Source organism: Mya arenaria, chromosome 2 (genome assembly GCF_026914265.1).
Source record: "Mya arenaria isolate MELC-2E11 chromosome 2, ASM2691426v1".
Lineage (NCBI taxonomy): Eukaryota > Metazoa > Mollusca > Bivalvia > Myida > Myidae > Mya > Mya arenaria.
The window spans coordinates 60911278-60970857 of NC_069123.1; the positions used below are offsets into that span (position 1 = coordinate 60911278).

Below are 59580 nucleotides of genomic sequence, written 5' to 3' on the forward strand. Positions count from 1 at the left end.
TCCAGACAAGAAAAAGTAACAAAGGGCAGTAACTCTGTAACTGGCTGAAATAGAGTTATGGTTCTTGTGCACTGCACTTCCTCTCATTGTGCTTTACCATTGTATTAAGTTTAAATAAATTCCACCAAGAAGTTTGCAAGTTAATGTCTGGAAAAATAATTGAAAGCAAAAAACAAATAAAGGGCAATAACTCAGAAATTAGCTAAAGTAGAGTTATGGTTCTTGAATACTACACTTCCTCTCATTGTGCTTTACCATTGTATGAAGTTCCAATGAATTCCATCCAGTACTTTTCAAGTTATACTCCGGACAAACAAAAGTAACCAAGGGCAATAACTCAGTAATAAGCAAAAATAGAGTTATGGTTATTGAACACTGCACTTTCTCTCATTATGCTCTATCATTGTGTGAAGTTTAATCCAATTCCATCCAGTAGTTTTTAAGTCATGCTCCGGACAAGGTAAATTGCAACGGACCGACCGACTGACTGACCGACCACAGGGTGACTCCAATATACCCCGTTCAAACTTCGTTTGTCGGGGGTATAAATATAATGACCTCCAAATATGACCTTGACACGACAGTGACATTCGGATATCAGGCGAATTTTTACAGCATCGGATAATTCATGAATGAGAACATTCATGTTTAAAGCAGATTGGGGACTAAAAGTATGACATACCCTCATTTGTGTTAAAGTGGCCACAGCTGCAGCTCTACTTCACCAAGGTTATTCTTCAAATAGTGATTTTGTGTTGACCCACAGTTTGTAATCTTGAACGATATGGTGGCAGCATTCTGAAAAGAGTCATTAGCAATTTTATTTTCAAAATTAGTAAAACTGATACTCAAACAAATTAAAACTGTTAAAAAAAATGAAATTGCTATTAATGTCTTGATATTGTAAACACATACCAGTACTAGAAATCAAGGCTTCTAAAAACCGACCAATTTTAACCACACTGAACCAATTTCACAAACAGAAAATGATTAAGCAAGAGCTGTCACAGTGTGTGAAGAATGCTTCCGATGTGACATTGACCTTTGAACACCGTCAGTATATACAAACGGAAGAAAAAAGCAATGGACTATTCACATTTCTCACACTAAATTATATATATATATATATATATACATACATATATATATGCAATGATTATAATAAAATCACGTAGTTCAAACTCTAATTTTCGGGCTTTAGCATCCACTATACACACTATGGATTTTAAAGCTTTGACTTCTACTTTCAAGGTAAACCGGGCCGCTATCTTTTCACATATTTTTTCAAAACATATGCGGGCGTTGGATTTCACAAACGCTTGCAAAATGTGTTCTGTACTAGCCCTGTAAGCTAGATTTCATGTCAATAGCACAACGGGGAACCTTTTTTAAGCAATAAAGCCTGATAAAAGTGTTTGGTTCAATAAATTTACATTCTACTAAATATTAATGAAATTTCTTGATTGTTCTATGGTAAACGTAAATTAAACTTTTTGAGCTGTTCAATGTGTTTGATTAGTTAACGTGATCAGTTTTTATTGCATTTTTCGAATATTAAAATTTTGTGATTTTTAAAAACTGTACAAGGCACAGCCTACAAGCAAACATGAAGCTACGCCCCTGCACACAAATATGGGTAGGATGGGCTGTTAGGTAGCCGGAAGGGAGGGCTGTCATTGTGGTCAAGTAATCCAAATAATTATACAATTTGACTGAGAGTGTAAGATAGGTTCATTCCGACCCGAGCGTAGGGCGTTTTGCGGAAACGAGGTTTACCGAGTTTCCGCAAAACACCATGCGCGAGGGTCAAGATGAACCTATCTTACACGAGCGGCTATGGTAGATGCTTTTTCTCCCAGCTCAGTTAAACCAAATTTAGTTAAAATGTATTTTTTTGCTGGAACTCTTTTGTGCTTAGTGAAAATAATTGCGAACGGATATGCGATAATTCGTGGTTGTCATAGATATTTGCGCAGTGATTCAGAGTGTGTTAATGGTCTGATCGGTCTTTAAATAGTTCTAAGAAGAGTGATGCATAATTTCTTGAAAGGTGCGTGAAAACTGTTTTCTGGTGACATTTGAAGCGAGAAATAATAAACTAGCGTTCTAAATATTGCCACAAGACAAGGTTTCCATGATGCGCTACAGACGACAGTCTTCAACAAGGGGGGTAATTACAATGTGGTGACCACTAAAAGAAGTTCCATATGGGCATTTTATCTTCGCCCGTGGGCAAGATAAGAATTTCTAGCATGGTTAAATTAATGGATTTACTTATCTGAGGTGGGAGAAAATGTTATTCTGTTCCGTACACAATAAATATCCAACAAATTATTATGAGTTTGATGGGTTTTTTTCATTTTCTACCGTCAAAACATAATGATATAAACATGAAGGGTACCTGCAAGACTTGGGGTTCAAAGGTTTACAACAATCGACTAACCTCGGTGATTGTTACCATCGTAATTACAAGGTCTATCTCGAAGCTCTCCGGAGATGGCTGAGTTGTTACGGTTTGCGTAATTGTTGTCTGTGTCAGTATAGTTTCGTTTTATTGGAATGGTAAATCCTGTGTTTTAATGCATTTAATGCTTGTTTTGAGCAAAATATATTTGCACTTACATTGTAAAATATGAATATAAACCTTTGAAATGGTCCGCTGTAGGCGGATGTGGGTTCATAGTATAACATTCCGTTATACAGGGAGGTACGTTAATAGTATGTATGTTTACTATATACTTACTATACTTTAATATGGTTGTTAATATGCAAATTAGCAAGGCCCAGGCTCTGTGTGGATGAGAATTAACTGTATATAAAGACCAGCGGTCCCCTTCAAGGTAGAGCTTGCTTTTCTCTGAAGGGATCTGTTGGCCTTGTTTGATGTCGCATGTTACACCTATATTATCTATTTCAAACATAAAATACTTCTCTTAATACAACTTCATTTTTTATTCAAAACCCCTGTTTTTGCACAAACTCGTTTAGATGCTAGGGATTAGTCTAAGAATCCAGTATAACACGTCTATTATTTTAGACTAGAGGACTTTTAGGCACGATGATTAATTCGTGATTTTTGATAAAATTGCATTGATGCATGTCAGAATCAATTAGAAGACCCTGGTTGTTGTTTTTTTCTGTTTTTTATTGTTGTTTTTTTTACCAGAGGCTCCACACCTGGCGCTTTCCCTGAGGTTGGAGGACAGGGGGACTGGGCAGACTGTCTGACACAGAATCATGTCTTGCAATAGTTATTCCAACCATCCATCTTATACCCCATAGAGCCAAAGGGCAATGCATGCCCAAGGGCTCCTTTGCCTGTCCCCTTGTGACCACGCCCAAGGGGCTGCTCCAAGTTCACAATTAAAATCTTTGATTATCAAGATAACTTTCAAAGTTGAAAGAAAGATTGGAAATATATGCATAATCTTATATGAAACAAGTTGCCAGAAATATTTGGACAATTGAATGAAATATGCATGGACTGAAATGACAGCTGATTTGTCATTGGATGCATATGAGGCAGGTCATCTACTGGTCATACCTAATCTTCATGTCAAGTTTGATGACCATAGGTCCGGGAATTGTTGAGTTATCACTCGGACAAGCTTTGGTCTTCCAACAGACCGACCGACATGTGCAAAGCAATTATATAACCCCTCTGCTTCGAAGGGGGGCATAATTAAACTAGATGTTCACTGAAAACTGATACTTCAACTCATGCATTTAGTGACATATAAATTTCTACTGTCTACTATATAAGAAAATAAAATATGGACAATCAGAAAACCTTTTTTCAGCTTACAGTCACACTGACCTTGACCTTTGACCCACTGACCTCAAAATCAATAGGGTTCATCTGCTGGTCATGACCAATAAGCCTACCTAGTATGAGGTCCCTGGGTCAAAGCGTTCTCAAGTTATTGATCGGAAACCGTTTTTCATGTTAAGGTCACACTGACCTTGACCTTTGACCCACTGACCTCAAAATCAATAGGGTTCATCTGCTGGTCATGACCAATACACCTACCAAGTATGAGGTTCCTGGGTCAAAGCGTTCTCAAGTTATTGATCGGAAACCGTTTTTCATGTAAAGGTCACACTGACCTTGACCTTTGACCCACTGACCTCAAAATCAATAGGGTTCATCTGCTGGTGATGACCAATACACATACCAAGTATGAGGTTCCTGGGTCAAAGCGTTCTCAAGTTATTGATCGGAAACCGTTTTTCATGTAAAGGTCACACTGACCTTGACCTTTGACCCACTGACCTCAAAATCAATAGGGTTCATCTGCTGGTGATGACCAATACACATACCAAGTATGAGGTCCCTCGGTCAAAGCGTTCTCAAGTTATTGATCGGAAACCATTTGGTATTCCGACCGACCGACAGACAGACCGACCGACCGACCGACCGACCGACATGTGCAAAACAATATACCCCACTTTTTTCAAAAGGGGGCATAATGAAAGTGTAACATATTCTATGTTCAAACAGATTTAATTGTAAGCCAGTTACTCAATATCTTTTAATAACTAATCATGTTTTGAAAATTAATTATAACAAGAACATCAAAAAGATAATGGTTCATGTTTCATAGAACTTAGGTGATAACATGACTGTAAAAATAAATAAAGATGATAAGGCATCAACAGATTTTAAGAATGCAAGCTCCCACACAATGGCAGAAATTGGGCTCATTTTTGGTGTTTTCTCTAGGCCAATTTGTGACCAATTTTGCATTTGCTATTCCAGCCCTAAAGGTCCTTTTTCATGCTTTTGTCTACTGATATTTGAAGCGGAAGTATCAGCCTAATCTCGGGCAGAAATTACTCCACTTGCATGCCGGCAGACTTTTCGGGCTCCTTTTGAAGATTCTGAGTACCCATATTTCTGGGAATCAGTAAAACTGTAGTTTACACCATTAAGAGGCATCCATCTGGCAACTTTTTCAGGCTTTTTGCCTACCGATTGAAGCGGAAGTATCAGCCTAATCTCGGGCAGAAATCACTCCACTTGCTTAACGACAGACTCCTGATCTTCTTTTAGCACATCTTTGACACTGTATTTCCTGCCTTTTGTTTACACAAGTACTGTATATTGCATTCCATGTTTAGATCTTCGTAATGTTTCCACCTTGTATCAGTGAAGGCATAAGTTCATTGTTCATTACACATTTCAAGTTATGCTTAAACATTTCAAGCTATTCAACAGAATAATTGATGTTTATAAAATATATCTCATGTGAAATCATCATCATGTAAAGTCTAAAAACTTGAGTAACCAGCTATGAGTTAATACATTGCTGAATATATTAAGATACATGTCAGATATATATCAATAATTAACAAATCACTGGTTGACATTTATCCATTAAATTAAGGGATTTATTTCATCAAAAATTTAATTTTATAAACCTATGGATAACTATGAAAACTTCAAGACAGGTAACCTGGTGTTCAATTAAGCTCATAATCATAACATTTTACTTACATATTTATAACAGAAGGTGTAAGTTTGGGTCAGAGTAATCCCTATAATCGTCCCCATAGGACTCCACGGCACACACATCCCATTCCACATTCGGTACAAAATACTTCTGCATAACAAACTATATCAGATTATTTTCCAAAACTGTACCATATAATGCCAAATACCCAATACCACCCAATGGAGTATGTTACACATCAGAAAATGTGTCTCTAAATGGTAGATCTATAGACAAACCCTTTTTCAATGTGACATAAATCTTATTTCCCATATTAGATCAATGTCTGACTAAATCATGCTTCACTCATTTTGTTTAACTGCACAGCAAAGATGTTAAATATTTGAGATTATGGAGGTAAAAGACCTGCCAATATGCAGCAACATTAAGAAACTATGGAATTACTTAGATCGAGACATTAACTGTCCAGCCAAACAGTACCATAAGAAATGTACATACTGCAGCATTGGGAACTTAAGGTCAACAAATATCATTTGAGTCGCTAAAAGAGGGTATCTGCACACAGCCCGAGTTTTAACATTTTGACCCAAGTCCAGAGGTAACACTTTCTGTAGATGCTCAATCATAAGGAATTGTGGCAGTCTGGATGTAACATCAACAGCCTATGGCCAATGAACCTACAGCTTTTACAGAAACACAACAGAATTCTGCTCGAATAAAAAAGGAGCACTGGCCATTTCTTATGGCTCTGTAATTCTGTCAGTATGTCTTTTGCCGACACATAAATGTCATGAAAGAGTGGCCATTACAAACTGAAATACCAAACAGGCTGTGGTGGAGATTCTATTGGGATCTTTCCCTTAAAAGGAAATCTGTGACTAGCTCTCAAACCTTTCCTCAGTCTTATGGAGAAGTAGTCTTTGTGTAAGTAATTTACATGCAGTAAATAATCTTAAATGTTGTTACTGCTGGCAGTGTTAATGGGTATAATATTCCCAGCCTGCCTTATTTAAAGTTTAGTACAAAATATATATAATATAATCTTCCTAAATAGAAGAAATAGAAAAATAGATGTATAAAGAAAGACAACTCCAAAATACTTGTACTGTGACCTTTACAATGAGTGATCTCCCTTTAATCTGTTGCAGTTGTGAACAGTAGTAAAATTGATATTGAAGTATACTTGTATTATATATTTCTTATAGAATATTAGTCATGTACTTTAGCACAAATGGATGCTGTATCATAATGCCAGTGGCGGTTGCTGATGGTATGAATGGATTCTTTATCATCATGCCAGTAAGTGAGCCTACACATCTTGAGGTCTGCCCTCAGACCCTCTTGTGCATATGCATCTTAAAGCTTGCCCACACACACCACTAGTATGTATGTAATTATTGAAACCTTGCAGTCGAGGATAACCCGTCAAAGTGCTAATTTCAAACAGGGTCCCTTGTTTTGCTGAAGGGACAGCATGCGGAAAAGACTGTGGTGGGATACATGGAAGTCCAGGTGCTATACCCTAGCTCTGTTTTGAAGAGACCCCTTGGTTCTTTTATGTGCTCTGTGTAAAGCACTGATGTGCGAGGTACAACTTTCCTTAAAAACCAGTAAAGAGTAAACCCATTTTCCAACCACTACCCTTAAAATGCCAAGCGCTAGGCAAGGGAGCTACTTGTACCAACTTTTAACATCTTTCAGTATGATTCGGCCTTGGATCAAACACATGACTTCCAGCTCTGTAGGCAAACGCCTTAACCACTAGGACATGGAGGTGGTATATAGTGTGCATATGCATCCTTAAGCTTGCCCACATACACCCCTAGTAAGTGTTCATATGCATCTAAAAGCCTGACCCCATACACCCCTAGTAAGTATGCCTATTCATTTATAAGTCTGACCACGGACACCCCTAGTAAGTGTTCATATGCATCTAAAAGCCTGACCCCATACACCCCTTGTAAGTGTGCCTATTCATTTATAAGTCTGACCACGGACACCCCTAGTAAGTGTTCATATGCATCTAAAAGCCTGACCCCATACACCCCTAGTAAGTATGCCTATTCATTTATAAGTCTGACCACGGACACCCCTAGTAAGTGTTCATATGCATCTAAAAGCCTGACCCCATACACCCCTTGTAAGTGTGCCTATTCATTTATAAGTCTGACCACGGACACCCCTAGTAAGTGTTCATATGCATCTAAAAGCCTGACCCCATACACCCCTTGTAAGTGTGCCTATTCATTTATAAGTCTGACCACGGACACCCCTTGTAAGTGTGCCTATTCATTTATAAGTCTGACCACGGACACCCCTAGTAAGTGTTCATATGCATCTAAAAGCCTGACCCCATACACCCCTTGTAAGTGTGCCTATTCATTTATAAGTCTGACCACGGACACCCCTAGTAAGTGTTCATATGCATCTAAAAGCCTGACCCCATACACCCCTTGTAAGTGTGCCTATTCATTTATAAGTCTGACCACGGACACCCCTTGTAAGTGTGCCTATTCATTTATAAGTCTGACCACGGACACCCCTAGTAAGTATGCCTATTCATTTATAAGTCTGACCACGGACACCCCTAGTAAGTGTTCATATGCATCTAAAAGCCTGACCCCATACACCCCTTGTAAGTGTGCCTATTCATTTATAAGTCTGACCACGGACACCCCTTGTAAGTGTGCCTATTCATTTATAAGTCTGACCACGGACACCCCTAGTAAGTGTGCCTATACATTTATTAGCCGGACCACAGACACCCCTAGTAAGTGTGCCTATACATTTATAAGCCGGACCACAGACACCCCTAGTAAGTGTGCCTATACATTTATAAGCCTGACCACATACATCCCTAGTAAGTGTGCCTATACATTTATAAGCCTGACCACATACATCCCTAGTAAGTGTGCCTATACATTTATACGCCTGACCACATACATCCCTAGTAAGTGTGCCTATACATTTATACGCCTGACCACATACATCCCTAGTAAGTGTGCGTATACACTTATAAGCCTGACCAAGGACACCCCTAGTAAGTGTGTGTACACAGAGACACCCCTAGTAGTGTGTGTACACATTTATAAGCCTGACCACCGACACCCCTAGTAAGTGTGCATACACATTTCAAAGCATGACCACAGACACACCTAGTAGTGTGCGTACACATTAAAAATCCTGATCGAGGACACCCCGAGTAAGTGTGCGTTCACATTTAAGTCGGACCACAGACACCCCTAGTAAGTGTGCGTACAGTTTTAAGGTCCAAGCTACACATTGAGGGTGCAAGCAGTTGGCACCCCTTTATTCTCCCCTTCAAACATAATCTTGTTTAATACAAATAAACTTTGCTGCTCAAAGACAATATCATTCATATAATTCTTTATTATCCAGTATATCGGTAGAAGAAGTATTTGGACATCATAAATGGTCCTAAAGATTAATTACATACAAATAAGGTTCAACACACGAGTCTTAAGTGTGTTTACTAAATGCTTCCATCTGACTGTTTGCCTCTATACATCTGCCCATCTTTTGGTCTGGATATCAATCCATCTGCCTAACTGTATGTCTGTAATCATGTTTGTCCATCTACCTAGCCGTCGGTTCAATGGTCACATGTCACTGTCTGCCAATCTAACTAGCTGTTTAAGCCTGTGTGTCGATCTGTCTAGCTGTCAGTCTGACTTTCACATGTAACTGCCTACCTAGCTGTCAATTTGTAAGTATGTGTGTCAATCTATCTGGCTGTCTATCCAACAGTCCATGAAATTGTCAGCTAAGCTGTCGGTCTGTTTAGTTGTAATTCATACTATCACATTAAACTGTCTGCCTAGCTGTCGGTCTGTTGAGTTGCAATTCATACTATCACATTAAACTGTCTGCGTAGCTGTCGGTCTGTTTAGTTGTAATTCATACTATCACATTAAACTGTCTGCGTAGCTGTCGGTCTGTTTAGTTGTAATTCATACTATCACATTAAACTGTTTGCCTAGCTGTCGGTCTGTTTAGTTGTAATTCATACTATTACATTAAACTGTCTGCCTAGCTGTTGGTCTGTTTAGTTGTGTGTCCAACTTTCCATGTAACCAAGCCAAGCTTCATGTTTGTTATCGGAACAGAAAATTGTCTGTCATGCATCTCGGTTTCTCTGCGTCAATGTCCATCTGTTTGCTAATATAAGCCTATTGCCATTCGTCTGTATGTCTGCTTGTCTATCAGCATCATTATAAGCTGATTGCGGACTGTTACAGTTGATATAAAATTCATTTACATTGTTTGACTTTTTAAACACTTTATCATATGCTTCTTTCTCATAGTAATTTTTTTTTGTTATTGAATATTTAAACAAGAGCACCGCGAAACGGAGCATTATACGCCCGAAGAAGATTCGGCTTGAGGTCTTTAATAAACATTTAGGTTATGCTAGTATACTGCTTACTAGGTGTGAAGTGTTTACAACAAAGGCTTAAACTTCCAATATTGAAACGGAATTGCTAACGCCCCCCAGTGAAATTAGCCTTTGAGGTACGGACCTGGAAAGCATGTTTGACAAATCCTTTTAATGTAGAGATGATTTGTATAAAGTTATTTGAAAATTGCTTTAGTAGTAACCCAGTTATGGCCTGGACATGGAATTGCTAACGTCCCCCCCCCCCATGGTGATTCTAGTGTTTGAGGTATGGACCTGGAAATTGCGCGCGACACATCCTTTTAATGTAGTGATGCTTTGTATAAAGTTATTTGAAAATGACTTTATTAGTGACCAAGTTGTGGCCCGGACACGGATTTGCTAACGCACCCCCATGGGGATTCTAGTCTTTGAGGTATGGACCTGAAAATTGCGCGCGACACATCCTTTTAATGTAGTGATGATTTGTATAAAGTTATTTAAAAATCGCTTTATTAGTTACCAAGTTATGGCCCGGACACGTAATTGCTAACGCCCCCCAGTGAAATTAGCCTTTGAGGTACGGACCTGGAAAGCATGCTTCACAAATCCTTTTAATGTAGAGATGATTTGTATAAAGTTATTTGAAAATTGCTTTAATAGTAACCCAGTTATGGCCTGGACATGGAATTGCTAACGTCCCCCCATTGGTGATTCTAGTGTTTGAGGTATGGACCTGGAAATTGCGCGCGACACATCCTTTTAATGTAATGATGCTTTGTATAAAGTTATTTGAAAATGACTTTATTAGTGACCAAGTTGTGGCCCGGACACGGATTTGCTAACGCACCCCCATGGTGATTCTAGTCTTTGAGGTATGGACCTGGAAATTGCGCGCGACAAATCCTTTTAATGTAGTGATGATTTGTATAAAGTTATTTGAAAATCGCTTTATTAGTTCCCAAGTTATGGCCCGGACACGGAATTACTAACGCCCCCCAGTGAAATTAGCCTTTGAGGTACGGACCTGGAAAGCATGCTTCACAAATCCTTTTAATGTAGAGATGATTTGTATAAAGTTATTTGAAAATTGCTTTAGTAGTAACCCAGTTATGGCCTGGACATGGAATTGCTAACGTCCCCCCCTATGGTGATTCTAGTGTTTGAGGTATGGACCTGGAAATTGCGCGCAACACATCCTTTTAATGTAATGATGCTTTGTATAAAGTTATTTGAAAATGACTTTATTAGTGACCAAGTTGTGGCCCGGACACGGATTTGCTAACGCACCCCCATGGTGATTCTAGTCTTTGAGGTATGGACCTGAAAATTGCGCGCGACACATCCTTTTAATGTAGTGATGATTTGTATAAAGTTATTTGAAAATCGCTTTATTAGTTACCAAGTTATGGCCCGGACATGGAATTGCTAACGGACGGACAGACAGACGGACAGACGATGGAGGCCATAACATAATACGACCCTTCGGGCGTATAAAAAGACCCAGAAGACTCAGAATGTGATTAAATTTATGTAAACAGTTTTATTATTCTATGACATAACTATAATATTATAAAGGAATACTTGAATATCATCTTAAAACAGATACAGTAATGCCTCATTTTGTAAATTGTCAAATGAATAAGACACATTAACTTTGCAATACTCTTTGCCAAATACCCCATCTTCAAATCAAAGTGTGAAGGGAGGACTCCTGCGTTAAAAGCTTTTCTTCCATGCCGCTCAAATGATGACAAGTATATACCAAGTAGTATGCATATATAATTTACCAGTAGGGAAGATGGATACAAGCACCTAGCAGCGCTAAGATCGTTAATACTGCCTTGAACGATTTAAATGAAATAATTTGTACAAAGCAAATTCTACAGTAAAAACAACATTGCTATATATAAAACTACACTTTCTTACATATTACATCAACATTATACTATCTTGAAAACTACTTCTATCAACCAACATATAACACCAACATTATGCTATCTTGAAAACTACTTCTATCAACCAACATATAACACCAACATTATGCTATCTTGAAAACTACTTCTATCAACCAACATATAACACCAACATTATGCTATTTTGAAAACAACTTCTATCAACCAACATATAACACCAACATTATGCTATCTTGAAAACTACTTCTATCAACCAACATATAACACCAACATTATGCTATCTTGAAAACTACTTCTATCAACCAACATATAACACCAACATTATGCTATCTTGAAAACTACTTCTATCAACCAACATATAACACCAACATTATACTATCTTGAAAACTATTTCTATCAACCAACATATAACACCAACATTATGCTATCTTGAAAACTACTTCTATCCCACAATGTATAATATCAACATTGCTCAAGTTTAACACGTTTAATTCAAAGAGGTTTCCAGTAATCAACCACTTTGTTTTAATTAGACAAGTTTATAATTTTCATGTAAAAGAGGAACAAGTAATATAAGATCCATATTAAGATCAGAGGAATTCAAACTATTTAAGTACTTTTTTCCAATGTGTAAACAAATCTATGTGTATATCTGCAAGCATCTGACAGAAGGGGTAATGTTTCGGGCTGGCCCTTAGTTTGGAAGATGGGGACTGGTGGAATGGGTTGATTTGGAAGGGAAAGGATGGGGGGGCTGAGGGGGGGGGGGGTATTTTGTGGTTTGGGTGAAGTTTGGGATGCCCTGGCAGGGTTTGGTGTGGGGGGGGGGTGTAGGTCATGGAGGGAGAACAGGGGCCCCTGTTTTTTTTAAGGACAAGAAGGGACTAGGGTAAGGGATAGTGTGGTCAGGCAGGGCAGGGAAGCTGGCAGACACACCGATGTACACATAATTTGAATAAAGTAAACATCCTTAATTTGTGCATCAAACTTCCAACCTGAATATTTTTACTACTTCAAAACTGACTTAGTAGTTATTGCATTTATGCTAAATAGAAACTTTTTCTAGAATTTTTAACTCCATATTAAATCAAAGTTAGTTCCCTTGACTACAATCTTCATGCTTTTTGCAAGCAGACAACATTTCCTTAAAACCATATAATGGACGACTATTTTAAGTTGAAGTATAAGTAGCTATATAAGTACCATAATCATTGAAGTAGCTGCGTAAATTTCCCTCAACCTACTCTTCCTCACATCACTAACCTGGCTAATATCATGCTATTACTAAGCGTTCAAAACAGACTGGCATGAAATAAATATCAACTTATTATACTTAATCTAATAGATTTCATACCATTTTGTAAGCAACATTCTATTAGGTGACTTTTCCTTTGTTATTGTATCATGTATGACATCATTATTATATACAATCTCAAATTGCTACATGTTATATTTTATACTTTAAATCCATGTATATGTTTCTCCTCTCTGTTAAGCATTGCTCTCAGAAATTGTATAACCTTTTGAAAATAACCTTCAAATCTTCAAATAATTCAAATTATTTTTAGAATGTTGTATTAATTGCTTATCAGCCATACCAAGGAAAGACTAGTTAAACTATATATCAACTATAAATTATTCTTTTAAACCTGGTTAAGAAAGAAAGCCTTTTCCAGTAACAAGATATCATCATATATATACAACATTATACATGTATATATACAATACTGTTAAACAATACTGTCCATATATTCATTCTAAATTTATTCTTCACACAGACAGGGCATCATTGTGTTGTTCTGTAACATGGACTGCTTGAGGCTTGAACTATCAAGGACATTGAGGAGGTGCAATCGTGGAGGCGCAATTGAGGAGGTACAATCGAGGCACTTACGAGGGGTGGTTTCTTGCAGGGAGGTTGCATGGTTGGTATGGTTGGAAGGTTTGGAGGCTGGATTGGTGGTATGAGTTGTGGATGGTTTGGCTGGGTTGCGAGAGGTGATGGATGGGTTGATGAGCTGCATTGCTGGATGGCTGACGGGCGGAGGGGGATGGTCTTGCAGTGTTTGAAGAAGCATTGGTGGGGCATTATGGGGCAGGGACTCTCTTTCAGGTCGTGCGCCGCTTCTTTGGCTGCAAATAAAAGAAAACAAAATTATATTTGATGCATTCTTAAATATAACATTGACAAAGCATCAACTTCACAAATAGTCTAAGTCATTATGTAATCAAACATTCAAAGGATAAGTTATAAAATGATGTTTTGCATTGACCACTTGCTGATACTCTTTGACCAGAATCCTGACTCAGGACAACATTCAAAATGTCACTAAGTTCAATACAACTGATACTTACTTGTCCCTGTCCCACACTGCAGGCTACGGCACTATCCTCCTCGTCCACGTCACACCATCGCCGCTTGCCTGAAGTTAAATTCTCAAGTTAATAAAGCAAAAACAAAAGAATGGTTAAATAAGTACAATTCAAATTATGAGTGACTCACTAGATCTAAATAAAACATAAAGGAAGTCATATAGAAGCGTAAGTGCTTCTTTTCAAAGCAAAGCAATTTCAGTTCTTGGCCAGGTGCATGCAAGTTTGCTTTTTGTCAACAAGCATGAAAAATGAGTTTGCCTCAAGATTTGGGTTTCCAAGAACATAAGATTTCAGCTTCTAAATAACATAATTATTATGATGTTGCAATAACTCATCAAGTTGCTTTATACACAACAAACGGCTAAGAACAAAATTTAAGGCTTATAACAGTTAGAACCAAACTTTTATGTAAAATGTTTTACCGATAGTGCCGCGCCTGCCCTCTTCCCCACCGGTGCTCCCCTCCGCCATGCTCATCCTCCTTCTAGAAGCCTGGAGATCCTGCAATTATTAGACAATGCAATGAGTCTTACAATTATTCAAGTATTGATTCAAGCAGACGGTGAGTTTAACTTTCATTCTCATTGAATGTACATATCACTTAAAACTTCCTGGTTAAGATGTTATTCTTGACCATGTTTGACACCATTCTATTCTTTATTCCATTTATATATAAAACGACTTCATTCATACTCATGCTTTTGATGATTGTTTTTTACCAATGAGGTTTTACTAGAAATTGATTTTAAAGTTAACACAATAACTTACCAAACACGCTGAACAGGCTGATGGAACGTCTCCAGACGGCTGCCGCTCCCCAGGCCCAACCCCAGCTGAGCCTGTCTCGCGTTGGTGCTCAACGGGCAGAACCACGGAGGGACTCTGGACTCCTCCAGAAAGGTCAAGGGCCGTAGCCCAAGCCTCCCCAGAGGGCCCTCCGAGATATGCCCGAGAGCATCAAAGTAGACAGACTCGGCCTCCTCAGGAGAGCCAACAGAATCGCTCAGAAGCGACGAGCGATCCATGCTGGCCTCCTGAGTGGGTCCCACGGGAACATTCATGAGAACCTCCCAGGGGAGATTCACCTGAATGCCCACTGGGATGCCATGGGGTCGTTCCTGGAAAGCATCCAGATGCACCTGCAGATGCCCCATCAGTCTGTCCCCCGTTCTTAGCCGGTCCTGGAGCTCCCCTGTCAGGTCCCGCAGACGCACATCCTCCCTCTCTGCTAAAGAAAGGCTCTCCTCCAGCTGCCGAATCTAAAAATATTAATTATAATTTTTATTCTCTGATTTGAACAATTGAATGACAATTATGAACTGCTTAATCTAACATAAAATACAGATCAAAGCATTCACTTTACCAAAATAAGAATATTTGAATTAAATTAAGTAATAAGCTACAGTACTTTAAAAGTAACTGAAACACACTAATAAAACACTAGGTTAGGCAGGTTTAAATGACAGATGCAAATAAAATGCATTTTATTACATGATATCATTATTTACTGCTACAGTTTATCAGTTTGAATAAACCCTAGTAGCTGATGGTGGTGTTAGTAGTTTATACTCAGGGTCATAGTGTGAGCACTTTGAAGGGTCCCAGAGTAACAACTGCACACATAATTCCTGGGCAGACTGGGCAGTTAACCAGTACTAGGTGCCTTCACCTCTGCAAGGAACTGACAACTTCTGTGGTTGTAGAAAGGATTCCATAACCAATCACAACAGAAGTGATGTGGTCCGCCCAGGAATCAAACCAGGTTGTGTGATCCACAATCCATAGCTCTACCGATTGAGCTTACCCGGCGGACCTTAGAAGTTTATGTTTTACCTTAGCAACTTAAATAAGGTACAGTTTACTACACAACTGACAGCTTCTTTCTTGTACTCCATCATAAAGACATCAGTACCATTATATTGACTAACCAGTCTGTTTATTATTAAACACACGCCAAGAGATCATGCATACTTGAAAACAGTTTTGTCTCCTGAGAATGAATCATATTTCATTCAATTGAGCTTAACAGTTTATAACACATGTAATGTACAAACCCTCCTCTCCTTCTCCAGGCACTTCGCCGCCAACCCGTGCTCCCGTCTCTCGTCTGCCCTCTCCTTCATCTGAAGAACAAATGCCACAATGGCTTTAACATCCACGAATCATTAACACTACTAGAAATTTAGTGGAACTCAAAAAGGGCCCTCAAGGTAAGTTGTTTTACTTCTTCTCATACAACGCCCAGTTTTTAACTGATACTGAATCTTGATTACCACATGAAATGAAACTTCCTTTTTAATAATGTTGAGTTACCTTTAAGTTCTGAAATGTTCCATTAAGTTGTTCCTATTTTCACCACATCATTTACTAAACATTACTGCAAGAAGTCAACATCTGTTCTTTTTCTATGTGCAGTTATTGTATTATTGCTCTAGGTGATGGTATCTTAAAAAGCAAAATTAGTACCTTCGCAACCTCCCTCGATTTTTTTAGTGACGCCGGGAAAAACGGAACCACGAATATGTCCTCCCGGCGCCACGTTAACCATGAAGTGATTCACGGTTTTCAACCTCTTCAGGACCAAGCTTCGTCTAAAAATATAAATGACAATGTAAAGTTAACCAAAGTTTACTTAATATACAATTAGCAATTGCAATTGTATGAGTGTATACCACTGGCTGAAGATTTTTTTGCCAAAGTTAAATGTTAACTGATCAGTCAATAAATTGGTCCAGTAGTCTTTATTTTATTGAAAAAACATTACTAATAAATCAAACTATTTCAACTAGTGCAAACAAATTACAAGATTACCCCATTTTTTACACTAGACTGCTGATATGAAATTGCTATACTAAGCTTAATCATTGGAATAAGATACTTATTGTCTCTAGGCCATCAGTTATGAAGATACAGTAGGCAATCTGACATCATTTTAGTATGAAAAATGAAAACCAATATCATATAGATGAAATTGGTACATAAATCTTGCGCATTCTTAATATACATCAAACAATTTTAAGGTTCAAATCCTGTTTTCACCCTGCAACAATATTTTTAGTGGTATTCACTTACTCCTCCTCTCCTCTTTTGACCTTGAGAATATGATCGTACACAACATCAGAAACAGCACGAAATCCCTGGGGCACCATGGGAAATCTCTTATGAAGCCTGAAAATAAAGTAATGATACAAATTATTTCTAATTAAATTCTATACAGGATCATTCTAAAATATGTTGATTGCTGTCACTTTTATATTTCTTACTCAGGGGCGTAACTGAGTCATTTTGAAGTGTACTCCCATAATAGGGGGGTCCGGCATGCCCCCCCGCAATTTTTTTTGGAGAAGGAAGCGATTTACTGGCATTTCGTGACTATCCAGGGGCTATATTAACGACATATTAGGGTAGAAAAAATCAAAACAGATTGATTAAATGTTAATATACTGTTTCTCTGATACGCAGTACACATTATTAAACATAATTGATCTCATAAAATTTCCCTATTGTGTCTTTCTCAAGCGACATTAAGATTTAAACCTTGAACACAAAGGCAAGGCGTCTGTTTTGCTGGTTAGCAAACTTGTCGACAACGAGTTCGGCACTGATTTCTCTGTCTCTGTATACATTCATGAGACCAAGACCTGACAGGCGCTCAGTACCCATTGTTCTTCTTAGGTATGTCTTGACCCTTCTCATTACCGAAAACGACCGTTCGGCTGTTGCCGTAGACACCGGCATGACCATTAAAAGGGTGAGACAGTGTTGTATGCTTGGGTAAAGGGCTTTGCTTGCAAGCGTAATTGATTCCGCTAGAGACGCCAGGGCAGCTGGACGGTTAACCGCCAACGTCGCGTCTGTCCACCACATACGCCACCGCTCACACTCGCGGACAAAAATGGTTTCATCCACATCTAGGCATGCTTGGAAGGCTTGGTACACGTCATTGATACTGACTCCCGGGGAAGACCGTCATTCTGAATCTACAAAAGAACGCAAATGTTGCGACATAGGTTTTTTATTCATTAAATAAATCAGTTTACAATAAATCATATACCTGATTTAGCAAACAAATCCACGGATGTATATGTATGTTAAAAGATACCTTCAATGGAAGAAGCTTTTGGGCACAGAACCGACCATGGCCCTGCATCAAGCGTGTTTCTAATTCAACCATTAAGTGGTCGACGAAAGGCAAATACATGTTTCTCTTCCAAAATTCGGACGTATTGCCTGGGGTGTTCGGTCGATTTTGTTTGATTTTGGAGCGGCGGGTATGACTTCAACGTCACCAGCAATGTCCACCGCTTTCTGAAACAGGCTGTTCCAGACTTCATCGTCATTTCTCTCCGCCTGAAAGAATTAGGAGTAGTAAGGCGCTGCGGATATTATAACGAATTATTATGTACATGCTTACACGTGTGTGCTGAATATTTAACATTTATCATTTAAAATGGAAAATAAAATTTACCTGAAGAAGAACCATAACGACCCGTGTGTCGTTAGCTGCATGAAGCAAGTCACAGTCCTTCGCCTGTAGCATGTTAGACAGTGGAACTAGGGCTGACAAAAGATGTTCAATCGCCACCAGGGTCACAATAAATTCGAAATTCGTAACTGACAATTTATGTACCGCAGCCTTCTTATCCCCTTCATCGGCAAGTCGGTCGAGTGTGACGTTACCACGGTCCTACAGGATACAAAAAAGTACATTGTATGTCCATGCCAGTATGGTGTTTGGATAACAATAAAACAATATTTACGCAATTATTTCATTTTCGACTGTATAATCAAGATTGTTTTATACCTGTATGATACAAGGAATGTGTGCAAAGCGTCCGCACGTGCTGACAAGCGAGTCTCACAAAGTGATCGGAGTCGCGTTCGCTCCGCCATGCCTTCCCTGCTGACATCATCTCCTGCAAGCGTTTCTTGGAATTGAAGTAAGCGTTTTGCGGAAAAATTAAAGGCGAATGCCACCTGTTGCACCGTACTCATAAGGTTTCTGGCATAAACCTCTTTGGATGCATGTATGATGGCGAGGTTCAAACAATGCGCTTTGCAATGGGAGTATATCGCCTCTGCTATGAGGGATCGGATCCTCGCCTGCACTCCACGATGTATGCCCGACATATTGCTGGCACCGTCGTACCCCTGGCCACGCATTTGATCCGTTTTGACAACTTAAAACGAGTTATGATAAGCATTGTAGAACGTTTTTTAAACAGAAGGTAAGTTTTATTCGTTTTTCTGCTATTTTAATCTTTTAGCAAAGACCCTAACACGACATTACATAAGACAAAAAGTGTACGACACATGAAAATTGCATACAACACAAAAAGGAAAAGGTTTTCTAAAGGGTGTATTTTTATTCTGTAGGGAATTTTCACTTGTATAATTAATCTAAATCCGACGATTATCTAAAGATCGTTTATGCCACTACATAATTTATGTGTTACAGAACCATGAAATACTTTCAATAGTTTTGCATACCTAATTTGGTGAGGTTTTCAATGAATGCATTAGCTAATGCCTCTCCAGTGGTAGACTCGCATTGGGAGAACCCGAGGAACTCCTCGTGTATCTCGTCACTCTCTGAATCTACAAAGCGCACACATACATGTAGGGCCATCTGCTCCATAGTGGCAGCGTCCGTTGCCTCATCCGCCATGAAACCAAATACGCCAGCGTCGTTACACCTCGAAACGATATCGCCACTTATAAGTTGGCCACAAATACCTATCAGATCATTCTGAATCTTGGGCGATGTATACCGGGTTCTAGGGTCACCATTTACCAAATGATCATTGAGAAGCTTATTATGTTTTGCCTGGAAATGCAACAGCGCTTGGAAATTGCTTGATGACTCATCATGACCCCTTAGCGCAATGTTTTGCTGACCACAAAGAATAATTGTTTCAACAATAGACACTAAAATCTGACGATTCTTTTCAACCATGACGTTAAATTGAGATGATATTGTGCACTCAATGTCTTTTTTCTGCCCTTTCAACACGGCCAAGTAGTTCTCCGCAGCAATTAATTGGTCAATATGACATTGGGATTTGCTATGTCTTTCTACAATCTTTGAAAAATTACACCAGTCTGTAAAAGGTTCCCTAGTCAAAGCTTTACTACTGGCCACCTGGTCACCGAAAAGGAAGCACGGCGCGCAATAAACGCCATCTTTGCTGATAGAATTTCCCAGCCATGAATGGGTCCTGAACCAGACACCTTGGGCCTTCCGAAGTTTTCCTCCGCTGAATCTGTAAATAAGATAAAATTATAATGTATTTGCACTTACATTACATGAATGGAAAATTAAACAATGCCCACAATTTTACATTGTTAGAGTGTTAATTAATTTATCCAAAATATGAATAAATTTAGTTTTTTGGAGACAATTATTAGCACATTTTTTTTATTTTAACAGTTTGAAGGAGCTTTTTACCCCGTCTTCAGTGTGCAGTCAGGGCATTGGAAAGGTTCATCTTCGGCAACAGAATCGGCAATACAGTCAGAGTGCAACCAACCATCACAAATGTCGCACTGTATCCATATACTTTCTCTATCTATCTCCAACTCCTCTTGCCATGTCATTAAACAACCTTTGCAAAATTCTAAGTCCTTAGCTATGCCTCGTTTGTCGTTTGTACATGTTTCACTTTTCTTTCCCTCATGTTGGCAGTTACTTTAACTTTTGATTGTTTTGTTTTCATTTTCTTATAATAACATGATTTTGATTTTTTCTCTCTCTCTGCAAATGTTTTTATCTTTTCCAACTCTCTCAGAGACATTTTCCTTATTGTGTCTTCTGATGTGAGAAAAAATTCTCAGTAAAAAAGTGTTCCTGAATAAGAGTCAATGTGAAAAGATATCATGTACCCGTATATTTATATTAGTGAAAATAAAATGCTTGTGTTTTTGTAATATGTGGTTTTTTTTGCAAGAAAAAACTCCCAAGATACCAGATATAGCTAGAACCCCTTGATATTTTCTCAAATTTTGTCTTTGAATACCATGATTTTCATCAGCATTAACAATGCTTGTTATAAGCATTAAAGGGACTGTCTCACAGATGATAAAATATTAAACTTGGCATCAATGTGTACAATGCATAGAAACTTACTATTTGAAGTACCACATAGTTTACAATTTATTTAAGTTTAGCAGTCATTTCGTATTTTCCATTAAAAAGGATTATTGGGTATGTCTACCAGGTAGAATTCATTCATTATGCATGATTGGCTAGTCGGTGTTATCACGTGATATAACTGAGGTAGGTAATAGCTTAATTATGTCACCCATCTAGTGTAAGTCCTTGTTAGCTCAGTAAGGAAGGCACTGGAATTCATTTTTGGCGATGTGGGTTCGAACCCCGTCTCCGACATAAATCGGTTTTTTTTATTTTGGTACTTTGTTACAATTATGACATTAAAGCGTAACACATTCTATTAGATAAATGTCCTGAGATTCGTTACAGAAAAAACTTTTTTTGGTGCAAATCTGTGACACAGTCCCTTTAACAATGCTAATGGTCACCTAGTTATTGCCTTGTTGTTCCCTTATTGGTTAATTGGAATTATTATGTGATGTTATTAATATATTGACTAAATGTCCAAATATCAATCACTTTTGTATTTTTTTCTTGACTTTCAACCTGCGTGTGGGTTTTCAAAAGAAAAGACTTTTTATGCTTTTGTGATATAGAGAAATAATTAAAAAATAAGTGGTCTGAGATGCATTACCAGGAAAATAAATATTTTGTTCCATTGTACAAAAACTTAATCTGCTTCAGAATAATGTTAGTGTATAGAATAATAATGCCATTATTTACTATTTTAAATATCTAGTTTATTTAGGCAATAGGTGTTATCCGGAATTCAGTGAGAAAGGTTTTTCCGCTAATTTTCATGTAGCTACAAACACATTAAGCCCAGATTGGTGTGGTAATCTATTAAAATTCAGCTAATCCATATGTCCTTTATCCATATTAAATAAATTCAATTTATGCGTGTTTTCGTATTTTTCCATTAAAAAGACTGGGTATGTCTACCTAGTAGAATTCATACCTTATGCATGATTGGCTAGTCGATGTTATCACGTGATATTACCGAGTTAGCTGTATAGCTTAATTATTTCACATATTTATATCGAAGTTGAAAGATCCACTTCAGTCCATCATGCTCAAATGCGTAACAATTGCAGCAACTTAAATTCCGATTTTAACAAAAATCATATCGCAATTTCTCCTAACTGTGTTTGTGGTACTGAAATCGAGGATGCTGAACACTTTCTTTTCAAATGTAGTCGTTTTACTACACAAAGATGTCAGTTAATCCTTCAGACTAGGCAATATCACCCACTGAATGCCTATAAATTACTACACGGCTACAGTAATCTGAGTGACAAACAGAATACATTTATTTTTCAAAGAGTGCATACATATATTGTTGCATCTAAAAGATTTAAGACAACTGAAGTCCAATAGAATGTCTGTCTACCATAACACTTTTCAATTCTAACGATAGTCTGACACATTTCGGGGAGGACTATTTTCTAATGTTGTCATAACTTGTGGCCCAACCCAATTGTACAATAATAGTGTTTGATGAAAATATGTAAATCACATGTGTTTATTATTTACAATAAAAAAACAATTAAATTAAGCTTAATTTTCAAAATCTGTCTATTGTGTCCATATTTGGGCTCTGTGACCTAGTTTTTGACCCCAAACTCATATTTCAGCTAGAAATCAATGAAACAACCTTTCTGATAAATTTCCAGAATATTTGGGCTGAAAATGTCACCTCTAGGGTGTTAACAAGGTTTTTCCATATTTGGGCTGTGACCTAGGCTTTTCCATATTTGGGCTCTGTGACCAATATTTGAACTTGAGCTATAAATCATCGAAACAAACTTATCTTTCTTACAAATATCCAGAATATTTGGGCTGAAAATGTTACTTCTAAAAAGTTAAAAAGGTTTTTTCCATATTTGGGCTCAGTGAGCTAGGTTTTGACCCCAGATGACCCATATTCAAACTTGACTTGAAAACTTATCAAAGCAATCTTACTGACAAATTTCCAGGATATTTGGGCTGAAAATGTTACCTCTAGAGTATTAACAAGGTTTTTTCATATTTGGGCTCTGTGATTTAGGTTTTTTCCATATTTTGGCTCTGTGACCTTGTTTTTAATCCCAGATGACTGATATTCCAATATGAGCTAGAAATCAAGGAAAACCCCTTTCTGACAAATTTCCAGGATATTCGGGCCGACGATGTTACCTCTAGAGTGTAAACGAGGGTTTTCCATGTTTGGGCTCTGTGTCCTAGTTTTTACCCCAGATGACCCATATTCAAACTTAAACAAAAAATCAACAAAACAACCCTTCTGACAAATTTCCAGGATATTTGTGCTGAAAATGTTACCTGTTGTGTTAACAAGGTTATTCCATATTTGGGCTCAGTGACCTAGTTTTTGACTCCAGATGACCCATATTTGGACTTGGGCTAGAAATCAATGAAACAACATTTCTGACAAATTGGCAGGATATTTGAGCTGAATATGTTAGAGCGTAAACAAGGTTTTTCCATATTTGGGCTCTGTGAGCTAGTTTTGGGCCCCCAGATGACCCATATGCGAACTTGAGCTAGAAATAATTAAAACAACCCTTCTGACAAATTTCAGGATATTTGGGCTGAAAATGTAACCTCTAGAGTGTTAACAAGGATTTCCATATTTTGCTCAGTGACCTAGTTTTTGACCCAAGATTACCCAAAATCAAACTTGACCTAGAAATCAATGAAACAACCTTTCTGACAAATTTGCAGGATATTTGGACTGAAAAAGTAGCCTCTAGAGTGTTCTATTTTTGGGTCATTAGAGCTAGTTTTTTTATCCAAGATGACCCATATTCGAACTCGTCCGAGTAATTTCTGGGACAAACATCCTGACCAAGTTTCGTGACAATTGAGCCAAAAATGTGACCTCTAGAATGTTAACAAACTATGTGTGTGAGTGGACGACAGAAAACGGACATTCATCATCCTACGGCTAGGGTGAGCTAAAAAACTGTAAAAACAGCTACATTTTTAACGCCTCCCGAAGCAACAGTAAGATGCGATCTCAGTTTGTTTTACTGCAGTTTTAAAAGTGAATGTAATTAAATTAATCCAAGGATCATGATTTCTATAATGTTTGGGCGAGTTCATGAGGAAATGTCACTCATACAATTGCTCTTTGTAACAACTGTCAGAGATTTAACAGACAATGACAATGATTGTAACGCTTATAGGGGCTAGACACCTGCAGACGCTCTTAAAATGATGTATAAAGTATTTTCTTAAACAAAACCTTAAGGCTTAAGACTTGTCAATGCTACATGTAGCTAGAAAAAGGCTGATAATACATCACTAGCAGTTTAATTAAATAATGAATGCAAAAATTAAGTTGCTGTCTCATCTGTGTTTTCCTGTTTAAAATAGCACAATGGTTTTCCAATTTTAAGTGCATCTCTTTATGAGTAAATATGAATATACTGACACTAATTTTAAACCTTCTGGGAGTTTTGTGGTAGACAAAAACTATGAAAGAAGCATGTGTTGTAAGTGATGTGATTAATCAGTAAGTAAGGTTCAATGCCTTGTACACAACCATGTCAAATTTATGTATTTTTTTGACATTTTTTTTTCTTTCTTGCAATTGTATCATTTGGTGTCTTGCTCCTTTAAGCATCTTTTTGGTGACATTAGTTGTGCCATATGATACCAAAAAAAAACAACAGTGTGACTCAACATTGATATCTATATTAAAACAGTCTATGGCCAAAAGACAATGAATACAATATTGAAAACAGTTGGGAAGCTTCTGCCTGGCCAAAGTCATGAGGGTCTGCATGCATATATATTTTGCCATATTATTCAGGGGCCTGATCCAGAATCTGAGTTTAATTTAGGGCACAACTTAGGGGGTGAAACCTTTTTAACCTACACCCCTTTCTTAGAACCAAAATTCATTTGGTTGAATGTGTAAGGGGAAGATTTGGCGGAACTTTCCAAGGAAAACTGACAATTCCTAGTCCGAAATGGAGCATTTTAGGCACAAGTTATTTCTTTTTTCTCCTTTAATGAAATCAAAGTTAGTTTGGAACATACTTTTTTTTTTTTGGGGGGGGGGGGAGATCTTGACGGGAGCATACACCATGGAAACCCTACTAAATTGTTATATGTCTACACTTAAAAAAGACTCGAGCTTGCCCCTGCCTGTCCAGAATTACAGGCCATCATTCTATTCAGAATTAAACGTAAAAAATATTCTTCATTTCCACTTACCAGACCAGACCAATCCTATTTTTCTGCCCGACACGACATTTTGTGCTGGATTGATTGATATGTGTGGTTTTAATTGTAATTTCTAAAATTAATTCATTTGAGTCAGCAAGTTTAAATTTGATCATTTATATCAGTTAAAACCTTCTACAATATTGATATACCGGTACTATGATATCCGTCGGTTTGGTACAAAATCCTGGTTCTCCAAAAAAGAGTTATGCCTACCTCATTTTCCTTTGCAGATGTAATTGAAAACAAAGTTATTAGTGGAAACCAAGATAATCTCAATCTTATGCATCAAACCTGCTAAAGCAAACAAGTACGCGTATATCCATATACAGAGGTGTAGCCGGGCTTTACCGAATGTTACGCACGAAAGGGAGAGGGTGTGGGATGGGGAATATCCCTGTAGCCGGTTTGGGGTGTTGGAGGTCTACCCAGGGGATAAAAATGGAAAATGGAACTAACATGTTGAGCTCTGAGGCGTATTTGGAAGGATTTATAGGTTCGAGGCCGCCGACTTTGTAATTACCAAGTGATTGATTTTGGCTCAGAAATCTTACTAGCACAGAGAAGCAACGTTTACTTTGGCTGATCTTGCTTTTATTCTGATATCTATTTTTACCTCAGCCCTCGACCTTGATACCATTTTGGGCCAGATTTATTTTTTTCATTTTTGAAATGATGTTACGCACATCTGTAAGTGCGTAACGCTGGCTACGCCCCTGATATATAATACTCATCCTCTGGTTCTAATCTGCCCATGTAGATAAACCGTGAATCACGAGGGTTCAAACACATGGTACTATGCACGTGCTAAGGCCCGGAGTGAGTAAGGGGTCAATGCACATCTCTGCGAAAACTTAATTCAACTACTGCATTGTCCATATTAAATTAAACAAACTTTCAAGTCCATACTTTATACGATATCTATGCTTGATGAAGATTTTAGTCCAGTAAAAAGTTTACTGTTCTAATGACGTCACATAATCATGGGCATGCCCGAATTGAAGAAAACAAAACGCATGGAGATATTTCAACTTGAGTTCCAACAAGTTACATAAACAATCTTTTTGTTAATCATTAAATTTGAAAACGACCACTCAAGTCAAGTCAATATTTGTTTATTGTTGTATTTCATATAATATTTGAAAACATAAGCTATGTATAGCATTTCCAGTACCCCTCGGCAATGCCCCAGCAACACGAAATCACCATAAAGATTTAAATAGAGTTTATATCACACTAAACAGAATGGTGATGTGTTTACTGCTTAATTAATAGATATAATAGTCCATGATTCAAATTCAAACGGAGTTCATGTTAATTACAGCATGTTATCGGGTGGGGTTTGGGCTGAAATTTTGGCGCCAAATTTGGCGGTTCGGCTCCCGCGGGCCCATGGGGCCAGTTTCTCTATCATGGCCAGGTTTTATGCACTGGCTAACAACAGCCAGCAGCGATGGTGGTGGTGGTGGTGGTGGTGGTGGTTGGACATCTCTGTCGCGGTCCATAGTGGAATCAAATACGTAATCTATATGAGGTATGAACAAGTGAACAAGTGTGAGACGAATCTAGCGAATACTCCATAAACTGCGCTATATATAGTCGCCTTGGAAGTGGGCGGTGTTACGGCCACCTAATCCGATTTGATAGGCGATCAGAAAAATGTGTGTTTCCGATTACTTGTATATAGGTGAAAGAACATTGTAGGTTTGGGTGAAGTGGCGGATCCGTGATCTAGTGGTGACACACTTGACAATCAATCCAGGAGTCGCAGGCTCGATGCCCCGTCGCATCACTAAAACTACTAATCGTCTTCCGGGAGGGACGTTAAACGGGGGTCCCATGTGACAGTGCTACACACTGGTGTACATTAAAGAACCAGGATAGCTCTAACCAGTGTTACATTCTGTCTGTGAAGTATGTTTCAAAACTAAAATGTCTATCAATCTTATCGGAGCACTCGCCGAATGGGCAAGGCTCGAGTGCGAGTATAAATATAAGCTTACACACACACAACAAAATGTTTGGGTGTGCCCTCAGTTAAGGTGTTTGTCGCTTTCAACGGTTGACTTACCGGATGGGTCTGGGGCACATCTATGTAGCCGTGAGGGAAGTTTGTCAGTTTCCGCTTTTGAACGGTAATGTTCTAGGATACCCGCTGTCTAATGTCCCCCTGTGCGCTGCTGCATAAAGCAAGTTAAGACCCCCCCCCCCCCGAAAAAACAACAACAACAAAAAACAAACAAACAAAAACAACAACAAACACTGTGACTTTTACCTAAAAGTCTTTTTTTCTTTTCTTTTTTCCGACAAACCCGCACTCGTATTTAACAAAGTATATTTATGTATATTGGTTAACCGGACACAAACAATTTGTATCATTGTCCCTCGAAATGTACATGGTTAGAGTAAGTAATTATATTATTATTTTCACGCATTATAAACGGCGATCGTGTTATAAAAGATACGGTGAACGAACAGGTGTGTGTACGCCATTGCCGAAAGGCAGTTATTTTAAAGAATGGAAGTTAAGGTGTAAATGTATGCATCAGCATATATCGTGTTGTAATCATTAACTGTCATCTGATCTACTCTAAATTATTAATCAATAGTAAACTAATCAAAGCGCTAAACGCACTGAGAAATTCACTACGTTATGATGATGATGATGATGATGATGATGATGATGATGATCATGATGATGATCATGATGATGATCATGGTGGTGGTGGTGATGATGATGATGATGATGATGATGATGATGATGATGGTTGTGGTGGTGGTGGTATAGATGATGATGATGATGATGATGATGATGATGATGATGATGATGATGATGATTGATGATGAGCTTTTCGGATAAAAATCGAAGAACACGACCATACATACTGGTTATACAGCTTCTGTCAATAGGAAATTGCTTTTATGCAGTGTTTACTTATTCTGTTGTCTTAAATTATTTATTAGATTTATTGAAAATTTAAATGCATACCCCTTATAAAGCATAATACTTTTACTGGGCTGGTCAAAGTACAATTTGAACATCCGAATTGCATTCATACTCCGATAATGACATCAATCCCGCAATAAATTTCTTAAAGGAAGCAAATTTATATGCCAAATATGAGTTAAATAAAAAAAATGTTAAAAATAACGGAGATATTACTTGGTTCCTGTTCTCCCAAAATGGATTTTACATCAATTTCCGTATAGATCTACATGTGTATACGTTTTTAAAGTTTTATATCTTTGTCAATGTTTGATAAATTTTATTAAATTTTGACATATATAGACCTCTTGAAGCACTAGTCACGTGACCTATTTGAACAACACCATCATTACAACACGTTGGTAAGACATGATTAAACGTCATTTTTGAATAACAGCATATCAATTTGACATAACAGAAATGGATGCCAGACATTATAAAAAAACAATTTCGATCAAATAACACGTCGTAGACATAAGATACCATTTATACCAAAGCATCCGGGGCTCCTCTCCTGAATTTGTCCAAGTTTACTTTTTAGTTCAATATAGGATTAAAAGTATCAAAATACGTCCAAAGTCAACCACTTCAAACTAAAAATGTCTTGAGGTGTACTCCCAAACACCCATGCCAACATTTTGAACGAAATGAATTTCGATTCTGAAGGAGAAATGGAAGCAAAAAGGTTACGTTCTTAAGTCTCTAACGTCGAATCCTGGTGCCATCCCTTGAGTATTACTATCTGAAGTTAGATATATGCTATGTGATATAATATGCTATTTTTTCTCAAAATATGTTTCTTATATGTGTAACAAATCTGCAATGCATTGGCACCACAACGGTGCCTTGTTACTCAAACTTATGCATTGGCATTACATCGGTGCCTTTTTAGTCAAACGTATCCATTGGCACCACAACGGTGCCTTGTTACTCAAACTTATGCATTGGCATTACATCGGTGCCTTTTTAGTCAAACTCACGCATTGGCACCACAACGGTGCCTTGTTACTCGAACGTATGCATTGGCACCACAACGGTGCCTTGTTACTCCAACTCAAGCATTGGCACCACAAAGGTGCCTTGTTACTCCAACTCATGCATTGGCACCACAACGGTGCATTTTTACTCAAACTATGCATTGGCACCACAACGGTGCCTTGTTACTCAAACGTATGCATTGGCACCACAACGGTGCCTTGTTACTCAAACGTATGCATTGGCACCACAACGGTGCCTTGTTACTCAAACGTATGCATTGGCACCACAACGGTGCCTTGTTACTCAAACGTTAGCATTGGCATCACAACGGTGCCTTGTTACTCAAACGTATGCATTGGCACCACAACGGTGCCTTGTTACTCAAACGTATGCATTGGCACCACAACGGTGCCTTGTTACTCAAACGTTTCCATTGGCATCACAACGGTGCCTTGTTACTCAAACGTGTGCATTGGCACCGCAACGGTACATTGTTACTCAAACTCATGCATTGGCACCGCAACGGTGCCTTGTTACTCAAACTCATGCATTGGCACCAAAACGGTGCATTTTACTCAAACTATGCATTGGCACCACAACGATGCCTTGTTACTCAAACGGATGCATTGGCACCACAACGGTGCATTGTTACTCAAACGTTTCCATTGGCACCACAACGGTGCCTTGTGACTCAAACGTATGCATTGGCATCACAACGGTGCTTTGTTACTCAAACGTATGCATTGTCACCACAACGGTGCCTTGTACGTATGCATTGGAACCACAATGGTGCCTTGTTACTCAAACGTATGCATTGGCACCACAACGGTGCCTTGTTACTCAAACGTTTCCATTGGCACCACAACGGTGCCTTGTTACTCAAACGTATGCATTGGCATCACAACGGTGCCTTGTTACTCAAACGTATGTATTGACACCACAACGGTGCCTTGTACGTATGCATTGGAACCACAATGGTGCCTTGTTACTCAAACGTATGCATTGGCACCACAACGGTGCCTTGTTACTCAAACGTTTCCATTGGCATCACAACGGTGCCTTGTTACTCAAACGTATGCATTGGCATCACAACGGTGCCTTTTACGTATGCATTGGCACCACAATGGTGCCTTGTTACTCAATCGTATGTATTGGCATCACAACAGTGCCTTGTTACTCAAACGTATGCATTGGCACCACAACGGTGCCTTCAACATATGCATTGGCACCACAACCGTGCCTTGTTACTCAAACTTATCCATTGGCACCACAACGGTGCCTTGTTATTCAAACGTATGCATTGGCATCACAACGGTGCCTTCAACGTATGCATTGACACCACAACCGTGCCTTGTTACTCAAACTTCTCCATTGGCACCACAACGGTGGCTTGTTATTCAAACGTATGCATTGGCACCACAACGGTGCCTTGTTATTCAAACGTATGCATTGGCACTTCAACGGTGCCTTGTTACTCAAACGTATGCATTGGCACCACAACGGTGCCTTGTTACTTAAACGTATCCTTGGCGCCACAACGGTGCCTTGTACGTACGCATTGGCACCACAACGGTGCCTTGTAACTCGAACGTATGCATTGGCACCACAACGGTGCCTTGTACCTCAAATGTATGCATTGGCACCACAACGGTTCCTTGTTACTCAAACGTATGCATTGGCACCACAACGGTATCTTGTACGTATACATTGGTATCACAACGGTGCCTTGTTACTCAAACCTATGCATTGGCACCACAACGGCGCCTTGCTACTCAAACGTATGCATTGGCACCACAACGGTGCCTTGTACGTATGCTTTGGCACCACAACGGTGCCTTGTTACTTAAACTTATGCATTGGCACCATATCGGTGCCTTGTTACTCAAACGTATCCATTGGCACCACAACGGTGCCTTGTTACTCAAACGTTTGCATTGGCATCACAACGGTGCCTTGTTACTCAAACGTATGCATTGGCATCACAACGGTGCCTTGTTACTCAAACGTATGCATTGGCACCACAACGGTGCCTTGTTACTCAAACGTATGCATTGGCACCACAACGGTGCCTTGTTACTCAAACGTATGCATTGGCACCACAACGGTGCCTTGTTACTCAAACGTATGCATTGGCACCACAACGGTGCCTTGTTACTCAAACGTATGCATTGGCACCACAACGGTGCCTTGTTACTCAAACGTATGCATGTTAATGCTATCAGCGGGATACGAAGCGAACTGAAGGAACTAAACGAACAGCTCAATAAAGTGGTCCTAAAATATGACCAAACACTGAAAGAAATTATAAAGAAATCGTGCATCAAGAGATTGAATAACTAAGTAAAGCGTATTAAGAAAGAAATGACCAATTGGAGTCACATCATTTGATGCCGAAGCAGAAAATGACAAATTCTAACAGCAAATTACAGAGCAATGGAAAGCAATGAAAAGGATCTAGATGACAGAAATCAAGAAGTAAGAGATCTCGAAGAGACTGTAGTAATTCAAGGAGGATAAATAAGTGAAATGGAACAATACTCAAGACGAAATAACTGGCATAAATGGAACATCCCCACAAAACTATGAAACACCGACAGGTTAAAGCACATTAAATGACAAAATGAAGAGCCAAATATCTCCGAGAGCATCATCGACATATGTCATCGACTAGGAAAACCGCTTGGAAAATCAAAACCCTATATAGTGAAATTTGTTTCGCGGATGAAACGAAATGAACTACTGAAACGTATAAAAGAACTGAACGGTACCCAGATATATATATGTATATCAATGAAGACCTAACAAAAAATTAACAAGATTGTTTTCGATATCATTAAAAAGGGTCTACGGGAGCCAGACAAATCATTAGAACGAGCTTGTGTATTGGAAGGAAAAATTTTCAACAAAGGGGACGACCAGAAGATTCGCCAGAATACACCAAAAGACTATAGATACTGGACAATAATACAGCAGTGGCACACGATTGTGCGACGATCAATGATAGAGTAACGCTTTCTTCGGAGAGCAGTTGAAATTTTAAGTAAAACCGAATTAATGAAAGGAAGAACTTTGGTGATTGACATAGTCTTTAATGATTTTGAAATAACATTAGTGAACGTTAATGACCCAAATAAAGATTACAGAGATTTTCTTTTATAAACTAGGTGACTTTATTTAAAAAAAAATGGTGATAAAACATTAATTATTATTAGTGGAGGTTTCAATACAGTCAAAAAAGCATTGATAAGAACAATGGGAGTACAGGTAAACACAAACGCAACAGAGAAATGCTTACTAATATTATGACGGCTGCAACCCTTACCGACACTGGCGCCTGAAACACCCCGATAAATTGCAATATACATGGCATTCAAATAGCAATCCCAACATTCATCGCAGACTTGACTTTTTTCAATCTCCAAAAATCTAATTAACACTTCAGCTCAAATAAAAGCAAGCTTTAAGACAGATCATTCACTGTTATTATAACCTTAAACGCGATAAAAAATAAACAAGGTCCTGGTTACTTCAAAATTAACAATTCAATTTTAAGCGATGAAAAATATCAGAATAACATTCGAGGATGTATTGAAGAAACTGTTCAATACAACAAAGTATGCAACCCAGATATACTCTGGGAATAAATCAAAGATTATTTTAGAAACCATTAAATATACAACTCACCTAAAAAAAGGCAAAAATAAAGAATAATCTTAACTACAAAACGAAATAGAACAGTTATAAAACAACCTAGACACTAAAGATAAATATGAAAAAGATGAAATAACAGAAAAAATTATTAATAAAAAACAAAACTTAGACGAAATCGCAATGTCTAAAATCAACGGAAACATACTAAGAGCAGAAGCAATTTATGTAGAAAGTTACGAAAGAAAACAAAATATTTTGCAAAAATTGAAAAGAAACGAGCAAAAAAAGTATATAAATAAACTTTCAGTTAAAAGTGAAAACATGATTGGAACAGAGAATATTTTAACTGAAGAAGTTAACTTTTTCTGATAATAAATAAATATAAATATAGAAGGCATGAGAACATTTTTGGAAAATTAACAGAAGATGAAAAATGTGTAACTGAAGGATTGTGAGCAGGCTGCTCTAAAAGACATGACCAAAACAACAAACAATAAAAGTCCTGGATCCGACGGACTTACGGCAAATATTATAAAATGTTTTGGATAAACATACTCGTACATCTATATTTAGTAAATTCACTCAACTATTCTTTTATTAGTGGTCAATTAACAAAGCTACAAAAACAAGGAATAACAACACATATCCCAAACCAAAAGAAAATCTAGAGGAATTTACAAATTGGAGCCCAATTACCTTATTAAACGTAGATTATAAAATTGCAATAAAAGCTATAAACAACCGAATTAAAAAAAACTAGTACCTTGCATAATAAACAATGCTCCGCCAAAGGAAGGTATATTGGAAAAGGTTAGACAGATATTCGATGTTATAGAATATTTTGGAGAAAATAATAAACCTGGCCTCTTATTCTTTGCAGACTTTGCCAAGGCCTTAAACAGCAACAATTATAAATACATATTTGAATGCCTTAAATCACTAATTTCGGGCCCGATATTATTAATGTTGAGACACCTTTACAGACCTGGTTTCAGAATAATGCCCGAAGACTATATGTTGAGACACCTTAACAGAACTGGTTTCAGAATAATGCCAGAATACTATATGTTGAGACACCTTTACAGACCTGGTTTCAGAATAATGCCCGAAGACTATATGTTGAGACACCTTAACAGACCTGGTTTCAGAATAATGCCAGAATACTATATGTTGAGACACCTTAACAGACCTGGTTTCAGAATAATGCCAGAATACTATATGTTGAGACACCTTAACAGACCTGGTTTCAGAATAATGCCAGAATACTATATGTTGAGACACCTTTACAGACCTGGTTTCAGAATAATGCCAGAATACTATATGTTGAGACACCTTTACAGACCTGGTTTCAGAATAATGCCAGAATACTATATGTTGAGACACCTTTACAGACCTGGTTTCAGAATAATGCCCGAAGACTATATGTTGAGACACCTTTACAGACCTGGTTTCAGAATAATGCCAGAATACTATATGTTGAGACACCTTAACGGACCTGGTTTCAGAATAATGCCAGAATACTATATGTTGAGACACCTTAACGGACCTGGTTTCAGAATAATGCCAGAATACTATATGTTGAGACACCTTAACGGACCTGGTTTCAGAATAATGCCAGAATACTATATGTTGAGACACCTTTACAGACCTGGTTTCAGAATAATGCCAGAATACTATATGTTGAGACACCTTAACAGACCTGGTTTCAGAATAATGCCAGAATACTATATGTTGAGACACCTTTACAGACCTGGTTTCAGAATAATGCCCGAAGACTATATGTTGAGACACCTTAACAGACCTGGTTTCAGAATAATGCCAGAATACTATATGTTGAGACACCTTTACAGACCTGGTTTCAGAATAATGCCAGAATACTATATGTTGAGACACCTTTACAGACCTGGTTTCAGAATAATGCCAGAATACTATATGTTGAGACACCTTTACAGACCTGGTTTCAGAATAATGCCAGAATACTATATGTTGAGACACCTTTACAGACCTGGTTTCAGAATAATGCCAGAATACTATATGTTGAGACACCTTTACAGACCTAGTTTCAGAATAATGCCAGAAGACTATATGTTGAGACACCTTTACAGACCTGGTTTCAGAATAATGCCAGAAGACTATATGTTGAGACACCTTAACAGACCTGGTTTCAGAATAATGCCAGAATACTATATGTTGAGACACCTTAACAGACCTGGTTTCAGAATAATGCCAGAATACTATATGTTGAGACACCTTTACAGACCTGGTTTCAGAATAATGCCAGAATACTATATGTTGAGACACCTTTACAGACCTGGTTTCAGAATAATGCCAGAAGACTATATGTTGAGACACCTTTACAGACCTGGTTTCAGAATAATGCCCGAAGACTATATGTTGAGACACCTTTACAGACCTGGTTTCAGAATAATGCCAGAATACTATATGTTGAGACACCTTTACAGACCTGGTTTCAGAATAATGCCAGAATACTATATGTTGAGACACCTTTACAGACCTGGTTTCAGAATAATGCCAGAATACTATATGTTGAGACACCTTAACAGACCTGGTTTCAGAATAATGCCCGATGACTATATGTTGAGACACCTTAACAGACCTGGTTTCAGAATAATGCCAGAATACTATATGTTGAGACACCTTAACAGACCTGGTTTCAGAATAATGCCAGAATACTATATGTTGAGACACCTTTACAGACCTGGTTTCAGAATAATGCCAGAATACTATATGTTGAGACACCTTTACAGACCTGGTTTCAGAATAATGCCCGAAGACTATATGTTGAGACACCTTTACAGACCTGGTTTCAGAATAATACCCGATGACTATATGTTGAGACACCTTAACAGACCTGGTTTCAGAATAATACCCGATGACTATATGTTGAGACACCTTAACAGACCTGGCTACAGAATAATGCCAGAATACTATATGTTGGAACAATTTTAATAGACCTAATTTCAGAACAATGCCGGAAGACTATATGTTCAGATGCCTTAACAGACCTGATTTCAGAATAATGCCAGAATACTATATGTTGGGACACCTTTACAGACCTGATTTCAGAATAATGCCCGAAGACTTCATGCTGAGACACCTTAACATACATAGTTACAGAATAATGCACGAAAACTATTTACTCAGACGCTTTAACAGACCTGATCACAGAAAAATGTCCGAATACTATATGTTGAGACACCTTAAGAGACCTAGTTACAGAATAATGCACGAAAACTATATGTTGAGACACCTTAACCGACCTGGTTTCACAATAATGTCCGTAAACTATATGTTCAGACACCTTAACCGACCTGGTTTCACAATAATGTCCGTAAACTATATGTTCAGACACCTTAACCGACCTGGTCTCACGATAATGTCCGTAAACTATATGTTCAGACATCTTTACCGGTCTGGTTTCAAAATAATGTCCGAAAACTATATGTTGAGACACCTTAACAGACCTGGTTTCAGAATTATGCCCGAAGACTATAGATTATTTTTTTTGATAAACCTTACATGCCAGGCTTATGTATAATGCCCGGACACTCTGTTGGGGCACCTTTAATAATAACTCAGAGTGTTCCTTTCGTTACTTAAACTTGTATTCATTTTATCATTGACAGTAACCTGCTAATGCACCAGTCAAAAAGTAACCACGCCTCCCAGGTCCGGGGTTATACCGGGGATAGCCGGTGAAATGGGCCGTGTTTTTAACTTCCTGGTGGCCCCGCAGTGCCAGGTGAATGCGTTGGTTTTGTCTTTGCGCCATAAATAGCAGACAATGAGCCTGACCTAGAGTCCCTTGGGCGCGGGGGCATTTGGCGATAATTTTACCAAATTTTTGTCTCTGCATAACGGGGATTTTACCCGGGCTTGGTTGGACCAAAAGTCAAAGTCCCCGCTATTCCTCGGACCTGGTGGGTGGGCGAGGTTACAATTGACTGACCAGTGCATATAAATAAACTATTGTTAAACAGAATCACTCTGTTCTTATTAAAGCACAGATGATATGTACTTTTGTTGTTATGACGATTTAAAGAAGCACAGGAGTCGATCAATTTATCGATGAAAGTGTCAAAAAGTGGCATATTTTTTTAGATAAAGAAATGAAACAACACATGTTTTTTTTATGTCTTTATATAATTTGTAGTTATATATCTTACACAAAATAACATATTATTGAACTGGTGACAAAATTCTTGTAAAATTATGATTGAAGTTTTAAATGGCAATCAAAATGTTACCATGACAACCACAATACTAAATATTATTGTCATTATCCAGAAACTTAGTTATTGAACAAAGGGAAAAAATACAACTGAATTTGTTTTGTTTTTTATTGAGTTTCAAACATGGTCACAAAACCATATTTTTAAAGCCTAGTATGACGGCTCATCTTTCCTCGTAAAATGACGTCATTTTTTTGACTGGGACCTGCTGTTATTCGGGTTCAACTGACTGCCATGGTTATCGAGGTCCGGCTTTGTGCCTGTCCCTGTGTACCCGGACTGATGACCCCTGCACAAATAACGATTGTATTAATAGATGATAATATTAATGAATATTATACCTCACATGAATTTGTCCCTTCTTTGTATATATAAACTCGATCGGTCGGTATATCACTGTATTTTTATGAAAATCTAGTTAAATGACGTCAGCGGTCCATATTATATTTTTGGCCGGTCCGAACCTCGCCAAAAATGTAATATTGACCGCTGACGTCATACAATTGGTAAGAGCAGCTTGCTATTTTCACAACGGCTAACGCCTCGGTCCATATACACCTTCGGTGGCTAACTAGCCGGTCCTTATAATGTCATATGACCCTCAGTGGTGTGTAATATTTCTTAAATGATGAATGATGTCATGTAACAACACCATGCGTGACGTCATATTACATTTGTGTTGATTTCAAAATTATGTCGCCTGCCTTTATAAACACACGAGTTATATTAAAACGATGTACGCTGGTACGCTTGTTATTTGACCAAAAAATGAACATAAATATCAACAACTAGTCAAACAGATTGGTATCAATAGTCAATCAATAAAGGTCAGCTATGTAATATATGCTATTTGTATAAAGAAAGACCCACTTGTACTCGGGATTGTTCGGGTTACACTGGCTGCCATGGTTACTCAGGTCCGCCTTGTCCCCCGTGCCGCCGTATTTACCACCTCCACTCTGTTGGCTAGACATCTCGCTACATGAACACGTTTAAATATAGGTAAGATTATTCCGCCATGATAGTCTAAGTTTTTATACAATCCTGAAAAAGGTGTATACTCGCACACAAAAAACGATACCATGTTCAATTAAGAAGATTTTCATAAAAAAAACCTATCCGATTACATTTTTCTATATCACTGAGTAGGATATGTCGTCTAGCCAGGGGCAAAACAGGATTCGACGTAAGTGTGGGCATAACTTAGGGGCATAACCTTTTGACTTGCGGTCCTCTCTCAGAATCGGAATTTGTTTGGTTTTAAGTGTTGGCCGGGGGGGGGGGGTTCTCAGAAATTTTTAATCTGAAATGGTGCATTTTGCGCGCATTTTTAACTCAACTATGTTCTCTTAAACTAAAATTAAAAGTTTTAGGGATGGTGGTGGGCGGGTACGCCCCCATGGACCCACTAGTGCTAGCTGGTCTAAAAATTGGAACCTAATTACGCTTTGCTCGTCCTTCGTCGAAATTTCATACACACTGTTTACATATGAGACTTCATCAAAAGTAACTCAAGATTAAGTACAACTTGACGATGATGTCAGATTTAAAGTAAAGATGTTGACACCACTTTTTAGACACGTGTACGCGTTATTATGTTAATAGCCTTGATGTGTCACTCTTTGTAGGACTGTCTCATGGCAAATTCGACTGGGAAATGATACGAGATTATGTTTTGTTTTCGCGGTGTGAAACTTGTTTGCATACGACTTGTTTTGGCCTGCAGACGAATCACTACCGGTGCCCGCTATTTTGAACGGCCATATTTTTGATAACGTATCATTACTCCTAAAAAAATCAACTTAATTTTAAGCAATAAAAGGGTCTACGGAACGCTTGAATTTTCTTGTATTATTCTGTTTAAGGTGAGAATATAGTATACTAGTATTGTAATGGTATTTTTTTTTTCATTTTAATTGTTGAAAGTTACTTAAAATCTAGCAGTTTTGACATTTTCATCATGAATGAATTCGTCAAATGTGATTTTGTTAATATCTGAACAGATAATCGATTCGCAAATCTCTGTCAAAACCTTATCACTTTGATCATAGTGTCCGATCTCGGAAATTGTTATATTTATAGAAAAGTTAACACTAAACTCAAATATGGATTGAAAAACAGATTTTGTTTTCAGTATTAAGATTGATTACTGGAAGCTAAAACATGCATTTAAAATAATAAATAATGCAGTTTATTAAACGCCGAAATTGTTGTTTTTTAACTAGGAATAATTTATTAAATAGTGATATATAAGTCAAGTTCTGTTATATGGCAAAATCAATATATTAATAAGTAAATTAATGAAAAATAATTACCTTTTGTATGCTTGAAAATTGTTGTTCGCTTCCACACGTCAACTAGCGAATGAATGGTCTTGCTGCGCAGTATCGGAATTTTATTGCGCTTTATTTTTTTATTTTTTGAAAATGTGTCCGTATCGGTCAAGGTCGAAGATATAAAATTGCGTAATTTTCCTTCGTCTACTTCTGATTGATTTTCAGAAAATAGATACGGTTATGGAAACATGCTGGTCATAAATATCGTATGACTTTGGCAATGTAAACAAAATAGACTGAAGTTTTGGTTAAAGCTGCACTCTCACATATATTTTGCGTAAATACCTGCAAACAAATAATAAAAGATTGTTGACAAAAGATCGGATCGCAGATTTTCATATTTCCGTTCGAAAATTATTGTTTTATGGCTTAAATCGTTACTAACGGTGTAAGAAAAATGCATAAAACATTATTTTCTGAACTTATATATAAAAATCTGCGATCTATTTTTTGGCAGCAGTCTTTTATAACTGGTTTCTATGGATTTTCGCAAAAAAATGGCTCGTTCCAAGACAAAAAATAAAAAAAGTTGTCAAAACGTTCAAACTGTGAGAGTGCAACTTTAACAGATAATTGGCGTACTAAAAAAGTTCATATTTTTATTTATTATTACGAACAAGACTACCAATATAAAGGGGAAGATGGCTTGGTATGTATATTGTAATGATAGCAAATGCTAAGTATGCACTTCGGGAATGAAATTCACATCTTTTTATTGCCCACACTTTCATAATACAACCATGGAAAGTCAAACTACAGGGACACAGTCCTGTTAATGAGAGGAACATATCTTTATATCTTTTGATTTAATTCAAATCATATAATTTAAGTTTTAACTTTTAAAATGTAATGTGTGTGAATGATGCTGTAAACCGCAAAACACCGAGCGAAGTCAACATTAACATTACATGTCAAAGGCCTCAAGGCTTGAACCCTTCGGTTTCTTGGATTTTTGAAAATAATTTATCTTTGAAATTGAAAAAAAATGGGATCAATATATAATATAACTTGTGTTTGAAGTCGTCGAATTAAACTGTGTAACATGATTTTGATAAAAAAATACAAGGCCGCGCATCACCTGACCATATCACAAATGGACTCTACTATCAATACTGTCGTTTGATGATTCATTTTTATCTTATATAAGGAGTTTGTGATGCAAGCTGTTGACATCAAACTGATATCTAACAAATGCAAAGAATTTGATTTTTTTTTCAATGATTTATTTGCCTTAACCCTGCTCTGTCAACATTAATTAATGGTACATTTGGGGAATAGGGCCGCTTTGGTTAGTGCAGAACTCTTGGGGTTGTGAAAGGAGAAAGGATGAATGGATGGATCTTTTCAGTGAATGAGGTCTATCAGTTATCTTTAAAAGAACACATTGAACATGCCAAAATGTATAGAATGCATTTAAATGAGAAATCTCCCTTCCCATTGAAAAAAATAAACCTCTTTATTTAGACACCAATGCATCGTAATGTTTGGAAAGAAAAACATTAATGCATCCAAACGTTAACTTAGAGAACATTAATGAACAGGTTAGACTACTGAGGTTGTTCTGATAAATGGGTGGCAATAATGTTATCGCAAACGCCTTGAAAATCCTACAAATAAAGGCGTTATTTGACTGATGTACATTGTTAAAGGGACTGTGTCACAGATTGGCACCAAAAAAAGTTTTTTTCTGTAACGAATCTCAGGACAATTATCTAATAGAATGAGTTACGCTTTGATATCATCATTGTAAAAAAGTACCAAAATGTAAACAAAATAATTGTGTCGGTGACCGGGCGTCGCCAAAATTGAAGTCCAATGTCTTACTAACTGAGCTATAAAGGCTTACTCTAATAGGGTGACATAATTAAGCTATAGACCTACCTCGGTAATATCACGTGATAACACCTACTAGCCAATCACGCATAAGGAATGAATTATACCTGGTAGACATACCCAGTAATCTTTTTTAATGGAAAAATACGAAATAACTGCTGAACTTAAATAAATTGTAAACTATGTGGTACTTCAGTTAGTAAGTTTCAATGCATTGTACACATCGATGCCAAGTTTATGTCATTTTTCGACAATTTTCTTTTTTTCCGCTATTTTATCATCTGTGAGACAGCCCCTTTAAAAGACAATATGTAATGCCGCTACATGTATATTCAAATAATGAAACAGAAAGTACAGGGTCAAAACCAGTCCAGTTAAATAATTCTATAATCATGTTAAATGGTAGAAGGATCACAATTAGATGGATGAACACATGGCCGTGAATCAAAGCATGTATGGTTATACCATCTTAGACCATGGCAATCTTCCATATTTATAAGTTTGGGTATTATCGATGCATGGCTTTCACTAGGATATACAGGTCCAATGAACACTATTCTCACAGATTAATATTCGTGTTACAAATGATTGAAGAACACTATGTTACTTCGGGCGAAAAACATACTCGACAACGCCACCACTACCCGACAACGCCACCACTACTCGACAAGCGCCATCATATGAGCAACAGCGCCATCAAAAGCATGTGCATATTTCCTTTTTAAGATTTGCTTACAAGCTTTGTTGTGTTCGAGCGTAAGTACTGTACAAACAGTTATATTTGCATGCACCAAAATGTTCACTTACGGTGTGGGTAAGCAACCAAGTGTACTTGAAATGCTAGCCGATCTCAAAATATGAACTTGAACAATGTCCGATTCGGGAGAAAAGCTCCTGAAACCACAGTTCGCCCAAAATTGAAACGAAATCGTAGCCAACCTGCAGTAAAAGTGATCTTGCACGGTACCGCATTCTCCGAGTTTATAAATATGCCCGTTTATTATTAAATTATCAAATTAAATATAGATCATACTCACGTGTATAGAATTAAGCACAAGGCATAGCTGCACTACGGATGTGTCGACATCTCATTTTATTTCCACCACCGATAAGTGGTGGAGCTGGCGTTTAGTGGTCATGATATTGTAGCGTATGTTTTGTTTTGTTTTATACAATTTGAAACCCAGTGGAAATTCAACTCGGGCTTGTTAGCATCATAGCTCGTGTTTAACATAACGAATGACTAGTGCAGTGCACAAGGAGCATTCAAATAAGCAGTAGTCAATGTTCTGATCATCAATGGTCACATTAACCTAAATCAAACAAATACTTGTCTATAATTATTATTTAATTTACTTAAAAGTGCATATCATGTCAACCTATGCGCCCACCTTTTCTAAAAAAAACATTGTCTTAGTTTTTTCCACATTGACCGTAAAATTGCATTTGCTACAATAAGTACTTCAATTATGTAAATATTCTTGTTATCCCTTCCACACATTGCATACACGTGAATAGAGATGGGTATACATGTTATAATGTAAAGAAAATAATAAACTAATGAACCAGGCTTTCGGCATTAAGAGCTATTAACCATTGTTGGTAACTAAGACAGAATTACCCTATGCAATACTAAGAATACCATGAAGGCGTGACGTAAGAAGTTTTAGTTTGGTGCCCAGTGGCGTAGGCACATTTAAGACCTACAACTTCTTTGAGAAATGACCAAGCTGAAATGTACCACAATTGCAATAAATACTGACAAACAAAAGACCTAAAAAGATCCAAGATCATAATATGATATTAATACATAGGTTTGAATAAGATTATAGGCTTCATTATCGTCGTATCTCCATTGTATTGCAGAGCTCTCCAAATGATTTGGAGAGGTCTACAATTCGTTGATGCTATCTAAAAATTGGATGGGAGCCCTCTTTAATTGAATTGAAGAGATCTCTAATTATTTGAGGAGCTCTTCAAATATTTGAGTTTCTGAAGATATGGCTGGTCATAAACGATGCGTCGTGATGCGTTTATGAGTTGCATTTGATATCATTGAGCTACCTACCTTGGCTGTTTATCGATAAATTGCCATCTTAACTGCATTTAAGTATACACCACCTATTCAATAAGCAATCGTGTCATGTATACAGCAGGGGTTGACCTGACGACCATTCGGCTCATGGAACTTATAGTCGTTATGAGTGAGCACTTAAGCTCGTCAATATATCCTCAAGTCGTCATGTCAATTGTTTTCCTTCTCTTCGAAATCCTGCTGTACATCCTTGATTTTCCAAGTCTACTCATTTTCATTGATTTTTGTGATGGCGTAAGTACAATAAGCACAATTACAAGGTCTTGTTGATCAACCCTACCTTGACCAGGTGATGATTTATCACGGGGGTCGACGCTGGTGGTAGTGCTGGCGGCGGACTGATAACAGACGTTGGTGGCGGGTGTATGGCGGGTGTATAGCAGCCGTTAGTGGCGAACTGACGAGGGACGCTGAACCTGATTGGCTAGGGGCGACAGAAGTTATCATGGATTGAGAACTTTGGTGAATATCAAGAGAAGATGCAAGCATTTTCTGTTTTAGTTGGCGCCACTTAGTCTTATATGTTATTTCATTCAAATCAACGTTCAACGTGTAACATTGATTAAATTTTCTTTTTTTAACGAGTGGTAAATGTGCACTCAGTAGCCGCTATCGCGAGTTTAGGTGGACACGTAGTGTTTTCAAGGTTCATTTCAATATCCGGTGAAGTGCTGGTAGCTACATATGTTGATTCAAGTGTGAGTATTTTGTCGTCACAACAGAAAACCCCACTTCCAACAGAACCTGGTCGCTCATTGAAACGTCTAGACATTGAACACATGATGAGAATGACACTTCTGCGACTTCATACGAATCATTAGTAGTGCAACTTACTTCCACTTTGAAACACCGCTTTCCGATGGTTCTGTAGCAAGATCGATTGAACATGGATCAACTTCAGTGCATGCCCGTAGCAGTAGTGTGTTGTCTACAGCATCTGGGTCAAACGGTTAGAGTCCATACTTTTTGAACCCCTCGATGATACAATTCATAAAAAAACTTTTCTCAAAAATGACATTGAAGATGGCACTGACATGTTTCTTTGAAATCCAAAGATCAGATTTTACCATTTTAGCCCGACTCACGACTTTTGATGTTTCAATTTTCATTGTGCGATAGACGGCAACATCCAATGACTGAGAAATGTTTGTTGATTTTGATGACAGACATATGATGGCAGACATAGTAAGATGACAGCATTTGCTACTGTGGACCGTATAAGAGGCACGCTTACATGGGACGACGTCTTGGATAAATAACCGGGCGTTGTGGTACTGCTAGTTCATTGTGTGGGAACGGACACCGGATATAGCTCAAAAAGTGATAAGTAAACAGACAATTATGCAGTTGTTTTTCTTTGATCTTGCTGTGTTAACGCTTATCTAAGGTATCCACAAATGAAGCACGTGTTTGAACTAATAGCTGAATGCTAAATATGGCCTATGGTGTACTTTAAAGTGCTCACGATTTAGCAGACCTCGAAAAATGTTTCTTCAAATCTGAGATGATCACCTCAAAACTTACAGAATTTCGACAAGTAATTGTTGTTTTTAGGAAATATATCGAAAAAAGAAAAAAATCTGAATTGAAGGATTTCACAAGCATAAGCTCAACTTTTTTTATTGTAAGAACTGGCAATGTAACTGTTAAAGATATGCCCTTAAACATGTTCACAGTACTGTACTGGGGATAGCCGTATTATGACATGAGGATAGTTTCAAAGTTGAGAAATGTGTCCTGATGATAACATGTAAAATGAGACAAAAATTGATAGTAACACTGTTAATATACAATATACATGTATGTCTATTTCGAACTTTCACATAATCTGCAAAAAGTGATAGTACAATTTGATAAGAAATCATTTAGCAAACTTAAGTTAACAATGAGTTTGATCCATGCTCTCCTAAATGAACGTATATATGCAAGTTGCTTAAATATCAGGGTTGGTCACACAACATACTTTCTCAATGAAGTGAACGAGCAGAGACCATTATGCTGTTCTAAGTAATAGCAACATCGACCCAAGCTTAGAAAAAAGCTTCACGTGTTCCAAATTTGATCACAATATCTCATTCCCTACTGATGACTTTCTGTGTGCAAATACGCACCTTCTTGATTTACAAAGCAATACCATATGTATGAATAGCAAACACCACATAAATTCTACGGCCATTTGTTTTGTGTTCCTCAATAAATCAGATTACCGGCGTATTTCAAATATTTAGATATTTGCGACTCGAACGTTGATGCTTGTGAAAAACACATCATGGTTAACTAATCTGTATGAATGAAACAGTTTTAGGTACATACCGATACAAAAAACAGCAACACTTTTTTACTCTCATCCTTCGATATGGACAACATCAAACAATTTCCCTCGAGCTCGCGTACAGGTAAAAGGCCGTAATCATTATCACAGTCTCGTTATTCTAAATACATCGTTACTATCCACTTAATAGTTATCCCCTGTGCAGTTTTTTTATTTGCTTCATCTATCCCCAGTACATCGCCAGGGCATCAAAAATTATGAATATCTCCGTAACAACAAAACATGTCGTATGGATATCTTACACATTAGTAGATAATGTAATTACAATGAAATCGCTCGATTCAGTTTTTATGCTTATTTTCAATTTGTTGATTTATGTTTGAAATCGTAGCACATAAATTAACATTTGTGAGCGATCATACCACTTTCGGCGAGAATTGGGCTATTAGACAAAAGAGGAGACACATTTCCATCATAGTCGTATATTGCACAGGAGCAAAATATTCAAAACTCTTCGATTTTGATAAATATATAACCATAAAATACAAAATATGATAGAAAACTTTCCATGTGTCAAAATCAAACGCTTATCGATTTATCACTTTTTAGCTATATCAGGTGCACGTTCCCCCACAATGTAGTTGCAGGGATTTTTTTTCAAACCACTGGAAGAACAGATTTTGATCCATAAACCCGCTGTCAGAGCATACGTTATTAAATTTACAGGACCCTTGCGATGGTGTGCACCTCCGGGAAGGGTATTTGTGAAAATGATCATTAGGGATAGCGTTCGCAGCAGCATTTAAACAGCAGTGCACAGAAATATGCTCGTTTGTCGCCGCTGGGCATGTTTCATTCAGGTAGGTATAATCACATATTTGACCTGCAGACTTTTTTTTAAATAAGGGCTGCTTCGTCCCAATTATATATGCGCTCAGGTATGACGTAAATGTTGTTGCTATCAAGTGTATCCTCAGGTTAAGTAAAGTACTCTTAAAGGTTTTATACACTGCCTAAACTAGCCCTACCCCTGTCCAATGCGTCAGTCCTGCGCAGCCCAAGATCAGGATGCCTTGTGTTAAAAGCCCTTCCACCATTTCCTTGACGGTCCAATTTCAGTGAATACATTCTTTTACCGTTCTCCTCAGCGTTACACCGAGCGAAGACTAATAATTGTTTGACGGAAAGAAGAAATCCGCGGTTGGCCATGTATGATATACGTAGCTACAAAGTGCAGATTCTTCGCCATCAGTTAGGGCTGTTTTCACACCCAGTTTTGCTTGAAGAGGAACTTTACCGTTAATTCTATCCGACAATGCCATTTTTCATTCGGAGCTCCTCGGCCATTTTTTCAAAAACAACCTCGGATGTACATGGACGGTTTACATACTTAAAAAGTGGTACGTTTAAGTCCGCTGCAAATAGATCGCGTAGTAATCTTATTTAGTAGTTAAAATTTATGACTTAACTCTTGGGAATCGTAATTATGTTTGCAATAATACACTTCACTGGCAATCAATTTAAACTGAGAGCAATGAATACAACTCTTAAACACTACATTTAATTAATGCTTTTATTCAAAAAATACGGACTACTTCAACAGATGTACCGGCATACATCCGAGGTTGTTTTTGAAAAAATGGCCGAGGAGTTCCGAATGTGCCATTTTTGGGACGGGTTACCTGTTTCACTCGCAGAGCTGCTCATTCTGTCTGACTTTAACGCCTTATAAGCAGATATCATTGACACTTCGGACCACTTTGTAATTTAAACGGTCGATTTTCCATCTGCATAATTTGCTTCCTAGTCAAATAGCCCCCAAGTCAAATAGACCCCAAGTCAAAAAGCCCCCATTTTGGTCAAATAGCCCCCACTCACATTTTAAAATTGGTCAAATAGCCCCCCAAAAACGCCCCCACTTTATTAAAAAAAATTATATGTATGTATGCATACTTTTGTCATTCAAAACACTTTTTAACCTTCATTTTTACAAAATGAAGTGCAATTAACATTATTTGTATATTAATAAATCTGAAAATTTTACCAAGTAAGAATAACAAACGTTTTAAAATATATCTTATAAATAATATATTACATCAAATCGACATTTTTAATGTAAAACTTTTTAAGTCATAAGTCAGTTTTTTGGTTTTTGGTGTTTTTCTTTATTTTGATATTGATTAAACTTAAAGCTGCACTCTCACAGATTTACAGTTTTGAAAACTTTTTTAATTTGTCTTGGAAAGACATTTTTGCGTAAATATCTGCAAACCAGTGATAAAAGAATTGATGACAAAAGATCAGTTTACATATTTTCATATTTCCGTTCAAAAATTAACATTTTAAGGCTAAAACTGAAATGCTTAAAACATCAATGTTTGAACTTGAATAAAAAAATCTGCGATCTATTGTTTGGTCAACATTCTTGTTCTAAAATTAAGGAACTACAAGAATATATAATTTAACTTTTTTTTATTTTGAAATAATTTTCACATTATTCCCATCTTTTAAATACACATTTACAATGTATGGTAAATTGTATTATGCATTCTCATTGCACAATACAATATACATTAACACAGATGGAGAATGTTTATCATATGTTAATACATAGTAATAAGGTCCTTAAGCAGCTGTCACTAATCTTCTGTTTCATTTGTTTTGGGGACGGTGTGCACATATATAGAGGCAATCTTTTTAGCAGGCCGGTGTCGGTCAGATCGCAAGATCCGTACATGTCCCATGCAGCGAACGTGTGAGGATTAGGGAGGAGACCAAAAAAATCAAGCTCCAGATGGACCTATTATTAGAACAAAAAAATGCACTTATTTCAGTGAAGGAAATGGCTGATGCTGCCAAAAGTTATTATTTACAAAGGTCTTCCATTGAGTTTCATTCAGGAAATCCTTTTGTAGATTCCTTTACTTTTAATAAATAATTCTGCTCAACCAATTCATTGGATATTTGAAAGTAACAAGCACACTGTTAGATTGTCTTTGAAACATTTTAGGCTTGTCCCTGTATTTTTCATTGTATATTTGAAGGTGATGTACTTGTTTAAGCTAACTTCTTCAAACTTACTTTTGAGATCCTACATCAATCTTCAAATATTTAAAGCTTTGTACAGTCTTGAATTGCATGTATGATTGGCTTAGGTGACTTTATTTTTGATCAAGTCAAAATGTACTTGTTGTATTAAGTAATGCCCTGAAATTCATGTGCTATTAAAGTTTTTAAACCATATATGTTATGCCACTAAGTTTGATGATGACATTTCATATATATGTTACACATCATTGTTCATCCATGTCCAATGAAATATTCTTTGTAAAGTTTGCTGAAGTAATTATTTATTAAGGACATAAGGTATGTAGTTTGCTATATAGTTTATACATATCAAATTTATAAAATGTATGGTGCCATAAAGTCATCAGACAATTAAGTTAAGGGTATTGCTTGTTACTTTTCAAATATCCAATTGTTACACAGTTCTCATTCATTTATAATTCACAAGGTTCATCTGGAGTTTGAGAAAGTATCCTCTTTATGATTGACACTGTTAATTTATATTAATGCTTATTTTCATAATGATCATTTTATAGATGCAAATGTATATACTTTTTATTGATAGCTTTCCCTGTGTTTTGACTGCATGACTTCATATACATATATACAACAATGACTCTATGTATTTTTTTTAGTTGATATATATCAAATTCAACTCATATTATTCATATGTTATGAACATTACATATCAGTTATATGAAAAAAACCAGATGTCTCTGTTTAATTGGAACTGATTTTGATAGTTTGTCATTTTATGCAAAGTCTGAAATGTTAACGGAATTTACAAACACATTTCATCTGAATTTATGGTGATTTTATCCAATATTTGGACAGTCAATAAGTGATTTTGTTTTTTTGTCAACAATGGCATGGTGAATTAATAAGAATTAAGGTAATGACTTGCGTTCTTGTCGAAATTTGAACAATAGATAGTATCGTTTATAAAGTATGAAAGTCTGTCCATGGAAGTATGGCTTTCAATTTTCATGAGCGTCACTTACCTTTGTTGTTTATATTATCATTACAAATGATTTAGTCAAAATAAAACACTAATATTAGGTTTCAAATAATACAGATCGTTGTCAAATATTGTAGAAGTGTACATTAGATATGATATCGGTCCTAACTAAAACTGTATGTGATGTTTGCATATGTATTGTACTTTCATTGCTTAATTGTAGCTAGTTGTAACACTAAGCCCTATGGATGATTTGAATTACATGCTTTGTTAAAACTGTGGTGTATATATGAGTGTTGTTCCTCATCGTTTTAAACTCGACTATTCGAAGAATAAGGAGAGCTATCCTATTCACCTGAGCGTCGGCGTAACCACTTATGATAAAAAAATTGTAATAGTTTGTGTACCACCTTAAATATGTGTACACAAGAGGAGGTTACTCTATCAAGCATTTTGACAAAATTATGCCCCTTTTTCTAATTAGAATTTACATTAAAGTTTTCGTACTATCTGAAATATTTTCAAACTCCATTGACATCTAGCTTTGAAACTTTGCATGCTTGTTCACCATCATGCCCGCAACATGTACACAGGAGGAGGTAACTGTGTCAATCATTTTGACATAATTAAGCCCCTGTTTCGACTAAGAATTTATGTCAAAATTTGCGTACTACCTCAGATATTTTCAATCCTGATACTGAAAAGCGGCCGAATAGTCGAGCGTGCTGTCTCTGTGACAGCTCTTGTTTGTACTATAATGGTGTATTGAAAAGAAGTGTTTTAAGTTAACAGCATTGTTAATGTCATCATTGTTAACTTTCTAAGAGTTTATGCTCTTGTCACAATTTATCAAACTACTTTCAATTTGAATTGGATTGAAAATAAATAGTTAAATGTTATTAACATACAGCATATACCTAAAGTATAAAAGTTCTTAAAAAGTAAATATAATGCAAATTATTGGAAAAAAAAATAGTGATATAAACTTAATCATTTTTATAATAGACTTGAGAAGTTGGGGCCTGTTCATTTATGAAAACACTTGTGATATGAAGCATTCCACATTGTTACTTGTTCATAGTGGTAAGATAATTAAAACATGAAACATATCAAATGATGTCTTTGTTGTATTTATATGCTTACTTCAAATGAAAACTAGAAACAAAACAGGAAATCAGTCTGTTAGGTTAAACTTATCACTTTATATGCATGTTCCGCGAACTAGTGCTTGGTCGTCCTGTATGAAAACCATGCGTTCCTAACCCGAACCCCAAGGTCCTTTTGTGCTAAGGTTGCCTTGCTAATAACTTAAACGGTGTACAACACATTCACCGTCCATCTTGATGCTATGTTACAAGCAGGTTAGCATGCATCAGAGGATGATTAAAAGCTAATGGGTACATAGACGCCAGGATCTCGGCACCTGAAATAAAAAAAAGGTTATGATTGCCATCTATGATGTTCTGCCAGAAAAGCACAACACATTTAACATTACATGTGTATGTATTGATAAAATGAATGGTGTTTTACAAGTGATTTTACCTATCGCTCAAAGTACATTCTGGTCACGTACTCCCTGGCGGCCCTCCCATCCATGTTGTCCCCAACATCAACTCTATGATAATGGGGGTTATCATTGGGTTCAATTGGGTCAACAGCAACGATATCCCTCCGATCGATCCCCAGATTGTGCAATGTGATGCAGTTTCTGATATGCATACATGCCCTTTCTGGATAACAATTCAACTTCCTCCGAAGTACCTGACAACAAGGAAATGCATTTTTTTGGGAAAAAACACACATTGCAAGAACAAATTACTTTATATTACTACATTTTATATAATTAATACATTGTCATACATCTGTATAATATTCATAAAGCAGAGAGAAATTTTAAAAAGTGTAAATGTTATTCATACCTGAAATCGTTGCTTCAAAATTCCAAAGGTTTGCTCAACAGTGACCCTTGTGCGACACAGTGCCCCATTGTAACGTGCCTGTGCCTCTCCCACAGGATTCATGTAGGGGGTTAACATATACCTTGTACAGGCATACCCACTGTCAGCAAGTAAAAACCCATGCATATCACCTGTGGGTAAAATGTGTCATTATGTTACAACTACACAACATATCAATTAAAAAATAGCCATATTGTCCCAGTTTTTAACTTCTTTATCTAGTATGCCTATATATATCTGTATGAATGCATGCTATAACTAGACAGGAGGCATATGGTTTCATTTAACAGTACCAATGTATCCATTGATTAAGTCATATACAACATGGTCATACCGTCTTCAAACCTCCTTCGGAGTGCACATTGGCGCCAGATTCGTGCATCGTGTGTCCTCCCTGGCCACATCACTACTGCTGATGTAATCCTATATGAGGCATCACATACAGCCTGAAATATACACAGTTTAATATTTGTGATTTCAAAAATGCTAAATTACATATAATTCAAATCAGTTCAATAAATGTTATGTTAAATATACCTTTATAATTAAGTACAAACTCAAGGATTAAGATGGTTATGGTAAATGAATTCAACATCTTGGAAAATGGATAACATTCAATTCAATTAAATTCAATTTACCTGAACATTTATTGTAGGAATTCCTTTCCTCCCAATGTAATCCTCTGGATTGGCCGATGGCTTCTTTATCGAAACATGGGTGCAATCAATTACCCCGACAACGTTGGGAAAGCCTGAAACATGATCATGTATAACTTTAGACTAAGTAAGATTTTTTTGTTATTGGCCCCAGTCTTAGGTGTTCAGAAAAGAGGAACTGTATACCATCTGTTACTATCAATGGCTCCTGAAAAAACATAGTAAAACTGTAATGTATTGAAATTCACACTCAGACTTTTACATGGAACATTTAATTACATCAAATGAGGAATTGGATCATTTATCAATATTTATATATTAGTTAATTCTTTCAATACTGATGAAATACATGTAGAACTCCTTGTACATGTCATTATAACTTATTTTACTAAAATATTTACAGTATATCAACAGTAATATTTGCATTGAAATGAAGGAATATGTCAAACAGCACAATTTCATTTATATCAGTTATTGTCATGCTTAAAAATCACTTGTCAAGCCTTTTTTATCATTGCTTACTTCATACATGTATACATAAAACCAGGTAAACATAAACATACATGTATTCATGACAGAAAGAGTGAAAAAGACTATAGGTGAGCTATTTTTAGGTTAACCTACATAACAGGGTACAAGGTTTACGTCCCACTAGGAATACTCTCCTTCATGGAGGTGACGTAAACAACATTTTTTAGCTGAGTAATTCCTTTAAAGTTTAAGCTTAAGAAGTGAATATTTAGTGGATATTACATACCAGCCATGGCACCGAACTGCTGCTTCACTTGACGGACACGATCACCGGAGGGGAAGCTGATGTAGCACCTGTCCAACCTGGCGGCAAACTCTGCTTACTGTGGGCTGGCTCAGGTTGACAGTGTCACCGACAGTCAACTGGAAAGCTCCTGTGCCAAAAATCGCAGATAGCTTAAAACGCACAACACCAAAGGTATGCGAAACATCTGCCTGTGTCCCGGGCAGCTGCCTGGCATAAATCAACAATGAAGTAGATCGTATCCGGCCGGAAACGATAACGAGCAAATATCTCCTCTTCCCGTAGGTCCTCCAGAGGGTTACTCCTATCGCGAAAAACACGAGGACGTGGCACTTGCCTCAGAAACATACGATCTCTAACGATAGCTCTATGTCCAGCCGCCATCTTTGAAGGTTGCAAAGCTTCTAAATTATAGACTCAACATTTGAGACTCAGGCTCAGACTTTGAACTCAAACTTTGATCTCAGAAACATTAGTGAATACCGTTTTACAGCCCAAAGTCTGAGTCTTGAGTCCTAAGTCTACATTTGAGGCTAAGACACGTACGTGAATACGGGCCCAGGCGAATATATATACACATATCTTAAAAATATTACCACTTACCTTCAAATATACATTCAAATATCTTTAAAATATTACAACTTATATTCAAATATCTTAAAAATATTACAACTTACCTTCAAATTTAATTTAAAAATTAAAAAAGAAGTGGGGGCTATTTGATCAAAATGGGGGCATTTTTATCAAATTGTGGGCATTTTGACCCATTTTTTCGCAGTGGGGGCTATTTGACCAAAAGTGTGGGGGCTATTTGACCAAAATGGGGGCTATTTGACTTGGGGGCTATTTGCCAGGTTCCCCATAATTTACCTAAAGTAATATACCAGTAAATGCCAATTAACAAAAAAAAAATAATATAATCAGGTTATATTTAATTATTAGAATAATATATCATTATTGAGTTAAAAACATTATCGTTATTGATGCTTATATTATTGCAAATACATGACATTCCATGTACAACTCATTATTACATCTTCGACGGTTTTCTTTATGAGTCAAAGGGGGGCAATTTTGTAAGACAAATGTTACATTGTCAATAAGAGTTACGGCGTAACAATGGCAGTGTGCATGCACATAACATTCGCCCTTTCACACCGACGATGGCACCGAAAACGGTCCTTACTTGTTGTCCAAGCACATTTAAACAACAGAAACTACTAGCGTCACTTAAAATATGAGTGTCTCTTTCTGTGTTTTTAAATCATATGATTACACAGACATATTTTAAATAAAAAAAACAACCGGCGTGACTTAAAACACTCTCAAATAATGGCGGGTCAAACAACTTTAAAGAATTCAAGCGAGAGAAAACGAGACCGAAAAAAACTGACGACTTGAGGACACTGACGATCTTCTGTCTTCGTACGTCGAACAGTACAACCGTTTATGGAAAATTAATTTGAAACCCATTCGAGCGTCTTAACGGGCCGGGGCTACCAATCACGTGACCGTCGGCGTTATGATTAACTAGACAACCGACTACCTACAATTCTTTTCATCAGAAATAGGACATACGGGTGTCTCATGTACTATGGTTTATAAATATTAATGAAACAGTAAGCCATCTTCAGCCACAATTACTTCTTCGCCTATTATATCATTGTTTTGAATAATTATCTTGTTCTACCATTTCTGCACACTATTTGAAATATCGTGTCTACATTTGACTCGAATTGTCATTAAAGGAGGCAAAACACATCAGGTCGCCAATTTTACCATATATGTCCGGGACGCATACTCTCGATTGAACACTTCCCGCTAATGCACCAGTCAATTGCAACCACGCCCCCCTCCGCAGTGCCGGGTGAATGCGGTGGTTTTGTGTTCGCAAACATATATCGGGGAATGGGCCTTACCTAGGGTCCCTGGAGTGCGGGGGCATTTGGCGGGGATTTTATTAAAGTCAAAGCCCCCGCTATTTTTCGGACCTGGGGGGGGGGGGTTACAAGTGACCGGTGCATAAGTAATGCAACAAACAACTGTAAGAAAATGAATACCAACATGTCAAGAAAAATGGACCCTAAAACATGGCCGTTGAAATTTGACTCTATATGATGACTACAGTGGCTGTACTACCGGGGGTCACAGAGGGCTTGTGCCCCCAGCTGGCCGGCAAGTAATGTTTTTGGGGAACATCTTTATTGATTTAACTGTACAAATAAGTTGTTTTGTCACAATTTAATGTTCATATAAATAGTTGAGCAAACATACAATTGAACCTTCTCGTGTTCCGTTATTTATGAATCAATTTCAAAGTATTATATAGTATACGACACGTAAAAGTCTGATGAAAATGACATCGTGGCCCGGACATTCGATAATGATAAAATGGCGCCCAATTTTACACAGACAGTTGATCAAAAGTAAACAAATTTGGCTGCAGTTTTACGGGTAAGTTTACTGTTTTCAGAATATATCCTATACCAGAAATATAAGTTGTTTTAAACTGTTAACATGTGCACATTATATGTTGGTCATTGCTTCAAGGTATTATTTAAGGAATGAATTGCGGGCTTGATGTCATTATCGGGGTATGAACGCAATTGGGCTGGTCAAAGTGTGTGGAGTCCGAAGGCATAATGATGTGTCTTGACTGATTGTTTCACATGCCCTGATCCTTTAGTGTTTCTTTGTTGATGATGGTTGACTTTTTTCATATCTAGACATGAAATTTGTTGAAAGCAAATTTAAAATGTGTGAGGAAATTTTCTTCAACAAATGTCTGTATAATGAAAAGTATCCTGAGTTTTACTTTTTCTTGACCTGTTAAGAAAGTGAATGTCAGTGATAGAACCAGTACAAATGTTGTAAATGTGGATACCACAAGTGATATAGTGCTTCATTTCGCTGTTTTCACATACAAATTGATTTGATAGTACTGAGGACTTTGATATCTGTAAAACTTACCAATACAAAGAAGCAATGCACTTTCAGTGAAATCATGTTGTAAAGATCTAAGAGGTTTTGTTTATTTATTTTTTAAAAAGTAAAAGCAAAACTTAACTTGATTAAATGAAATCTTTATTGACATGGTTATAGTATTCAGTAGTATTGATGACAGTTCTCACTTCAAGTATTATGTTTTAGAAGGTGCCTTCATTTCATTTATGTGAATCAGAAACCAACTCAACCTGACCACTGTTCATACTTGGTCTATGTTTAAACATATTTCAGGTGAAAATTAAAAGAACGGCATGCCCTTCACTTGAAGAAGTTGAAGAAAAGCTGCGAAAAGACATTGAAGTAGAAAACTCAGATCCTATGGACGAAACTTTGGCAGGAGGTTTGCAGGACCATTCTGAAACAACCCCAATCTTTTTTAACCATTCACATGTGAGGTTTTTCATTGAGATTAAAAAAAAGAAAAGGACAAGAAATTTTAATTCAGGCATCTGGTTGGGGTGAATTTGTATTGATGTCAGAGAATGATTTTGAGAACTATGAGTCGTTCAAAAATAAAATTACAGAGGACCTACTAATATTAGATTGTTCCCTGGAGTACTTTTTAAGTGTTTGTGTCAAGGAAACGGTAGAAGTATTGTATTATACAGACTGTACTGTTAGGCTTGTTCCTTCGAATGTCATTGACCAATACAAGAAATGGCTAGAAGAAGCAAAATGTAGTCTTCATCTTGACTAGTTTTTTTGTGAAACCCTACAGAAGGTTAACCAAGTAAAATGTTTGTTATTAAGACTGAATTGTCAGGATGCTTGATAATTTTGGAATGTTTAATGTATTAGTTTGTCTTTGTGTTATACATTTATTCTAAGTAGACAATGGTCAAGCTTTAATTTATTATGGAAATGAATTAAGGCAGAAGTATTTACAGTTTACTTTCATCAGTGTTTATTAAGTAATTTCTTTGCTATTGATCAAAAAATATATTTGTGGCAAAACAAATTTCAGCTGCTGACAGTCAACTTGGTACTATGTTAAAATTCTGGAATTGACTTGAATCAGTCGTTACCATTCTGAGGCTCTGCTTTACAGTTGAGATACCTGATATTGGAGTAACTAGTTTGCAGAAAATTTATTCAGCACTGTAGATTGTGCATTTCAGTTTGGGAATTAGGAATTAGGGGGTTATAGGGCGTGTCAAGTTGGTTGTTGCTTTATCCTTGGTAGGGCCCTTGTGCACAGTCTACCTTGGATTTATGTTAAATACAATAATATTGTTTAAACTATGATATCATAATGTAGGTGAAAAATTATCGTATCTAGTCAACACACTTAAAGGGGACACCAGATGGTCCAAAAAAAGACAAATGCACAATATCCACAAGAAAAGCCTAGAATTGTCAATACCAGCTAGTATAAGACTGATTATACATCATTTTACATAATTAAAATAATATTTTGTCTCAGTCTTAGCTGACTAAACCCTTTAAAATTAGCACATAATGGTTTCTCACTTTATAGTGTGTATATTTAGCATGTGAAAGTCATGTTATAAGTACAGATACATATACCAATGCTACTTCTGAATTTACTGGGATTCACATGGTAGACAACCTCAGTAAATTATGAATTGAAAAAATGTGCAAAAAAATGCTAAATATAACTGTGTTGTAAGCGATTTGATACAGTAAGTAAGATTCAATACATGTACACAACGATATTAACTTTATGTAAGTTTTTGACATTTTTTTTCCTTGCATTTGTATCATCTGGTGTCTATTCCCTTTAAAGGCCCTTGATCTCTCATAACACTTGATATGTCTTGAAATCAAAATCAAAAGCGAATGTATATAGTTTTTGTAACCTGTGTGACTTATTGCTGGAGTTGAATATGACATGGAATAAAACATGACCTTTAGAAATATTATTTCAAAAGAATTGAAAATTAAACATTAGGTATAAGGAAAATGGGTATCCACATTATGGTTAGGTAATTGCAAGTTGCGCTATCATTTGAGGTGTTTGATTTGTAATAAGTTTATTTATTGCATGCAGAAAATTATTACATTTTTATGATCAGTAGATTCATTTCATACGGGTCAAATAGCGAACGCAAAGCATGATTTAAAGACCAGTAAATGGCAAACCATCACATGTTCTATCACTTCTTATTCAATTGAAATAGATAACATTAAAATCAATTAATTGTTTTTTTTACCTCTTTTTTCAGTGATTTCAGACCAATCGATATGTAAAAAAAAGATTAGTTAAGCCTATTTTGTCAATTAACATGAAAAATAGGTTTGTGTATCTACACTCAACGAAACTTCTATCCTTTGTATTTTTGGATAACTTTAGTAAAATTCAAGGGAAATAAGAATTAATCTGCATGCTTTAAGATTATTGCATTTGACAATTTTTGATAGAAATTCGGTAGTAGTGATTTTTTTTGGTTTGCCTAAGGAAAGTGTGTCGCCCCCTTAAACAAATTTAGAAAATTGGAAGTATTGTGCATTTTTTTATGATTACTTTTTTTTAACAACATAATATATACTTATTAAAAATTCTTCATACTTTACAATTTTAAAGGATAAATTACATGTTCGCCATTGCATTTCATGCTGATTTAAAAAAAATCATTTAAAAATGATAAACTTATGTTTGTATTAAGCAATATGAATAATATTACCATCACCTTTGTTTAATTATGTGCAAATATAGAAAAATAATGTAAACATGTCTCAATTTGTTATTGTTTAACATATTTAATTGTTGGATTGATTTCTATGAACTTATTTTTTTTACCATTCAATGATTTGATATTCAGTAATACATGTGAGAAAAATTGATTCTTTTTTTCTATTTCATTTTTTTATTCTTTTCTTGGAATAAAATAAAATAATAGAAATAAGTATTCAGTGTAATGTACATCGCATTAATGATAATAGCCACAAACTCAGAAAATATAAGCTCAGCTCTAAAGTATATATGCTTTATCTTACAAAATTATTGCATTAACATCGTCATCCTTGTGTAACAACTTTGTGCCTTATAACATGTAATCTACATTGCTGAACATACTGTATATATGACCGTTTGTTTGTTAAATATGTTTAAATCACTTTTGGGCGGAAATAAAGAGAATAATAAGTTACTGTTATTTCCTGAGATTTCTTATTAAATCGAGACTTTTTCTGCAATTTTTGAAGCACCTTTTTTCATTCTAATAACTTGAAACTATTGCCCAAATAATTAAAAGCCAAATATTTGAAAAGTGTTTGAAAGTTAATATAATGTAAGTCCTGGCCCCATTATCTCG

At 36.9% G+C, this 59580-nt stretch overlaps 1 protein-coding gene, 2 long non-coding RNA genes and 2 pseudogenes across 3 annotated transcripts; all 5 read right to left on the minus strand.

The window, feature by feature from the left end:
* Nucleotides 1-13516: 13516 nt before the first annotated feature.
* Nucleotides 13517-15066, minus strand: LOC128222637 (uncharacterized). Its single transcript, XR_008259188.1, has 4 exons — nucleotides 14910-15066; nucleotides 14564-14642; nucleotides 14121-14188; nucleotides 13517-13898 (listed from the first exon to the last, which is right to left on the minus strand). It is a non-coding gene; the product is annotated as an uncharacterized LOC128222637 (long non-coding RNA).
* A 6-nt stretch (nucleotides 15067-15072) lies between these two features.
* On the minus strand, nucleotides 15073-18133 carry LOC128222621 (uncharacterized). Its single transcript, XM_052931715.1, has 5 exons — nucleotides 17679-18133; nucleotides 17214-17309; nucleotides 16608-16732; nucleotides 16196-16264; nucleotides 15073-15400 (listed from the first exon to the last, which is right to left on the minus strand). Exons 1-5 carry the CDS (start codon nucleotides 17765-17767, stop codon nucleotides 15123-15125), a joined length of 657 nt encoding a protein of 218 aa, XP_052787675.1. The 5' UTR covers nucleotides 17768-18133; the 3' UTR covers nucleotides 15073-15122.
* LOC128216444 (zinc finger MYM-type protein 1-like) lies at nucleotides 17951-20738 on the minus strand (annotated as a pseudogene).
* A 16511-nt stretch (nucleotides 20739-37249) lies between these two features.
* On the minus strand, nucleotides 37250-39797 carry LOC128241775 (uncharacterized). Its single transcript, XR_008262472.1, has 3 exons — nucleotides 39666-39797; nucleotides 38221-38328; nucleotides 37250-37639 (listed from the first exon to the last, which is right to left on the minus strand). It is a non-coding gene; the product is annotated as an uncharacterized LOC128241775 (long non-coding RNA).
* Nucleotides 39798-51452: 11655 nt separating this feature from the next.
* LOC128216452 (putative nuclease HARBI1) lies at nucleotides 51453-53683 on the minus strand (annotated as a pseudogene).
* Between the last annotated feature and the right edge of the window lie 5897 nt (nucleotides 53684-59580).

What these genes read in the sequence shown, in the direction of transcription:
- LOC128222621 (XM_052931715.1), bottom strand. Translation starts at nt 17,767, where the DNA reads ATGTATACAGAGACAGAGAAATCAGTGCCGAACTCGTTGTCGACAAGT. An exon ending in GCCTTGCCTTTGTGTTCAAG is followed by an intron (nt 17,310 to 17,678) that starts GTTTAAATCTTA and finishes CTTTATTTTCAG; the next exon opens with GCTTCATAAGAGATTTCCCA. An exon ending in AATCGAGGGAGGTTGCGAAG is followed by an intron (nt 16,265 to 16,607) that starts GTACTAATTTTG and finishes TTTGTTCTTCAG; the next exon opens with ATGAAGGAGAGGGCAGACGA.